The sequence below is a fragment of the Medicago truncatula genome, chromosome 3 (assembly GCF_003473485.1).
Source record: "Medicago truncatula cultivar Jemalong A17 chromosome 3, MtrunA17r5.0-ANR, whole genome shotgun sequence".
Classification (NCBI taxonomy): Eukaryota; Viridiplantae; Streptophyta; class Magnoliopsida; order Fabales; family Fabaceae; genus Medicago; species Medicago truncatula.
Window position 1 is genome coordinate 52,793,458 of NC_053044.1, and position 65,947 is coordinate 52,859,404.

The 65,947-nt window shown below is 33.1% G+C and overlaps 6 protein-coding genes and 1 non-coding gene across 10 annotated transcripts; 3 read left to right on the forward strand and 4 right to left on the reverse strand.

The window, feature by feature from the left end:
* The first annotated feature begins 1,567 nt into the window (after positions 1–1,567).
* Positions 1,568–9,182, forward strand: LOC11436050 (PX domain-containing protein EREL1-like). Its single transcript, XM_003603317.4, is given in 11 exon segments — positions 1,568–2,035; positions 3,047–3,157; positions 4,063–4,161; positions 5,225–5,311; positions 6,170–6,278; positions 6,398–7,206; positions 7,393–7,557; positions 7,687–7,929; positions 8,393–8,611; positions 8,760–8,924; positions 8,927–9,182. Coding segments are annotated over 11 exon segments (2,163 nt in total). The 5' UTR covers positions 1,568–1,945; the 3' UTR covers positions 8,993–9,182.
* Positions 9,183–10,640: 1,458 nt separating this feature from the next.
* Positions 10,641–14,612, reverse strand: LOC11436051 (adenine phosphoribosyltransferase 5). Of its 2 annotated transcripts, XM_003603318.4 has the most exons (7): positions 14,345–14,594; positions 13,987–14,097; positions 13,757–13,849; positions 12,220–12,369; positions 12,036–12,094; positions 11,251–11,323; positions 10,641–10,894 (listed from the first exon to the last, which is right to left on the reverse strand). In XM_003603318.4, exons 1-6 carry the CDS (start codon positions 14,433–14,435, stop codon positions 11,252–11,254), a joined length of 576 nt encoding a protein of 191 aa, XP_003603366.2. In that variant the 5' UTR covers positions 14,436–14,594; the 3' UTR covers positions 10,641–10,894; position 11,251. The 2 variants fall into 2 exon arrangements, with proteins under 2 accessions (XP_003603366.2, XP_003603367.2); XM_003603319.4 differs by lacking the exons at positions 10,641–10,894; positions 11,251–11,323; positions 12,036–12,094; positions 12,220–12,369 and adding an exon at positions 12,377–13,335 and having other exon boundaries at positions 14,345–14,612.
* A 15,193-nt stretch (positions 14,613–29,805) lies between these two features.
* On the reverse strand, positions 29,806–30,732 carry LOC11432459 (ATP synthase subunit b', chloroplastic). Its single transcript, XM_003603322.4, has one exon. It carries the CDS (start codon positions 30,568–30,570, stop codon positions 29,941–29,943), a length of 630 nt encoding a protein of 209 aa, XP_003603370.1. The 5' UTR covers positions 30,571–30,732; the 3' UTR covers positions 29,806–29,940.
* Positions 30,733–31,619: 887 nt separating this feature from the next.
* LOC11428818 (uncharacterized) lies at positions 31,620–34,133 on the reverse strand. Of its 2 annotated transcripts, none has more exons than XM_024778574.2 (5): positions 33,790–34,133; positions 33,603–33,690; positions 33,177–33,276; positions 32,567–32,652; positions 31,620–32,110 (listed from the first exon to the last, which is right to left on the reverse strand). In XM_024778574.2, exons 1-5 carry the CDS (start codon positions 33,944–33,946, stop codon positions 31,795–31,797), a joined length of 747 nt encoding a protein of 248 aa, XP_024634342.1. In that variant the 5' UTR covers positions 33,947–34,133; the 3' UTR covers positions 31,620–31,794. The 2 variants fall into 2 exon arrangements, with proteins under 2 accessions (XP_024634342.1, XP_039687764.1); XM_039831830.1 differs by having other exon boundaries at positions 31,620–32,116.
* Positions 34,134–41,127: 6,994 nt separating this feature from the next.
* LOC11435437 (auxin-responsive protein IAA29) lies at positions 41,128–42,612 on the forward strand. Its single transcript, XM_003603325.4, has 4 exons — positions 41,128–41,555; positions 41,790–42,028; positions 42,122–42,212; positions 42,389–42,612. The coding sequence occupies exons 1-4, from the start codon at positions 41,308–41,310 to the stop codon at positions 42,450–42,452; spliced, it is 642 nt and encodes a 213-aa protein (XP_003603373.1). The 5' UTR covers positions 41,128–41,307; the 3' UTR covers positions 42,453–42,612.
* Positions 42,613–53,841: 11,229 nt separating this feature from the next.
* Positions 53,842–53,914, reverse strand: TRNAR-CCG (transfer RNA arginine (anticodon CCG)). The gene has a single exon. It is a non-coding gene; the product is annotated as a tRNA-Arg (tRNA).
* Positions 53,915–61,322: 7,408 nt separating this feature from the next.
* LOC11428819 (putative clathrin assembly protein At2g25430) lies at positions 61,323–64,084 on the forward strand. 2 transcript variants are annotated; one of them, XM_024780131.2, is made up of 2 exons: positions 61,323–61,633; positions 61,788–64,084. In XM_024780131.2, the coding sequence occupies exon 2, from the start codon at positions 61,805–61,807 to the stop codon at positions 63,728–63,730; it is 1,926 nt and encodes a 641-aa protein (XP_024635899.2). In that variant the 5' UTR covers positions 61,323–61,633; positions 61,788–61,804; the 3' UTR covers positions 63,731–64,084. The 2 variants fall into 2 exon arrangements, with proteins under 2 accessions (XP_024635899.2, XP_024635900.2); XM_024780132.2 differs by having other exon boundaries at positions 61,791–64,084.
* The last annotated feature ends 1,863 nt before the right edge of the window (positions 64,085–65,947 follow it).

Sequence of the window (65,947 nt, forward strand, 5' to 3'; positions counted from 1 at the left end):
CTGCCATGTGGAAAAATTAAATCCAAGGGCTGTAATTAAAAAAAATTAATATAAGTATTCTTTGATACATCAACACACTTCCATCTTCTTTCATCATCACCTTCACTGCCGCCTCTGCCTCTTTCCTCTCGTCTCCTCTGCCACCGCTACCTTTCCTCGTTCGTACAAGTGGTGGTGCTCTTCACTCCTTTCAAAATAACTACGAAGAAATCGTTCAATACCATATAATCAAAAAGGAAGAAAAATAATTGAACAAAAACATGTTTAGAAGCAAACTAAGGATTGAATTTAACCCCCCAAATCAATGAAATTAAGCAATTTTTAAATAAAACCTCTTTAGGCTAGAGTTTCGAGTCTCCCTCAATTAGAAACCACCGAAAAATCTATAACTTTAGATAAAGTTTCTCCCAGTTAAACTTATGTAGGATAAAGTTATGAGTTTCCTAAGCACGACTGCCTTTGCTGGATCCACCTTCGATGTTGGTGGTGTTGTTGTTTCCGCACTGGAGGTAAGACGACAATGTCGGATTCCGATGGTGGCAACAACGGAGCAACTAGTCTTCTCCTGTTTGGAAGGATGTTGAAGTTGATGATTGAGACCGAGGTGCACCTTTGAACTTTTAATTACATACGTTGGATATATTTTTTTTTTCGCATGACAATCATCTATGTAATGAACAAGAGAAAACAAAGTTAAGCTAAATGAAGCAAAGATGGACTTATCACTTACGAGTTAAGATCTTCTTCATTTGCTTAAAATAAATGGACAATGTCATTTGGGAAGAGATATATACAAAAAAGTATATAGTGGGTTCGAGTTAAAATCATCTCCATTTAAGTCTTTTTCCATTTGCTGCATTTGAAGAGATAAAAACACATAAAAAGTAAAATAATAATTAATAATGGTGGGATCCACTAAAAAATATGATCCACAACCTTTTTATCTGTGTATTTCTTTTTAAATGACATTGTCCATTTTTTTATAAATGGAGAGGATCTTACCTCAGGATTCCACCACTATTAATTATTTTCCAACTTCTTTGTGTCTTTATCTCTCTAAATAAAAAAAATGGAGAGACTAACAATAAATAGAGAGAATCTTAATTCATCATTTATATACAACTCATTTAATGCACTTTGAAAACGTGTTGTTGCAATAATCACACATTTAGCATTTATATTTCCCTCCATAAAATAAAATAAAAAAGTATATTTTCGGCCCCGCCTTAAAAGAACACATTTATATTAACTTTAGATTCGATTTCTCTCTATTTTTTTTCATTAATGGAACTTTCAACAAGCTTCTAGAATGTGTTTCTATCATTCATTGAATCAAATCTCCAATCAATTTTTCAAAAGACTAATTCAAATTAAAATAGTTCCAAATTTGATTTCACACTTTGTGAATGTAGGAAAGTATTTTGACTTTTAAGGGGGTGCAGTTGTTAAAATGTGGGTGCGTATAATAATTCTAAATCAAGATATGGAAGTGTTCCTTATGATCCAACCCAGGCCCAATCCTTTCTTCACCTCGAAAAGAGTGTTGTAACTTTTGTTTTCTCTAATGCCTTGTGATTTTGCTGAAGAAGACAGTTAGGTGTTATTTCTGTTTTTGGTATCATTTGAGCTTTTACAAAAGCAAACGCACTTATAGTTTTAAGTGCTTAACACGAGAGAATTGTTTGGTTTACATTGAAGAAGCCACGTGTACAAACACACGAAACACGCACTACACTCACGGCTTTTCTTAGCCACGTTACCGCTTCAACTCTTAGCGTGCGCCATTCTTCCACTGTGCTTACGCCGGCAGAGATTCCTCCTTCATCGATCCGATCGGAGAAACCCTAGCCTTTTCCGGCGCCGTCAATTGAAAATTCCGATTATTGATAATCACGTTATGATCTTCCAATTGTAGAAGGATAGAGTGAATTGTAGCAATTCGAAGATGCAGAGACGAAGTCCTCCAAAGCATAGACACGATGGGACTTCGCCGCTGCCTCTTGGCATGGATTGGAGTCCTGCACCTCGAAAATGGGTTTGTTTCTTCATTTCCTTAATTAATCATAGCTTAATTCGCGCGATTGTGCAGCTTTTTAATGTAATTAATTGATTAATTATACTTTGCTTACTTCATTGATTGCGATCAAGAGTTAATTACAAATGCTATGATCATGATATAAATTTTGATTGATGCGGATGATCGTGATGAGCTGTGTTTTGTGAACATCGTTATTATGAATTTGAGTTAGTTTATAAGCTGTTAGTGTAATTGCGATGAGATTTAGATTATATTTGCTTTTAAACTTTTAAGCTGTGGATATCGATGTTTTTTGATGTTGAGGATTGGACTTGCATGATTTGTTTCCATTCCAGTTTTCTGAGTCTTGATTTGCTTTCTGGTAGATATATTCATCCTTTGCAGTGTTTCAATGTAATAATGATTGTTAGTCATTTAGTACTGGGTATGTTAGGACTCCCAGTCCAAATTCACAGATTTTTAAATTAGTGGAAAATGAAGTTTGAGGCATAGTTACTTAATTTGCTGACATGACCAGAGAACTGCGTACATGTACCACGTTCCAAAGCGAATTGCAATCCAAGTGGCCATGGTCGAGGTTGATATCTTTAAGAAAGTAATGGCATTTTGATAATGGTTTTACTAGTTTGCTAGCACCCAGTGAAAGCAGTGAAAGTTACGAAGTACTTCCAAAGATGAAAAACTTTGACATTATTCTGTGTGCGCATCAGTTAGAGGTGCACAGAGAAATCTAAGTGTAGAATAATAAGGCTTCACACAGGCATTTGCTTTAAAGGGCTTGTTGCCCCCTTCTTAGTTAGCTCTTAGTTCTTTATCTCAAGAACAAAACATTAGCAGTTGTTTTGAAGATATAAAAGTCATATAGTACGATATGCGAATATCCTTTTTTCTCCTTTGATTTTGTATATATTTATCTTCAATCTTCATTGCCTATAAACACATCATTTGAAGAAATGTTGTATTTTCTTGTATCCTAAGCTTATTTACCCTCCCTTTCCAATTACACAGAATGGGCGGGATACCGAATGGCCACACAATCATCGTACCGGTTGGAGTTATTGCGTCATAATACCTTCTTGGGTCTTCGTGCCAAAATCAAAGAATTCAGATCCTATAGTGGTAAATTTGATCAATATCCAATTTTCTATTCATAACTACTTTAAGTGTAATTTTCATCACTTTTCAGGTTTGGGTTTGTTAGGACTAGAAGTATACAAACACATTTGCTACAAGTTGAAATGATCACATGCTCAGTTTTAAAGTTGTCTAATATTCCTCCTAAAAATAACAGTAGTATCTATATGCTGCTGAAGTTGAAAGACACTGCTGTAGAGTTGTTTTTGCTCTCTTTCTAATTGTTGTGCATAGCGTAACTACTTTAACTATACAGAGGTATATGGCAATATTCTTATCAACGACGAGACTTTCCAACATAAAGGCACTGCAAGCATATTTTTCATTGTCACCAATGTTATGTTCACAGTGTTACAGTCATTTTAATTCTGCATCATTTGTTGTTATGGTTGTGTTATAAATCCCTAGTTGGCTTTATTCTTTATTCAGTTTAGTTACACACATTTACTTGTAAATGTAAAAGAGGACACTTTTACCAAATGGCCCATCCTGCTGGTTTCACTTTTGTAGCACCGTCTTGTGGTGCACTTGTCACCACATTATACCCTATTCCAGTCAATCTGCTTCCAGTAGTTGTTTCTTTCTGTTATTGGTGTGTAGTGAAGTATTTAGTTTATATGTCAATTAACGAGACCAAATGCTATACATAATGTTTGATAGTTACAGGAATAACTGACGTAATGTTTAAATTCTATATACGTGATTGTAAAGTCAAGTGTCAAACAAGGAGACATGTCTGTGAAAAAACAAATTCTGTTCTAAATAAAAGATAAACTTAGGTGGCTTAGGCATTAATGATTTACAGGTTTTCCACAGTCCATTTATTTATAGTATGTTGTTGAATAGAAGCTTCTTTGTTAGTTTTCATTTTTAACATCATTAAAGGACAGTTCTACAGGCTTCAAGTTGGTATACAATCACCAGAAGGGATTACAAATATCCATGGAGTACTACGAAGGTTCAATGATTTTTTAAACTTGTATGTTGATGTAAGTTTATCATTTTCAACTGCGTTTTGATTTTCTGTTACGTTTTTTCTTGTATTTCTACTCTGGCCGTGATTCTGACTACTGAATTTCACTTTAGCATTAGCTCCTCACATGTGCGCACACAGACGCGTATTGGTTGAAAACCATTTAAATGTTTTTAACCATTAGTTCATTTTCAACCACAAAGCCGTTTATTTTTATTGTTAATTTGACTGTAATAAAAAAAAAAAAAAATATATTCAATGAACATATACTAGTCATTCGATACTCTCAGGATGTGAAGACAAATGGGAAAATGTGTCAATCATGGTGGAGTCAATTGGTTATATTATGTCCATTTCTACTGCCTTTAAAATTAATGTAGGATGAATCACCTTTATCCTTATACCATTTTGGTAAATATGAAGCACTTATACTTTGTCTATTAAAGGATTAAACCTACTTTAGCTAATCTGCATGTAGCTAACTTTCTTATTTACTTCTTAAGAATTGTCAATGAGAATTCAAAGAATAATGAGTATGGTTGTTCATGAGTAGTATGTTCTGTCCAAAAACAGTATCAATGTAGTTTAGAAGTTTCAAAACAGGAAATCTTTAGAAAATTGATGTCGAAGTTTTGGATTTAGAAGTTGGACCTAAACCAGATCTGTAAGAAACCCATATTAATTTTGAGGCAGAAAATAGACAAGGAAGTGAAGCTTTGGAAGTATGCCTAGTGATTAATGAATAGAATGGCCTCATAGCACATGTGCACAACAACTCGAGGGAAGCTGACATTTTTTGAAGCAATGCTAGATATGGGTGAGAGAGTCTTCTGCTGTGAGAAAATATAATTTCTTTAAAGTATTTATTAGTTCCAAGGAGAAAACAATATTAGTCATTAGATGAGAATAGAGTTAAAAATCAATGATTTATTTAATTATTTTTAAATGGTTTAACAAGCACATCGTCTGACCTATGTGCGCATGTACCCTGTATGATAGAGATAGATAAATATTATGCATATGTCTGTGCTTGTTTAGGTAACACTGATTAGTTGACTATTTTGCCACATGCTATGTAGCTTAAAAAGGAATTTCCTGGGAGAAATATCCCTCCAGCGCCACCCAAGGGACTCATGCGACTGAAAAGCCGAGCTTTGTTGGAAGAGGTTGGGAATTTCTTAAACTTGTTACAATACCAGTTGTTGCATGTTTGGGATTATGAATTTGCATATGTCCTCTTGCTTGAATTTAATTACTTCATACAAACATACTTGGTCTAAATACATCACAACTGAAAATTACTAGCATGTTGAAATTTAGGTAAGTTATTTTACAACCTCATATCTCTGTTTTAGATTTTTGTTAGAAAACATGCTTACTATCCAAATATTATTTAACATCTGCCACTGTCCAGTCAAGATGGAATCGGTTACTGTATTTATCACTTAAGCCTTTCAGTAACTTGTAGTTTTCATGATAAATTATCCTAGAACTTGTAATTGTTTTCATTGAAGCCTTTCAGTAACTTTCTCTGGCTTTCTAGATCTCCTTTTTAACCTAACCACAAGATCCACCAAGTTTTTGGATGACTGTGATTACGTTAACTTTTCAGCGTAATTTTTAATTTAAATAAATAATAAGAAACTTAATATTCAAACTGGATAACATAATACTTGTAGAGTTTTGGGGACGTTGAAAATGTAGTTGGAAAACTACCTCCATGTTCTCCTTATTATGTATAAGTAAAGATTATTCTAAATTATTTCGTAGGAATTTCTCCATATTTTTTGTAATGAGGTTCTTAATATTCTTAGGTCAGGTTGTCTAACTAAATCTTTAACTTTGTTGTCTGTATGTTTTAAGATATGTGCAAACTATACTATTTTGTACAATGTGACAAGTGGCTCCATTTAATGTAGATGGCCCCTCGTATAAGTCAGTCAGATTGTACCACCTGTACACTAATATCAATACATGAGTTGAATTGGTTGTTATAGATTTTAACACATTTACTTTTGCTACAGAGAAGGCGCTCTTTGGAGGAGTGGATCACCAAACTATTGTCTGACATTGATATATCAAGATGTGCACCGGTGGCCTCATTTTTTGAGCTAGAAACTGCTGCTAGATCTTGTATGTGATTTTTTTTTTTTTTTGGCATCTCAAACATGTCAGTTGATCTGTTTTTGTTAATTGATTGTCAGCTTTATTGAGCTTTTTTATAATGTTTACCTCATGTAATCACATGTCAGCATTTCAAGATGCAAGCCAGCAGAATTCAGTTAAAGATCCCGATTCCAATAACAGAGATTATTCGGTGCAATCATCTCTCCATTCGGGCTTATCATTAACTGCTGGAAGTTCATCTGTTGCATCAGATTATGGTAGTGATACACCATATGATGCATCGGAAGTAGGAACTCCAAGAATTGGACAGGATGATAATTCTGAAGTTGGGACAGATGATCTGACACTAGATGAAGATACAACGAATCCAATTGAGAAGCTTGTAAAATATGGCATATCAAATATTGATGAGGGTTTGTTTATGGGTCAGACTATTCTAGAGCAATTAGAAGGACTTCCTAGGCATAAAGTAAATGCCAGACATGGGAACAATGTTACAGGGAAAGACAGAAGTAATGGTAATTCATATGATTCTTCACTTCTAGGTAATAATACCATGGAGCTTTTCTCTCAGCCTGGGCATGCTAAAGTTTTGGGTCACATTCGTAAGCTTTCAAACGAAAGTGTTGGAAGTGATGGAAGCTCAATACGAGGTAGTGACATTTCAAATTTTGGGATTCCAAATTCATCTGGTGATGGCTCTGTCGACCTTCCTGGATCTGCTTCGGTTTCGAGAGAAACAGATATTGTGGGCCACACAAAATTGAAAAGTTCTGGTGATGCTCAATTAGTCCTTCCGCTAGATCAACGCAATAAACTGAACAGAATTCTTTCGACCATGCAGAGAAGGCTAGTCACTGCAAAAACTGATATGGAGGACCTTATAGTTAGATTAAATCAAGAAATAGCTGCAAAGGATTTTCTTACGACAAAGGTATACCATATGCGACTTGGCATGCATTTCGTTGTAAATTAATATATTTTTAGTTTTCTTGCACCTGAAATTGGCCAGAGGCTACTGAATAAATAAATATATCTTTAATCTGTGGACACCAGATTCTTTATGTTCCACAACTTGCATACAAGCTTTGATTTTTATAGAAGTGACTGGACTGTTCAGGTCAAGGATTTGGAAGTTGAACTTGAAACTTCTAAGCAAAAAAATAAGGAGAACTTGCAGCAGGCTATTCTGATTGAGAGGGAAAGATTTACTCAAATGCAATGGGATATGGAGGAACTTAGACGGAAGTCACTGGAAATGGAGATGAAACTTAAGTCTGAATCGGTAATGACATTCTTATATATATATATATTTTACAAGAGATTGTATTTGCTTGATAGATATTAAACTTTTCTCTTTTGGGGACTTACCATTGATTTAAAAAATGGCTCATACTGCTATACATGATACCAGGGTGGAAATGTTGGCCAGGATTTGACAAAGGAATCAATTGTTCAGCAGAACGATGTGCTGTTGCAGGATTTAGATGCTGCTAGAGAGCAGCTGGAAATTTTGTCAAAACAGTATGGTGAGCTAGAAGCAAAATCCAAAGCAGATATTAAAGTTCTGGTTAAAGAGGTCAAATCTCTCCGTAGTTCCCAAACAGAATTGAAGAAGGAACTTAGTGAGTCCATAAAGGAGAAATATGAAGCTGAGGTAGGTTCTGCGCACATGTTTCAGTTTGATCGTTCTAATTTCTAAATAAACAGAAGTGTGACATATATATTGTGAAGCTGAGGTAGGTTCTGCGCACATGTTTCACACGTTGTTCTTCCTCTTGACAGATAATACAAAATGTGATCGTTCTAATTTCTAAATAAATAGAAGTGTGACATATATATTGTATTTTTTGGGTTCTGGCTTTCAGCTATTGCTCTTGGCATTCCTTTCTTATTTTGAATTTGTTGTGTTATGGGCTTTTTTTGTTCTCCCTTCCTTTCAAAGCTTTTCTGTACGTTGTCTTTCTCTCTTTGTAAAGTGTTATATGGAATGTAATTATGCTTAGATTTTCAAATGGCAATTACTTCCTCACTGCCTTATTTCTGGACTTCAATCAACTATTAACCCAGAATGCATGACTTATATGTTGATGCCATGCTCGTGTTTCTCGTGTATTCAGAAACTGCTACTTCACGAAAGAGAGAAGAGCGAACAGGCAGAAATTGCTTGGAGAAAACAGCTTGAGAAATGTGGGCTTCTTTTGAAGCAGCTTCAAGAGTGTAGTGTTGAGCTTCCTTACGAAGATGAGGACAGGACATTCTTGCAGTCATCATCTTCAACTGATGCTTTTAATAAATTAAAAACATCTGATGACCAAATTGACATCCTACTAGCAGAGGTACAAGTTATCATTTTCCTGTGGCTTTCTATATTCTTACCGGTTGCAGAGTCAAGCAGTAACTACTTGTTCAATACAACTCATTTTGACATTATCTTCTCTCTTGTAAACCCTTCTATATTTACAGAACTTGTTTAAATTTGTTCAGGTAGAAAACCTAGAGAAGGACGCCGGAAGTGCAGCTTCTAATGTAGATAAAACCAATGACATAAAAGATGGTGTAATCTGTGGTGATGAAATGAGAAAGATCATATCTGATTTGTTCTTGGATAATGTTAGATTGAGAAAACAGACAAACCGTGTTACAAGGCATATGCTCTCAAATTGGATATGACAGCAAGTGTTGATTCTCCTTCTATTGAAAATGTAACAAACATTTAGAAATATATGTGAAGTGTTATCATATAATGTTCTTCCACTTTTGACCTTGACTCCACTGTTTCTCATCCTGGCGGATGAGTGAATCCTATAGGTGAGTTAATTTTACACTGAACACAGTAGCTCCCCAGTGTATGTATACCTGTACGAATAATTATTTTGCACACATATACGAGCCTTTGCATTGAACCTTTTTTTTTTGTTAACTTGCATATAAAATAATAAAAAGTTGGAACTCATCGAAGATAAATTATGTTGGAGAAGTCTGTAACGGTGGATTCTAGGGTGAGGGATCAATTAAGTCCCTCACCGGTGAAGCATGTAAAATATATCATTAGATTAAATTAATGTTTGAGATTTGATGGAAAAAAATTGAGAACATCTATGTTTTGTCACATACAATATTATCCCTATCTCTTTCCCATACGTGTAACCGCTTCATCCTCCGAGCCCGAACCATCTTCTCCAACGATTCATAGTTCCACGCTTTTACTTTTACTTTTACTTTCTAATTACTGCTACTTTTTTTTCTTCTCGTTTTTTCAATTTTAATTAAGTAACAAGTTTGAAAAAGTCATGGTTTAGTTGAACTTTAAATTAAGATTTTGAAGTAACGAGAGAATTTAATTGTTTGTTCATCCTTTTTGTTTTGCCATGGCTACATTGAAACTAAAGGTTTGCCATTAAATTTGAATCAATTGAGCTGTAGTAAAAAATCTAAAACTTGCGAAATCCCACCATTGTAGTTGGAGAAGAAACGCATATGGAGAAGAGAGGGAGAATATTGTTTGTAAAAATGTGTATATGTTCCCCTTTTTATTTTCATTTAATCTGAAACATTGATTTAATCTAGCGGTGTATTTTATATGGTTCACCGGCGAGGGACTTAATTGAACCCTCACCCTAGAATCCACCGTTTGTAATATAAATTTTATGCCCCTTTCAAAATAACATAAATTTCATTCCTTAAAAAAAACATAAATTTCATGTTTGTAGTGATTTGTAAAATATGACTCTCAATGATATCTTAAGGTCTTCACAATGACGCTGTCATAAAAAAAACTCACATGTAACCTGAACTTTGTTAAAAAAACATAAACTAAAGTTGATGCCAGAATATTTAAAGGGGCCAAACTTTAAATGAAATTTTAGAGACTAAAATTAAATGTTACTCCGGCATATTTAAAAAGACCAAAAACATATTTAAGCATAGTAGTTATTTCTCATTTCCTTTAAAAAATGCGTTCAACTCTTTTGTTGATGTTCTCCAACCAAGGTCTACCCTGGCTTTAGCAAGTCTTCATTCCTCCATTTCACCTCAACCTTATTTATTTTTAAGGGAAATGCTAATTTGTGCTCTTGAGGCACATGTTAAAGATCTTAAAGTGGAAATTTTGTCTACGAAATTGTGTCAATTTATTCTTTTAGAAATTGAAAGTTAAAGTTTTGTAATAAATATTTACCATTTATGGAATCCTTAACATATACCCTAAGGGTACAAGTTAGCATGACTCTTTTTATAAAAGTAATTTTTCTTATGATTGTGTCCAAAAATAAATTTCCAATTCAAAAATTATTTCATTTTGGTAACATATAGTATAACTTTTAATAAAATCAAATCATTTATCATCTTTGAGTACTTGAAACGAGATTAGACAAATGAGACCTTAAAGTGACATTTTATTAAATAAATGCCAGAAAAATCAACCCCTCGATGTTTGTTCGAAATTGTTAACCATACATTAGATGATATCCTAACATATACAAGATCAAGATCAAGATACAAAGAGGACAATTTCCAGGATGATCTTTTGTCAGGAGACAACGCTCCACAGGTGAAAGTTTGCATCACATTATGGCCTGTGTTTTTGTAAGATGAGGCATACTTTCACATTTCAATCACATCTGCATGAATGAATGATATACATTTAGAAATGACATATTACTTTCAAAATGGTAAAACAACTGTGGAACAGGCAAGTTAGATATGTGATGTAGGTCTTTTCCATTGGTGAAAGGAACCATATTAGTCCTTCATATAGATCAAAAGACACAATCAACCTAGAAACGTGTCTTTATTTGTTTCTTTTGTTTTTGGACGCACTAGCTAATTGTTAGGCTAGTTACCACGTTAGAATAAAAGGCAATTGACATTATGAGATCATGCAGCAAAATGAATAGAGTCACACCACAAAATGATCATTTAAAGTAAGGAAAAAAAAGTACTATTAGAATTCCCATTTCAGGAAATAGTGGCGAACCTCAAAAGCATTCATCTACTTGACGTGGCTCCACAAGCACATAAAGTGGTTTTCCAAGAAGTTTACACCGTCCCTGAAAAAGAAGGCTTCATTACATTTCATTTCCATCATGATTTCAAATAAGATTAATAACAAGGACAAACAATATCATTCTAGAAGTTTTAAAGTATTTTGTATTTTTTATTAAAAATTAAGGTGAGTTGGATCTCCAGGCACACCAAGGCAGGGTCAGGAAAAGGCTCAAGGTTGTGCGGTACAAAGGTATTTACATATTACTCACCAACGTAGCCCTCATATCGACAACAGGAGAAGTTTAAAGTATTCTAATAACCCTAAGCAAATCTATAAGGATATTACTTGTTCACTTGTGCCCAGGCAAAGCTTTTGACTGTTACGTACAACAAATTTGAAGTGGAATAGGCTGTCAAGAATTCAATTCAATATGAGAAATAAAACATCAACTTCAACTATTTGTATTTATTCATTTTTTGGTTAAGACCTTTAAGCTTTTGGGAGTACCTATAACAAGATAGAAATTTCAGAGATTAACTAGAAAAGCGCATATATGATATAACTTACAAAAGCTAAAACAAATTTGAAGTCAATAGGCTATCAATAATTCAGTATGTGAAACAAAACAAGACATGAATATTTCAATTATTTGTATTTATTCATTTTTGGTTAAAACCTTTAAGCTTTTAGGAGTACCTATAACAAGATAGAAATTTCAGAGGTCAACTAGAAAAGCAAATATATGATATGACTTACAAAAGCTGAGTCATTACCTTAACCTCAGGCACACCAATCACACAAGCACATTCCACTACTTCAGCCTTAGCACGTTCTACATAATTAGTGTAAAGAAAGCATAAAGCATATTGGGGACCAGAACCAGATTCAATGAACAATTATAAGTCAAAAAATGACGCAGGGGAAAAAGAATATAGACGAAAACGCTAAATTCCACACCTAAAAGTTTTATTCCTGCCGACAAAGTTCCACCTGTTGCAACCAAGTCATCGATAACTATAGCCCGTTCACCAGGCTGGACAGCGCCGACATGCATTTCTAAACAATCAGTTCCGTATTCTAGAGAATATTTTTCGAAAAATACTTCACCTGAAGATAAAGCATATCAAAGTTTAGGCATAACTCAAAATAGTTACAGTCTTTGTTTGCATTCAAGGTGGAATGCCGCATCACAGTGGAATAACTCAAAATAGATACGTTCTACAATTCAGGGCGTTGTAAAAAATCATTGTCAATAATCATTGTGGCGCGAGAAAAGCCATCTCGCTGCCAAACCAAACATATGATATTTAACTCAAAAGGTTGAACAAAGTTCCAGAACTAATTGTATTTCGAAATTTCAAGTTTGATTGAACTTAAGCACAATGGAAATAGCCACTGAGCCAAAATCCCTATCATATAACATACAACTTCTCCAAATTAAGCCCCAATTAGTTGGGTTAAACAGAAAGAGTGATGTCCAATTAGATAAGTTTACCTCCACCTGGTTTACTTGTGACTCATACAATATCAATCAGGAGGAGGAGTGATCAAGTTACTCCAGGAGTAACTTTAAGCTGAGTTACTCTACTTGATAACTCATTATAAACATTGAATTTCACCAATCTGATAATCAATTTGATGCAGCCATGATCAATTTGAAAATATTGCCGTACCAAATAGCATATATATATATATTGGCAAGTTAACCCAATGCAGATCAAGAGGAAAAATAAATAGACCAAACTAAGCAACAGTACCACCACATACATTTGTTTCACTTAAAATATTGATTCAACAGTTATAGAGAACTTGTTTATCATCCCACATTGAATATTCATACATCACTTTGAAACTTATTTTAGTCAATCAATTAAGCTATATCTCAAACTTTAAGAGCATTTCACACTTTCCTCTTAGATATTGTGGGTTAGTTAACTAGGAAATATGAAAGCTTGAGCCAATTGACTTTATGTGATGGAACAACCAAAGTAGGACAAGGCCTTTCCACACACAGTCCCAGTGAGAGACCGTGACACCCTTTATCCCGAAAGTGTTTATTAAATAAATAAATGGCTGCACAAAAAAGATAGTTTTCAATAGATGTTTTTTCAACACAAGTCAACCTAACATTCTTTAAATCAACTTTTTCAAATAAAAAAAACATTCTTTAAATAAACTCAAATAAAATTTTGGCTCAAACAAAACTATGGCCAAAGATTATACATCCCGTCCTAAAGTTGGATCAATAGAAAAGTTGATGTATTTGGTCTAAAGATCAAATACATGAAATCAATTTTATTGTTGACCCAACTTTTTCTTATATTTATATTTAGTACGGGAGAAGGGAGTAAACCAAACACCAACCCCGTTGTCACATGGGCCATCCCATTCAACATAAAAGTTAGGTACTTTGAAGTTTCAGCTTAAAGTGGTTAAAGTTTAGAAGCAAGTTATATAACTAAATGAACACTCAACATGAACAGAAATGTTGTACCTGGTAGCTTGCGAGGTTTGCGTAAAGGAACAAACTTTGCACCAATGCCCAACGCAACTGCAGAACCAAACACAAACCCTCGTGCTTCAATTCCTGCATACCAACCAAACCCAATTACATTAAATCACAAAAATGAAATAAAATAAATAAATAAATCACTTTTTCTTTTTGCAATTTTTTTTTTTTTTAAATGAGTATTGCATGAGGGTAAGAGTGATGTAGTACCATACCAGCAACAACTGAAATGTGCATGTCTCTGTAACGATCGACAAAGATATCGACAGTATCTTTAAACGCCTTGTGATCTAACAACAATGTCGTTATGTCTTGAAACATTATTCCTGCAAATTACACATTTTTGTGTTAATTAATTAAAATTAAAATTAAAATTAAAATCCAACACAGACAAAAACCCTCGACCCATTTTTTTATTCAGTTTTGTATAAATAAAAAATTAAAGAGTTGCAGATCTGTTGGATAAAAATCCATTCAGATAGAAACTGCATGAAGAAAACATGGCTTATTATATTATTATATAAAATTAAATAAAATAAAAAAAAAGGAAGGAAAGAAGGAAGAAAAGAAAACCATTTTTAGGGAAGTGAGGGATGACTCTGATGGATTGGGAGATATGTTGCAATCTAGGGTCACCCTTAAGACCATTTTCTTCAGCAAACATTCTGTGTGGCTATGTGTGTTACCTCCCTCCCAAAACTGAATTTATTTATTCTACGGGTGAAGTGAAGTGTGAGGAGGAGTAGAGTGAAAGTATGAAAGTACTTATTAATGCTGCAACTGCAATACTACAATGCAATGGGTACTTTCCTTTCCTTTGAGCAAATATTTATTACTATTGTCCATCAGCAAGCAAGCGTCACTCCACCCCACCACGCTACATTCTCCACGCGATTTTCCTTTGTTTTCATCACACGCCCCACTTTCTCTTTTTTAACTTTAAATCTATTTTTGCATTTTTTTTGTGTGTGTCAAACACTAGACGGCTAGAATTCACCTATTTAATATTGAATAAATGGGGCAGGGGTGTTGGGGTTCGAACTCCGACCGTTACATATAACAATTTATTGTTCATTTTAACTGAGTTATGTTTATGGAAACATTTGACCTATTATTTTATTCGTTAAAATTTTTATTTTCAACATTCACTCTTTTATTAAATGAAATTTATATATATATACACACACTATCATTTAATGTGAGATTTATTTTTAAGGGTAAAGTGTATGAGTTACACTCGTTGATTTCATCTAATAAGAAACATTTCTACAGCCACCTGCGGTTCCTTGGGTGAAGGTGAACATTGATGGGTCGGTGTTGGAACAACATGCGACTTCTGGTGGTATTTTCATCATTGTTGGGTTGTTTTGCAGGTAATCTCGGAGACCTCTATGTGTTTGAGGTCGAAATTTCTTGCTTCATTATGGCTATGGAGCATGCTTTGCAGCAGGGTTGGGAAAACATTTGGTTAGAGAGTGATTCAACTTGTGTGTTGTTGGCCTTTAAGAACGCATCTTTGGTGCCAATCCATTTGAGAAACATGGGCATAATTATTTTCGGCCAGAATTTCAGGTGATTTCTTCGAATATATTTCAGGAAGGGAATGGTTGTGCAGACTTGTTAGCTAATCATGGTCATTGTATTCAGAAAATTTGATGGTCCACCGCTCTTCCAAATTTTATTCAGGCTTCGTTCTTTTCTAACCGTTTTGGTTAGCCTAAGTATTGTTTTCCCTAGTTTTGCTTTTGTTTTTGTTTTTGTTTTGAAGGCTAGGTCTAGCCCCACCCCCCTCTTTTGTACATATTTTTCTCTTTTTGTAATAATATTATTTTATGGGTTTAGCAACATAGGATGGGACTCGTGTGGGGTGCCAATCTAGTTGGAATGTCTACGCGTTTTCTTGATGTCTGCCTCCCTTGATTCAGCCAAAAAAAAAAAGTGTTAAAAATATATTGTCCTTGGAATTGATTTTTACTCCATGATCTCAATACTTTTGATGAAGAAAAGTCTAGATGAATTGGATTTTCTTAACTTGTTGGAGCTAGAAAGGTCCTCAAGATTCAAAGAGTGATAACCTACCAATAATACATTGAGTGTGTGTTTTGTTATATTGCGACAAAAATTGATTTTTAGTGAATTGATTTTGTAAAAACAATTTCGACTAAAAGCAAGTTGAAGATAAAATAATTTATGTTTAAATATATTTATGTAAGAGTAGGTTAAACCATAAATTTATTTGTAAAAATCAATTATAGAATCTAAAGTTACAAATACTACCTTCAGTAAAATCAATTTTACTTTTCTTAAAAAAAATCAATTTTATTCACAAACAATGAAACATGTTAAAATCAATTATACACGTCTAAAATTATTCTATTCCTTTAGACCAAGTCCAATGGTTGTGTTGAAAGTGAGTTTCAACATGTGATGAAGCTCCAATGGAGAGTTGAATGGTGTTGAGTGATGACATGGAGGAGAGAAGTGTTGAACACATTCAACATTGTTGTACCGGCTGGCACAGGGACACGCGGAAGCTTGCTGTTTGCCAAGCATGGCGCGTGCGCAACAAGCGCCGACAGGCGCGAGTGGGGTCAGGAGAACGAAGAGAGAAGAATCTTTGTGGATAATGGGTTGATACGTGGCTGATTCTGATTGGCTGTCTGGATTTTTATCATCTTAATAATTTCAACTCAATTATTTCACTCGAAATTAATTATTATTATTTTTTTTACCAAAATTCATGATTTTTTTTTCTCTTTAAATAGAGACTTGGTTCATTTGATTTGGACACAGAAAAAAAAAAAAAACCAATTTTTCACTATCCTCATCTTATTATTATCTTTCTATTCGCAAACTAAGTGAAGTTTTAATCTTATTTTTAGTGAAATGGATCCCAATAATAACCAGCTTTTGCAAATCATGTGCGTGCTAGATCCGAGTTGCGTGATCCATATGTTCATCACGAATTGCAAGCAGATCTAGTGAAACACATATGGACAAAGTTTGGAATGTATCGTGATTGAAGATGATTTGTATTGTACTAAATAAATTACTTGTGTGTTGTATTGCATTTTAAGTTATTTGTGTGTCGCGTGCTTAGTTTGTTGTACTTGCATTTTAAATTAAGAAAATAAAAATAAATTATTTTACAAATTTTTTTTTTCCAAAAATACTAAAAAATAAATAGTTAATTCTATTATTTTAATTTAATTATAATCGATAATTTTATGTAATTATAAAAACAAAAATTAAATAAGAATAAGAAATAAAAAGTGGTGGGGTAGAGTATTGAATGAAAAACCATTGGAGAGGGTAAAAGTTGAATGAGTGTTGAATAAGAGAGAGAAAATGATATGAAATGTTAGGAATTAAAAAAGTGGTGTTGAAAAAAAAAAAAACCATTGGGGACGGTCTTAGAAACAGAACCAACCATGCACCGAGATTCTCACACACCACGCTTCTTGGCACCTTAGTCGACAAGAGCAACCTTCATTAGCCGAAATCTGAGATTTTAATCATACCATATTATAGTCTCATGATATTTTCACACAGTTCAATAAAGACTTACTATAACTCAATTATAAAAAAAATATTGAATTACTTGGACTCAATATAAACAAATGCCAACTAATTTATCCACATTTAATGTTATTATTTTAAAATACATTTAAATTGGTTTTATATAATTGTTAAGAGAAACCATTGTAAATAAGGTTATTAGCAAATGTATTTAACTTTTACATGAAATAAATAAAATGTGATTTACTATCATATTTTGTCAATTAGTCTATTGACTATAAATTTACCTTTTTAAAATGAATAAATAATGCGTTTGAGGTTTGAACAATGACCTTACATATATATATATATATATATATATATATATATATATATATATATATATATATATATATATATATATATATATATTTGTTTTTGAAAAAGCCAAAATAAAATTTATTAAAATCACAATGAATCCAAACCAGTACAAGGAATGCTAGATTGGGAGCAACATACATAAAAAAGTTGTACCAAAACTCTCACCCAACATACATAAAAAAACATTCAACCAACATCACTAGCCGCCACAAAAGCAACTCCCACCGCCTAAATTCCACTGCTCGCCCACAACCCCCAAACAGCAACGTCAAGAACCAACACAACAACCAAACAACCTTTGAAAAACAACCGATAACTATAAGGATTGGAACAACAACAACCACCTTCGCCACAACAACAATTGATGTCACGTTAACAAAACCATTTTTGCAACAACAACAACAACAACAACCAACGCAACAACAAAATCCACCTTCGCATCAGCAACACCATCAATCCATATCGACAATCCACCAGATAACAGAGTAGTCGAATCAGACGAGAAGGTTCTGATCGAACCCAACTATTGAAGACCCACCGACACCTTCTAACACCACAAAAAACGTGGCCTACATCACCACCTCACACCACCATAACCTCCTCCACATAGTCGAAAGGAAACAACCACCACACAAAAACACTAGACAACTTGTGCTTTTTCTAACACCCGCAAGGAAGAAAATCACAAAACCCCAAACACAACACAACCCACAAGCTCCTCATCATCATCATCGCCACACCCCTGAACTCACCGCCACACAAGAAAGAGACAGTGAACATTTCGCCTTCCACCTCAACACCAAAAACCACCACTTGTGATACCCATCACCAACAACCACCAAAATCACCATGAACTTAATAAACCATAACCTTAGATCTGATATCACCACACGCAAACTGCATCACCACTTGGACATCACCCAAGACAGGAAGACCATTCCCTACATCACCTTCATTCGAAACTTCACCAAAAACAACATCACACTAACAACACCAACACTCCAACATCACCAACAGAAACATCTCCCTTGGTCGCCAAATCAAAAAACAATGTAGATCCAGATCCGAATATGGTTCAGATCTGTATTCACATCCACCACCACTAACACCTCCACGAAAACCACCACCACCATTTGGATCTACATCGTGATAAATAGTGGTTGGATTTGAGGGAAAGGGGAAATGGCGGTGTCTTTCCATGACCTTGCATATATTATATATGGGGGCTTCTACGGTGCAGTTAGAAAATTGACTTTTTTGAAAAAAGTTATTTTGTTTAGCCATTAGTATAACAACCGATGTCATGTCAGCTAGTGTCCTAGTGGTAGACCAATCTAAACTAAACTTTACCTTATTATAAATCAGTCCTCATACAAAATATTAAAGGGAATTTCAATCTTAGTGCACAAATAGAAATCTATGTTTAATTTTGATTTAATCAGGGACACAATTGCATTAAGTAAAGATATAATGACACACCTTATGAGCAAATGTGCAATACATCATATAATATGACGTGTCATGGATTAAATACACAAATGTTCAATGATTGGCCATTTAACTTCACAAAAAAAGTCATTTTCATGACTTCACCATAGAATTTTCCATTATATAATCCCCTTATCAACTGAGTTAAGATCGTGTGGACGATTTATTATCATTCTTAACGAGTGTAAAAGTATATATTTTTACTTATATATGAGTTCGGATGGAGTATTTTTTAGGGCATGTCATATTTAACAATAATGTACAATGTTGTAGAATTATGTTTGATAATTTTAGGGATGGCAATGGGTACCCAATGGGTAGGGTACTACACTGCCTGTCCCCATACCCGCATTTATAAAAAATACCCGTATCCGTGTCCGTACCCTCGTGGGCAACAACTTTAGTCCCCTTCCCCATACCCTATGGGTACCTCAGTACCCATACCCGCACCCATTACCCGCACTTTAACTATGAAAAAAAATATCATAAATGAAATAAAACTACGATCCCAATTTTTTAAAATTAACTCATAAAATAACATGAATCGTGGTATTTAGTCAAATAGAAAACATTCAAAATATCTCTAAAAAATTATACACCGGCATGATGGAGTTGTTATTGTATTAAGCAGTTGTTTGGTTTAAGTTTAGGTTTAGGCTGAAATAGCTAAATAAATTAATTAATTATACATAAAAAATAAATAAATAATTTATGATATTATAAATATGTATATGCGGGTTGCGGGTCTGGGTAGTATAGTACCCTTACCCGTGCCCGTACCCATTTAATTTTGTGGGTATTACCCGTACCCGTGCCCAGATCCATAAAAGCGGGGTTTTACCCTACCCATTGTGGATATTTTTTGCGGGTACCCATTGGATCTGGGTCCAATTGCCATCCCTAGATAATTTGCAATGGTGATTTAAAGTAAACACAATGGATTTTAGAAAACTAGAATTTTTTTTTTTTTACAAGAGAGGGCAAAGCCACATCATTATCATTAATTAATAAAAAAAATGAAATGCGATAAAAAAAAAAAGCTCAGAACTAGATTGAAAAAGAAAAAGAAAATCTGAAAATTGTGAAACTATAATATGACTAGAGTCTCGAATTTAGAAATAAAAGACCAGAATTTTGTTTCAATTAAGTAGAGGTTACTTTAGGATGCGTCTCTTCCCAATTTGATTTTTAGATCTCAACATATTTTTAAGGTTGCCATTTTTACTCATTGTGGATTGAATGATTGCAAACCACATATTTATTTTGTAAATTTGCTTGACTGTGCCACCAAACCTCGTTGATGTTATTTTGTATTTTTAGGATGTTGTCAGCAATTCAATCAAATATATGTATGTTTGTTTCTTCTAGCATAAATATGTAAAAAGCAAGATAGTGAGTTTAATAATGAACATAAAAACATATGCAAAATAGCATTACATTTGATGTATATTAGTTAAACTCTTAAAAGAAATGAATGGTGTAAGAGGAGAGTTGAAGAACACGCAGAAAGAATGGGTAGAAGAAATAAGGAGGAGGCCCCTGTCCGTGAACATGAGATGAGACGAAAGCTTAGATAAGAATGTTGTAAACTGTTCACCCGCACGCGGGGTTTTTATTTGTACTATAAATAAAAACATGATAACATCATCATTAATAACTTTACACCATCAATCACACGACACACGTTACATTTCCATTTTCCTTTTCTATGTAAACTCCAATCTTTATTCATTCATTCATATTATTCTCTTGCTCCCCCCTTCTCTCACACGTTCACGTGTTTTCCTGCCACAGACAATTCAAATACGGAGGAATAGTGATTATTAAGAGAAACCAAAATACAAGAGAAAAAATTATGGTCTATTCATTGTCTTCATTTCTGCTCTATGAAATTAGGCAAATGCTCCTCAACATACTTTTATAAAATAGGGACAAATGAAGTATATAATTTTACTTAGTTACGATCATCTTTATTAAAAAAAAAAAAATCTCGTTACAATCATCGTATCGAGATGAACTTCGAGAGGCTTTCAAAAATGATGTTATTCTTTTGAAGTGACCATTTTTAATTTGTTATGCATATGCATATAATATCAACCGTTAATTTGTTATCAACGTTTGATATTATTTAATTTACTTTGTAAAGTGAATCATTCATTTTAAAAGGAGTAGTGTTATTTGAACAACTCTTTTAGTACAACTTTTGTGACAACTTTGTTATTCTTTCTTCTCATTGGTCAATAACAATGGAGAGAGAAAAAGGAAGAGAGAATAAGAAGATAATGTGAGTATGAGAGAAAAAGTTGTACAAAAATGATTGTACAAATATCATTTCTCTTTTAAAAGATGGTTGTCCCTAAATAGATTGTTCGCAAATAAAAAAGAGTGGATTTGAAAAAAAAATGATGAAAACCGTTGCTACAAAACAAAAGACAAGACTTATAGATGTTTACCGAAAAAAAAAAAGAACTTGCCAGTTAAATAGAAGAGACTAACCTCACACAACATATTAAGTCTAAATCATGTATAAAATATATTTATATTGAGTTGTGTTATTTGAATAACAATTTTTATGACAACAAAAAATTTATAAAGAAAAAAAATATCGATACAAAGATCAAAATAATATAAAGAGAAATTAAATCCATAATATGATTATCATAGAGAAAATTATGACAAAAGTTGTAAAAATATCATTTCTCATCTATATTTAATGTCTAACTCATTCATAAATAGTATTTCCAATGGAATCCATGGAAACAACCTCAACTTTTTTAAGGGAAATGTTAACGAATGCATTGAAAATTGATAAGTTTTTAATAAAAAATTGTATATTAAATACATTGGAAATTGTAATAGTTAACTTTTTAAAAGAATAATTATTAAATTTGGGATGTTTAAAAAGTGCACCGAAACATTCATTAACAAGACCGTTTTTCTAAATATATGTGACAATCTTAATACTACTGTTTATATAATTAAGGAATCGTTATTGTTGTGATGGATTGAGATCTTCTGAGGATCAGGGGACCCCACGTTTGTGTTAGTTGCATGATTTTGCTTGTCAACTGCTGCTGCTGCTTGTGGTCCTCGTACTATGGACTATCACGAGAGGCAAAATCCTATTACACCTAACCCAAACCAATTATCTTTTAATTTTACACTTTATAGCTAATCATAGCTTGACAGATACTCATACGATGCTTACGTTTGTTTAGTGCCACTAACTAACAATTATCCATCAATAACTTAACAGATGCTGTCTTATTTAAACTTCATTTGTTTACTTTTTATTTATATAGTTCTTAGTTTGAACTTTAGTATTGATCGATGTGGATTTAAAAATAAATTATGTGTAGATAACGATCCGAAATCTTGTACTTTTGCATGCTTGCATATTCTATAGGGGTATTTTTTGTTTGATTTGATGGTGCTGCTAGCTAATAATCAAGCTTTGCAGAATGTAGGGCCGAATTCAATACATTTGATTTCATATATCTCTCAAAATGTGCAAATGAATTTTCTTCATTAGAATTCTCTCGATTGTTATATTTTAAGTTTTTAACCATAAATCTTGAAGAGAAGTGTTATTTGAACAATCAATTTGGGGATAATTTATTTGACAACTATATTTTATAAAGAAAAAAGTGGTATTGGCACGGAAACCATATCAATAGAGAGATAAAGTAAAAAGTAATGTGAGTATGAGAGAGAAAGTTGTTGCAAAAGTTGTCACTAAATGGATGTTCAAATATCATTTCTCAATCTTGAAATAGAAAAGAAGATATAATATTATTAAAAAAATGGTTAAATATGTTTTTATTTCTTGTAAATATATCAATTTTTCGTTTTAATTCCTCTATTTTTTTTCCTACCTTTAGTCCCTCAAAAAAGTTTTTCATCTTCACTTTTGACCTCATTTTAAATAAACTCATATATAAAATTCATATTTTTGAATATAATTTGAAGAAAATTTTATAATATATAGGAATCTCTCCAAAAAAATATCAATTTTTTTAACAAAAACATGAATTTTTATATTTTTTTGAGGTTAAAATTTCATATTTAATTCATATTTTGCTAAAAAGTTATATTTTTTTAGGAGAGATTTTTACAATATTCTCCATATTTATGCAAAATTTCATTAAAAAATACAAAAACTACACATGATTTATCTTTAAAATATGGATAAAAAGTGATGATTGAAAATTTTACAGGGATTAAAAGTCAAATTTTTTGTAGAAGTACTAAAACGAAAAATTGATATATTTATAGAGATAAAAACTTATTTAACCCTAAAAATAAAAAATTTATGATTGAGATGTTGCAATTGCTTTAAATGAAAAAATTCAATTGAGATAATCCATTTTTGAAATAGTGTTCAAAATATGTGTTAAAAGAATGTACAGGCATGATTCAATTTCTACCTAATAGCCCTTGAATTATTTCCATTTTCCGGCGATAGATTTTGTGGTATAGAATTTTTAGGGGCTTGTGTTGTGGTGTGTATTCGAATATAGTATAATCAGTTGGTCATTGAAGATGTTCATTGGGGAACAGCCCACGAGATAGTGGTTAATTTTTATTCATATAATTTATTCATCCTAATCATTTGTTTTCCATATCTTCCAAAGTGATGGAATTTCAAGATATTGTAAAGTTAGAAACGGGTCATTAAAGACGTAGGTGTGTTGTATGGATATTAATTCTTTTATATATAAAAAAAACTAAATTATATCAATGGTCTTTTAAATTGGAGGTTTATAATAAATTGATCATTTAAGTTATTTTGTTTACATATAAGTCATTTAAGTTTTATAAAAACAATAATATGATATAAGAACTAAATTGAAAACGTTTACAAACTTAAATGACATATGTGTGACCAAACTGAAATGATCAATCTATTACAAAACTCAAACTCAAAGGATTTAAGTGTGATCAAAATAATTTAAAAAATCAATCTATTATAAACTTCAAATTTAAAAGACCTCTAGTATAGTTTAACCTAAAAAAAACTAAAAGTAATATATTTTTAGACAGCTACCGGATAATCCAACTCCAAATAATTGAGATTCATTTAAAAGAATAACATGATATTATTTTTTTCATACACACCACACCAACTACCAAATAGTTTAAAAACTCAAATATTTGTAATTTATGTCACAGTAGTATATTCTAACAAAGATTTGATAACTTTGAAATACGAACGGCATCAAATCTTGGAGGGGACAAGGTGCACCAATTGCCCTGTCTCATTCTTGATTTGTTTAATATTATTATGTGTCCCTCGTTCCTAGCTCAACGATCAATATCAAGATCGGATTTTCTATTTCTTCAATCATCCCATTTCTTCTTTATTTATTGAAAAAAAACGTTTTGTGGGTGGACAAAAGAAGCTAGACAAACCACCGGTCAATAAAAACCAACTCATTTCAACACAAGTTGAAGCCAGTACGATGGGAGGAATCAAACATAGTTATCTATAACAAAAGTGCATGTGTTAATTGGGTTCACCAGAAAAAAAAAATATATGTTTAACATGATTCAAAGCAACTTGCTATTGATATGATGAAAGATACATCATATTAGTTCAGTTACGGATCTAAATACACATATTGTCGATTGATTCAACGTTAACTTATCAACCATTTGAGTTTAACTATTTCATTTAAAAAACTTAAATATTTGAAAGTATGTTGTAATAAAAGTTAATGTGAAATAATTAAATGTCAGAGGACAAACTATAACAATTAAAATTCATCTAAAATGCATGGATGATAGAAGGCTTACATTTCACGCAATCCATAAAATTTTGAAAAATTGAAAATTTTAGCTAATTCATTCGATTCAATTTAAACAACAAGATAAGATATCATTTAATGTAAGTGTAAAATAACTTTACACTAACAATCCATACAAATTAAATAACTAATTCTTATGTTTTTATTGAATTTTGTTGAAATTGAAAGTGATTTTCCAGGAGTTTTGCAATTAGGAATTAGTGTAATCTCACATGATTTTGAAATTAATTGATTTTTTTTTCAAATTTAATTGAAATTGAAGTGATGGAACAATTGTGATTGGTTCGTGAAGCTTTGTTTGTAATTGCTTACGAGATTAAGCTGAAATTCTTAGTGTCTCTTTGATTGAGATTTTTTTTTTTTTGAATTCTTGATTTTGATTTTTTCCCTTCACAGAATTTTAATTAATTTTATTTTGAAAAATGTTAGAATAATTTTCTTTTTACCATTTTCTCTAACATTCATTCTTTTATTAAATGAAATCCATACAGATCTCATCACTTTATGTGATAAAGAGTGTTAAAAAGACATTGTTTATAACATTCCTATTTTATTTTTTGGTTTTGATCAAAGAGAGTGTCCGTGACAATTATTGAGTTCTTGTAAAAAAGTTTAAAACATTTCAAACCGGTTATTACATTTAAGTTTGATAAATTGGCTCAGATTAATAACCCGCAAAGAATACCCTTACATTATGGATGGTCGGAGAGAGTCTTAACTAAGATCAAGACGTCTCGTTAGACACTCCCGTGATCTTAGTTAAGCAAATTTAACTAAGATTAATCTCCAAAAATCAATAGCAAATCCAATTTGCACATCTTAGTTAAGTAAATTTAACTAAGATTTTGACGTAAAAAATAAAAGAGAAATGTTAGCCGGTGCCCCAGGGCAATGATTAAGGTAGCAAATATAGTAATCCCGCATTGAAATTTGTGCATTCAACTCTTTAAAAATCTAAAAAATGGTATTTTCAATTTAAAACTTTCTTTTTTTGCTTTCTTTAACCATTACCTTAAGGCTCTGTTTGGATTGATGGAAGAGAGTGGAATGGAACGGTATTTAAATGAGCGAATGGAATGGAACGGAACGGAATATGGATTCCATTCCATTGTTTGGATATTTTACAATTTAATAGAACAAGGTTCCCACTCCATTGTTTAGATAATGGATGGAATAAAATAAGTTACAATATTTTTTTTGCATTTTTACCCTTATAAAATAAGTTCCATATTATGATTATTTATTCATATATGTATCAAACAATGGCTAATATATCACTGACTGAATGTAACGAGAAAAATCATAGACTAAGAAACATCATAGACTAATAAAGAAAACATCATAGACAAGAAACATTATCCTGTCAAAATGCTTTTGTAAATAATGAGTCTATTAGTTTGGATAAGCTACATACTTATAAAAAGCTTTTGTATTTTTTCGTTACCTTGCGGGACTTTAAGAGGATACCGACGTGTCAAAGCACTCTTTACTATTCTTGAGTCTGATGCTGTTCCTTCCCATCCAACCAAGACATATGTAAATTTCAAGTCAAATGTGCACGCAGCGAGTACATTTTGTGTAGGGTAATCTTTTCTACCACGGTATCTAGGTGCAAGTTCTGTTGGAACTTTGACACGTATATGTGTACGGTCAATTGCTCCGATACAATCCTGGCATTCAATTATCCCATTAAAAGTGTATAACATAACTTATCGAAGTGTAAGACAAACTTATTCTTACCTTGAAATATGGGTAGAACCTTATTGTTGTTACGTATCTCTGGAGGCACTTGTGTTCCATCAGGTTGTTTCAAAAATTTGTCTTCCAATTCTATCAAAGTATCTAATACTCTATGAAAATGACGACTAATTGTTTCACCTGAGCGTCTAAAGAAGAAGGACAACACACGATTTCTGACGTTATGTCCGACTGTGTGAAGAAATTTGGCTACTTGTTCCTCGATAGATGCTCTTCGTGTATGTGTAAGCCCACCGTGATCTCGTAATAAGGTGCACAAGTTTACGAAAGCTTTGGGACTCATACAAATTATATCATAACATCGGTCACTACCTATTATATGTTTCATTAGTTCGTTCCTAACTTTCTCTCTATGCTCTATGATTCTAGAGGGTATTTGAGATCTAGACTTGTTTTTTAGGCGAAATATTAGAACTATAATGATGGATACTTGAACAATCATCATTTGAAGCAATTTCAAATGTTTTGTTCTCATGTCTTCATTAGTCATCTATAACAAAGCAAAAAAAAAAAGAAAAGAAAATCACATATAGACAAAAACTCAGTACCACAAATAACAAAGCAAAGAATCATATATAGACAAAAACCCAGTACCACAAATAACTAAGCAAAAAAAATCATATATAGACAAAATCTCACAAGTCTCCACTGTTCTAATGATGGTTACTTTATACAACTAGCATATAGACATAATCTCAGTTCCAGGGAAAAAAATCAAATGACATGCATATGCCATATATAAGAAACTAGAATAAACAAATAAAAAGAACACACCCTCTATTTTACATTCATCAACTATCTACATAGAGATACTCCACACTACCAAAAATGACAAAATCATAGGATACCCAAACAGAGCAAGTGTATAAATTTATCACGATCACCTAAAATAAATGAAAATTTTGATGCTAGTTCACAAAATAAATGGCTCACAAAGGATTGATGTTATGATACACATAATAAAAATGAAAAGATCACGTGACAAATAAAATTTGATACACATAACTAAACATGCATAGAAGCATACAATGAAAAAATAAATGGGGTAGAAATGAGGTACCTTGTGAAGCAAAATCGTAGAAATGAGAAGACAGGAGAAGAAGAAGAGCAGTCAGCAGTACAAAGAAGATGAAAGTGAAATGCAGTCAGTAGAAATAGAGAAAAGAACGTGTTGAAAATTGTGATTGAGTAGAGGAAGAGGCAAATAAAAGGAGGGTAGAATAGTAAAATTTCAAGACACAAATTTCATTCCATTGGATACCTCCCAAATTGGGGAGAATGAGAAATTGAAGGATTGAGTGGTATAGAATGGAATTGGTTCCATTGCATTCCATTCCATTCCATGTACATCCATTCCATCAATCCAAACAATGGAATTTTATTATATACCATCTCATTCCATTCCATTCCACTACAACCCATCAATCCAAACATAGCCTAAGGAAACCAATTATCATGACCCAAAATAAAAACATGTTTTCCTGACATTCCTTATTTGCTTTCACCATCAAACATACTCCTTCATTATATTTCAATATATAATATGAACATTCTACAATCACATCCAACCTTACATTTTACAAAACGAGTTTACAAAATGATCCTAACCATCTTAATTTACAAAATGATCCTAACCATCTTAAAAAGAAAATTTGTTATGCAGGTGTTGGGATTCGAACCCCAACTATACTTATTCATCTTAAAAAAATAAATTTTTATCCACTAGTCCACTTGATATATATATTTTTATTTGTGAAAAGATGAAATTCAGGATTTAGGGTTAGTTTTGAGTAGAATTTGAGATGAAAATCGTCTTTGGTGCATTACTTCATCTAGGCCATGATAGAAGACATGGATACACATAGCCCCAAACTTTAAATATTGTCCATAAACATCAACAAAATTATGTATAATATTGACGACAAGGGAATCAAACACTTGGATTTCAAGTTACTTAGTACCACGCCTGAACTGTAAAACAAGGGGAAAAACAGAGAATCAATTGCAATTGTGGCAACGGTAGTCAAATCATCGTTGATACTGGTGGTTATGTCGGTCAGAATTATCTTCGTCTATGAGAGAATAGAGATAGTACAAAAAACATGGAAAAAGAGAAAAAAAGTAAACACGATAAGGAGGAAACATTGGCACAATGTGATTATATATCTTAATTCTTAAACCAGTCAATTTGATTTGATGGATGAAAATTGCTCCTCTCACTTTCGATATAAAATATGTTTTCTCATTTAATATGCCCCCTATATCAAATTAGGGATTATGCAGAGCAAGGTGACTCAACAAATTATTACATCAGACTATTTAACAATCAATCCAACGAAGATAGAATGCAAAATTTACCTACATGCGTTAAAGTTACAACACTGATAACATGAGACAATAACACAATTGAAAGAGGTCGAAGAAGCAGACCAACATTTGTTCAGGCCCTACAAAAAAGACAATTCGTCAATCTGTCCTCTAAAACTGCGAGGGGTTTGGCGCGGAAGTGTGCTTCCGATAGTGTATTTTGACCGACTTAAGCAAGCATATAGTTGGGAATTGAGAAACAGTCTGAAAAAATAGTGCTAGGGAACTGAAAGGGCTGATCAAAAGGGTTCTAACTTGTCCGCTTCTATCCATTACGAAGTCCATGCAAGATCAGGTAATATACTGATAAATGTCTGCCATTTTGTACACCCCTCAATTCCAGAAAACTCCAAAGGGATTTTTCTTCGAAATTTATTCATGTCTGGAATGTTTAATGTTTAATTTTGTTTAACTGTTTTTTCTTCCAAAATTGCCAAGGGCTTTTTCTTTGAAATTCATTTTGTTTACTTGTTCTTCAAATCTAAGCAGTCCATTCCACTTGACCCTACATCACTAAGTTAAAATCTAACCCCATGCCTTGATTAGATAGTATTTCATTTCATTTCGTAAATGTCTAGCGCAAGTGATTGGTATGTATGATGAGTACTAACTAACTAGCTCGAACCGGCACCCGAATCCATTTTTGGGTTTGATAATAACATAACTATTGTTTTTTCATCTGTTACAAAAATCCTGATCATAGGCAGCTATATTACCATTCTTTTAATAAAAAGGTTAAGCAAAATTACACTTGCATTGAAATAAATATACCACTTTAGTTAAGATTACACATAGATGAATTTGAGATTACACATAAAACATAAAATTGTATTTGTTTACAACATTTGAAATATCATCAAATTTGAAATATCAACGAGAAACAGGAAGAACCTTATTAACAATATCCTGGCTAAGAGCAGCAATCTGAGAATCAAGAGCTTTAACAGTTTCTTCCTTTTGCTTTTCCAAATTCGCAAGCGCTTCTTGCAGTTCAGCATCAACCTTCTTCCTCCCTTCCGCAATCTTCTCTTCCACTTCAGCTTGAGTCTCTTTCTTCATCTGATTCAGCGCCACCGCAATTTCAGCACGCGCAGCTCTCAAAACTGCATTGGCTTGTTCTTCCAACTCCTTCACTTCTTCGGATGTGTTGGTGACGCTGTTGAGTTTGCCTCTGATCTCGGCGTCACGGTTGTCCATGAAGGTTCCGAGAGGGGTGAAGTAGAGTTTATCGAGAGCGAACATGAGGAAGAGAAATTCAACGACTATGATTGGGAGAGTGAGGTTGAAATCGAAGAGTGCGGCTTTTTCGAAAGCGAGGGAAGGTGGTGCGAAGACGAAAGAGAGGGAAGTTGCTGCTAGGGTCATGGATTTGAGTTTTGAGAGTTGGAGTTTGAGGTTTGGGGTGATGGTTTGGAGGGAGGGGAGTTTGGGGGTGGAGGGAAGGGAATTGGTTGGAACTCGGATTATGGGTTTTGAAGAAGCCATGATCATTGAGGCCATTGCAATGGTGATTTTTGGAGGATCTCTCCCTCTATCTCTGTGTGTGTTTGTGTTTGTGTTGTTGTTTTGGCTTAATGGTGAGTTGAGTGAGTTGAGTGATTTGAGTAGAGAGAGAGAAGGAGGATTTGGGAATGGAGGAGGTCTATCTGAATTCTTTGCCACACAATTTCAGAGGCTGGAGTGATAAACTGATAATGGTTGGAGTTGGACGTTGACAAACAATAAACCTCATTGGGCTCGGCCTTTGTCTATCAGATGTAGGAAACTGTTCTAAGGCCCAAATATTTAAACTTAGACGTTTGCTCAATAGGCACCTCGAATTGTTCGCATTGCTGAAATTGCGGTGGCGCTGAATTAAGACCCCGATTGGATTTTACACACAATAATTGTCGACTAAGAGTAACAATTCGATCGGCTGCAAAATTGATGTGTCTATTAAGCAACCATCTTAATCTTCAACGACTTTCATTTGGTTCAATTCCAAAGCCTAGTTGAAACTTGAGTCTACTTTTGATATTTTTAGTCTAGCGAATAACTCATGTTTTAAAATGAGTGTCATTCAAATGTTTTTACACACATAGTAGTCAATAAAAATGCCAAAAGTCATCAATTTGACTAACATTTTTATTGATGTGCACCATAAAAAATGCAAGGCGGGGTATAATGTTAATGTTCTGGAAGTAGTGTTTACACTATTCATTTGAAGGTAATATGGAAGAAAAAAAATTAAGTTTATAAGTAAAAATGACATAATTTTGAAATAAATTTACTTTTCCCAAAATAACATTCTTTCTTAAACAAAGGGGGTAGTTTTCATAGGTGCTTACATCAAGTAATATACTTTCTACTCGTTTTTCTCTCTCTCTAAATAATCGCCGATTTTATCAATTCTCATTGGACGTCAATGTAAAACCAATTTACACCGACAATGCATGACATCTTTTCTCTTCTTTTCAACCGATGATGCATACAAGTTAAACTTATTTATATTTTTATTTAAAATTTAATTTTTACACTCAAAATAAGTTTGATGTAAAACTTAACATACATTTTTATCTTTTTCTAGCAAACCAACCAATTTCCAGAAGACAAAACCAATTCTTATCTGTACATGAAAAAGAATAATCTGTACAGTAATACTAACATGACAATGACAATGAGCCACAGTATTTGTGGCAGAATAAAATCCCTTAACAGTGCTGCATTTACAAGAGAATAAAATCATCAACCTGGAGACTCTGTCCATGCGTGTCTTCGATGCGGCTTTCTGCAATGGCCTACAATCCCTTTAACCTTCTTAAAACTGCTGGCTATACCCTTGGAAATCCCACCTTCCAATCTAGCTTTTCTCACAACTGCCATCCGGGCCTCTGAGAACATCCCTCCCAAATATCCAGTTAACCTGCTGCTTACTCCAAGGCGATTTTCTTCTGCATTGCAATCCTGGATATTCCCACTTTCTATGACTATACTATCTAAACCAATGTTGTCTTCATCACCATTTTCTGTCAGTAGACATCTATTCACTTGTGACAATGACCTGCACCTTCCAACTAGCTAGCATAAGCACTCAATCGATACAATATAGCAACGTCCATAGACACTTTTCATCAAAGACATATCCAGCGAGGAACATGAATTACACTTAATTAATTCATTTACCTAAATCATTAATAGTCCCGACGTGTCAATGTGTCCGTGTCCTTGTCGGTGATTCATACGATTGCAACATACACAAAGTCCAACTTAAGTACATTCACATATTATCCATCAATATTTCTACAAGCTGGTCACTTATTTGAATATTTCTACAGCTACGGTATCTTATCATATTTTCAGTGATTTCAAGACGTTACGATATTGAAGCGATTCAGTATAATTAAATCAAGATGAAAAATCACAAGGTATTATAACTAGACTATAGCTGATTTTCAATGTGGTAAGCAGAGTACTGCTAAACCTGAATATTATGCATAGTTAGATTGAAAATTCGTACCTCCCATGTTGTTTCAAATTGACAGTTCGTTTCTTCGGTTTTCTTTGAAAATTACAGACATTGGATACATGGCGAATGAATCGAAGCTGCACCACAGCAGGCACAGATCAAAACACATCATAATGATTGATGAGAATCAAAACTATGTCAACCCTGCTTAAGCACTGTTTTCAACAGGGATCTGATTTGTGAATGACTAATTGCTTTAATGACCTCTCAATGTAAAATTCCAATGACATGAGGAAGCCTCCAGTTAAAAAATTAACCACAAAAATACATAGCAATTATCAATTGCTCTACGACCAGTGGACTGACTTAAAACCACAAAACACTATAAGAATTAAACTATAACATTAATCAAAGTAAATAATTGGTGCAGATTTAATTTTCCTTTGTTATATTAGTACTATAGCCACATCAAAATCATACGATTCATGTTATATTAGTGCTATAGCCACATCAAAATCATATGATTCAACTTTCCATTCTATGATCCCTAACTATAGATTATAAATTAACCATTTATTTGGAGACTTAGAGAAATAAGGATTACAGAAATGCCAGGAGCAGAGAAATTTAAGCATGATGAATTGACACTATAATCACGAACCTGATCACCATCCTTGATACCATAATCTCTAAGATAATCCGTTTCTGTAACTAACTTCTGTCCTTCATAGCATAAACAAAACTGCCCCCAAACAAGTGGCCTACACAATCAAACCAAGGAAAAAATAAAATTTAGGCAATTAATCAACAGATTATGCTAATTTTATAATTAGAACCTTAATAATAACAACAATCTTACTAAAAATATAATTATAATTATATTAAAATAAATAATTAAGAAACATTATTATATACATTGTTCCATGAGATTAAACAAAATCATAATGTAAACACGAATTGAATAAGAACTTGAAGCATAATAAGATACTCTAATTAATATTCTCCATCATGTAGATCTACACAAGATTATCAACATTAACAACGAAAAAACTTTCTATAATGAAAATTGGTGAAATTAACAACGCACCAGGATATTTTCTCCGGTTTGTGTCTAAAAGCAGCCTCCACTGCCTGCTTCAGGACTGCAACAGTTGCGGTTTTCGCAACTTCAACCTCTGAAACAATTAAAATCTTGCATATGAATTCAAGATCAAAGAAATGCAACAGTACACTGTAGGAATTTGAAGAAAAATCGGCGAGTAGAGGCAAATTACGGAAGGAAGAAGAATCCAATTTGAGGACAGTGAGAGTGAGATTTTGGGAAGGAAGTTTGTCGTAGGGTAAAGTGCAATCGACGATAATCATGGAAGAAAGTTGAATGCTCAGAGATCGCCGAGGACTCTCGTTTGATACTGAAGTCAATTCACTCATGATTTCACTCGTAGCGTCCTCGATTGCGCGAAGAAGAAGAAGAAGAAGAGACTCGTTCTAGAAATGGAACTTGGATCTGAATTCTGATTTCTGAAAGACGTTAATATTGTTTGTTTCGTAGACGTTGATGACGGTTACGCGAACGTCTCTAATCTTTATAACGGTTTTCTTTTCACCCGCCTTTCACTTTCCCTTCCCTCCGTTTTTCCTATTTGGATTGGATATAATTATATTTTCGATTGCAAAATTAGTTTATATTTAAAAAATAAATAAATAGCACATCAAATTAAGTTTCCACAAGTATGTTACATTTAGGGATGGCAATGGGTACCCAATGGGTAGGATACTATAGTATCCATCCCCATACCCGTGTTTGTAAAAAATACCCGTATCCGTGCCCGTATCCTCGTGGACAACAATTTTAGTGTCCTTTCCCATACCCTATGGGCACTTAAGTGCTCATACCCGCACCCATTACCCGCACTTTAGCCATGAAAAGATAATGAAAATCACCACGCTTGAAATAAAACTATGATCCAAATTTTTTTAAATCAACTTACGAAATAATATGAATCGTAATATTTAGCCAAATAAGAAAACATCCAAAATATTCCTAGAAAGAAAAAAAAAAAAGATACCTTACATCAATTATACGTTAAAAAGTTATAGCTGCATGTTAAAATCATAATAAATTGTTACTAAAGTTTTTATTAAGCTGTTTTAGGTTTAAGGTTAGGCTTAAATAGTTAAATTTATTAATTAATAGTACACCAAAAATAAAAAAATTATTTATAATATTATATAAATACATATATGCGGGTTGCAGTGCCCATACCCGTGCTCATACTCATACAAATTTGCGGATAATTATCCATATCCAAGCCCGGACCCATGAAAGCAGGGTTAAAACCCTACCCATAGCAGATATTTTTTGCGGATGTCCATAGGGTCTGGGTCCAATTGCCATCCTTTACATTTAGTCAATTAAAGTTCAAATCTCCCTTGTGAGAGAAACTTATATTAACGTTTAATAATTTCTTGAATAATATTGTATCCAATGAAGAGAATTTGTGAAAAATTAAATGTTCGGTTAAAAAATGACAAATGGAATTTTACCGAAACTAAATTTGAAAACCATAATTTATGTTGACATTTTTTTCTTCTAGTTGAGTGTGTTTAACGATTGAACAGTTGGTCAAAGAGTGCAAAGATGGGTTTTGTTTTAAATGTTTTGGGTTGAAATCTTTTTTTTTTTTTTTTGTTTAGTAGGCTAATGGCTAGAACTCACATAATTAAATGTGGTGAAGTGGAGTGTCCGGGGTTCGAACGCCAGCCCCTGCATAAATTATGTAATGTCCCTACCAACTGAGTTAAGCTCACGGAGACAATGTTGGATTCGAATCTTATCAGTCTTTTTAAACTGAGGTAAATGTAATTTTCTTTTTAAGTCTCAATAAATTTAAAGGTATTTTCCAACTTATAGAGAAATATCATCCCTTCATCCTAAATTTTATACTAATAAAAATAAAAGTCTTACTAACAAGTGCTCTTAGAACACTTGTTAAAGAAACAAAAAATTGTAGTTTTACATTTAATAATTTTTTTAACTTTCAAAAAATTGAATTTATCATTTTTCATCATTTCTTTAACCAATACCCTAAGGAACCTCTTTAACATTTCCCATAAAAAAATGTGTTTAAAGACAACTTTTGAAAATGTTTTTTTTACATAAAAAAAGGTTGAAAAGATGCAATCAAATGCAACTTACTCGTAACTTGGTTATTTTTTTTAGATGATATCTTGTATGATGAAGAATATATATGTTCCTTTTAAGATGATTAGTTAGATTAGTGAAGCAACACATCTATACAAATTTCAAATGTTTGGTTGTTTTGAGTATTATAATCGCATATACTTGTGCCCCATTTGTGTTGCACTCTGTTTTAGTTTTATTTGGATATGGATCATGGATGACTATTTTTCTACAAATTAAAATTTAGATTGAAGAATATATTTTAAAAAATAAACAAATAGTACTTCAAATTAAGCTTCCTCGAAGAAAAAGGTTTAGATGGAACATAAGTAGAGATGTAAATGAATATTCATAGATGCAAATTTTATGATATACATGTTTGCTTCATTGGATAAAATTGACATTTGTGCCCTCTCCTTATCTACATGGATATGCGGGTTATCCACGGATTTTGAAATATCCACGAGTATATACAAATATCCATGAATATAATTTTTTTTTTAAAATGATTTTTGTAATAGTTTTTTTTTATAATTACCTAAAATTTAACAACAAATATTCATCACATTCATTTGCTTCTTTTTACCAAAATATAATAATATTCATACATTCCGTTTCATTTCTAAAACAAAGTTCTTTAATTAAAAAAGACATAACTAAAGGGTAATACTATTGATTTGTTTTAGAGGAGAATTGAAGCGACATATAATATTATTTTAAGTATTGTTTTTTTATTGAACTTGAAAGGGTAGTAAGTTTATTAATGTAATTTACTTAATTTACTAACGAATACCATTAAATATGTATTTGTATCCATTAAATAATGGATGGTTGAAATACCTGTTTATTTTATTATGTGACAGATTTTATTCACGGATATCCGCATGTGAGATTATTATGTCATCCCTACAAAAGGTCTAGACTCCCACAAATACGTAGCCAACTAAAGTTCAAATCTAACAATGAAATATACTCACATTTAGTGTTGGATAATGTCAAGATTTCTTCCGATGAAGGAAATCCATGAAAAATTAAAAGTTCGATTAAAAATCTTAAAAGCATATATGATAAAACACAAATAAATTAAAAAATGACAAATGCATTTTCACCAAGGATGAATTTGGTAAAACATAATTTATGTTTGAAATTTTTTTCTTCTAGTAAAAAGTGTGCTTAACACTCGAGCGTTGAGTTACGAGTAAAGAATAAAAAGTTGAGTCTTATATTCGAGGGTTTTGGGTTCAAGTTATGCCGTCTCTTTAAAGGAATTTAGATGCAGTTCTTTTTGTAAGCACTATTTGAGTTTTAAGATCTTTCTGCCTTGTACAACAACACAATCCCTTCACACTAAGTTATATTGGAGCAGGAAAGGTTTGTTGCCAAAGGTTAGACATCAACATTACTAGAAATAAGATTTTTGGCAAGACTTTTTCTCGGCGACAATAAACTTGTTGGCAAAAACATTCATATAGCAACAACTAATTAAAATTGTTGTATTAAGTTTTTTTTAACAATATTGTTATCGTTGGGAAAAATGGTTTGTCCCAACAATAACTATTGTTGTTGAAAATAATACAACTTTTTATATGCATATAACATCGACTAATCAAAGTTGTTGTAATAGGTTATTGTTATTTATAAACAATATCACTATCGTTGGAGAAAGTGACTTGTTCCAACAACAATTTTTGTCGCTGAAATGGTGATTGGTGCATATCCGGAGATTGTGAAGTGGTAGCTGAGCTTGGATCCACCGTGCTTAGCGAAGATTTTCAGGTCAAGTTATTCAGTTTGGGACTACATAGCTAGCTTGAGCTCGATTTAAGGATCCCTGATGCAGGAGAACAACAATGATCAGTACGTGTCATCAAAGCAAAGCAAAGCTTTCCCAAGGAACACAAACCATAATTAATGCTCTGTATGATGCATATTGCTTCTTTTGAAGTGGTTCAATTCATCCATCAAACTCAGGAACAAAACCTTGCCATGCTTTGCTTTGATTTCTCTAATTAGTAATTGAGATTCGAAAGTGACATCTTATCTATATGGGGTTTCATCTTGCCTGGCCAAACTTAGACACTTAACCAATTTAGTTGTAGGGGTGTGTGTGGGTGAAGTAATGGATGATAGGTAAATGGCCAACAATGAATTAGACCCATAATACTTTAGGGGTCCTACTAGTTGAGTTTGTACCCTTCACCGCATGGGAACTATATAGAACAACTGGATTCCAACTTTCAATCCTTTGTTCGTGCGGAGTTTAGTGAATAGCATAATTTGCCATGCACCATCACGTGGGTTTCACAAGTTTACGTACACTTTGTCAAGCACTATATTGTGCTCTATTGGTAACCCTACACTTGTATTTTGGACCACATACATACCTAATATAGTAATATACGATATATTGCAAAGTTGATGCTTTGTGTAGCGCATTTCACCTTTTCGGTTTTGCTTAACTCGAGTAAATAAGAATTCTCCTTAAATTATGATTGTCATTGCAGACAAATGATCATTAATGATCTTGAAGCAAATGTTTTATGTGCATAGTGCATAAGTAGATTAAACACGCAATTAGTTTGCGTGAGTTCTTTTTTTTTTTTTTGAAGGAATAATTTGCTTGAGTTCTAAAATCATGATATGTTTGACGGGCATTATAGTCGACATATTGGACATATTAACAAACAAGTATCAATATGTTCATGAGCTACTGATTCCTTTCATTTTTTTTTATATATCAAATATAAAAAAAAAAAAAATTGGAAGTTAGGTCTTTTTTTTTTTTTATTTCATTTTTTTTTATTATAGGTCTTTCATATTGGAAGTTAGGTCTTTCATAATAATAAAGAACAGAATGTTAGTGCTCCCGCAACACTCATGAATACTCGTACAATCGTAATGTCCATAGTAACTTCCTTGTTTTGAGAAGTTTTTTCCCCAAAAAATAAATTGAAACGAAATATTAAGGACTTCTTTGGCTTAAGAAAATTATTTATGTTCTTATTTTCTATTCTTTTGGTTGTAAAAATGTCTCTAATTTTTTTTTAATATTTTTTTTTGTTTTAAAATATCTGTATATAATGAAGTAAAAACAATTTCTTTTACTAATTCTTATACATTTCTTTAATTTGAAATAGAAACAAAGTGTAAATTTTACAATTTGAAGTAAAAATAGCACATGAAACTAAAACGTTTTTCTCAAACTAAACAGACTCTTGTCAATTTGTGTGGATTTTTTTTTTTTTTTTTTTTTGCATAGCTAAATAGGAGTTTGTTTTAATTTCTACAGGTTTATGGTCACCACAAGCAGAGTATTTATGATTTGCTGCTAAGAGTTTCTTATTATTTCTTCAGGATTGATCAGAATCACAAGTAACTGAGGGCAATAAACAATTTTGTCACTAATGTTTTGGTTGGAAAGGGGTAACATTATATTAAGAAAACATAATGTTCAATCATGTCCAGCACAAAATACACAAGCTGTTCATTTTATAATCAATACCATTAATATCTCTGCATCTGCTTATCTGTCTGTGTCTTGTTTTATCTTTTCATAAAAAAACATACTGTTTTAAGGCTTAATTGGACATTTGGTCCTCTAAATAATTATGCGTTTATATTTTGGTCCCATAAATTGTAAAACTCACATTTTAGTTCTCTTGGTTTTGCTCCGTCGAATCAAAAAGGTCCTAACTGTTAACTTTAACCCCCAAATGTCTATGGTGGACCGACTTTAAAAATGGTCCACCATAGATCCTATTAATTATTCTAATTTAAACTGTTTGATATTTTTTTAAAAGGAGGGTCATTGGATTACGCAGATGTATTTTATCTTACGGTGAGTCAACAACACTTAATTATTTCTCCCTTTCTTCATCTTCTTCCTCACTTTTCTTCATCATATTCATATCATTTTCACCAACATTCATGAACAAAAATCCAAAAGAAAAAAAAAACCATAATTTTTTCCTCTCTTTACAAAATCTACTCCACTCTTCTTTCATTTCCTTTTCTTTCTTCCTCTCTCTACAAAACAAAGCCATACTCTCCCTCTCCTCCTTTCCAACCGAATTTTCCGGCCACCCACCGTGGTGTTTCCGGCCATCTTTTGTCAAACAAAATACATAATCTACATACTCTCTTCTTTCTCTATCTCATTCTGAAATTTAATTTTGGATCGGAGACATATTTTAGTCTCCAAACCGTCACTTTCATTATTAGATCTAGACCACCACAAATTGTTTCATGACAAACCACTACCATAAACATACTCTCCTTCATATTCTCTACAAAACCCACAAAGAAAAACCACGAACCGGTGAATTTTCTCGGCGACCACCGCACCGGAAAACGACCCCACCACCGCGCCGGACAATGAACAATAACATATTTGGATTGGTTTTGTTTACCGCGCCGGACAACGACCCCACCACCGCGCTGCACCGGAATTTTCTTTATTGTGTTGTGTTTTGTTTTGCTGGATTGGTTTTGTGAAATAGATTTGGATTTGATTTGAAGAAAGCTCAGATTGATGGAGAAATGAGAACTGATTGTTGTTGTGGTTTATTTTCAGAATCTGAAAAAAAAAAAAAAGATTTGTGTGTTTCCAAATTTTTTATTAATTTTTTGGGTTTAAATTCTTCTTTTTTATGGGTTGTTGTGAATTGTGATGAATGTATGAATATTTGATGATGAACAAGAGTGAGGGAGAAGAAGAGAGAAGATGATAGTGCTGGAAAAATTAGGTGCCGATAGCTCACTATAGGTATAATGGACATGCAATCAAACGGCTAATATCATATCAAAAATTTTAAACATTAAAAAACTAACGGAGGGGATCAATTTGACTGACGGAGCAAAACCAAGGGTACCAAAATATGAGTTTTACAATTTATAGGACCAAAATGTAAACTCATAATTATTTAGGGGACCAAATATCCAATTAAGCCTTGTTTTAAATATTAGATTTTCCTTACAATTAATGAACCAAATCCCAAAAGTCTTTTCAGAGTAATGATCTTCACCAAATTTTGGTGAATATGAATATGACACTTCCTTATAGCATGAGACTACTACTAAATATGAATTTGGATTTGCAATTCGTGCAATCACATCGTCATAGACGTTGGTGATCATTGGATCAAAATCGAACGGTCGAGGTTTTAATGCATATTTAAATGTACTTTTTAAAACTGAAATTCCACTCTTGCAATCCAAACCGTCCGAATTGGATCAAGTGACCACCAACGTCCTGATTGTGTGAATGCGCGAATTGCTGACTATAGAAAATTGAAATTCGAATATGTATATGAGGGGACACATTGAGTGGACAATTGAGACCAACAAAAGAGAGTAAAGTGGTCATAGCACATTGGTGCTCTCATTTCTCAACATGCTTATAATGCTGCTACTCTTTTTGCCGACCCAACTTCCTTGTTGTCTGTAACAATCCTTGTTCCACAAGACAATAGTCCTTTTCATTCCCCTCCTTCACTCACACACAAACACACATATATACTCACAACCCCATAAGTCAAGTAATCTCAATTACTCTTAGAAAGCTAGCAAGTACCTATCTCTAACCTATTAGCCTAGCTTCTTATGCTTCATGGAACTTCAGTCAGGTCTGGCTCTACCCATTCATAGTTCCATTGAAGGATTCGATCCCTACAACTCTGATTTAAATAATCACATTCGCGGTTCAGAAAATATAAAGTATGTCAAAAACAAACGTAGCTTTGATGAGTCTTTTGGAGATTTTTCGAAACCTTTGCCTCTATTAGTATGGAGTGGACAACCAAATGAAGAAGATGGCCGCAGTGAAAAGAAGAACAGAAGCATTCACACATCAAACAAGTAAGTTCATGCATGGATCAACCATGAGTTTGACAAAGTTACAACGTGTCACCGTAATTTAGACAAAAGTTACACTTTCTAGCTTCAACAAAATCACAGTGCTACTTGACTTTGTAAAATTTATCGTGATTACAAATTAACATGCACTAAACTAGCTGCTAATATGATTAATTTTTTTTATTATAAATATCATGACACCTTTATTATAATTTTTTGATGTACATGTATAAATAGTGAAGGAGAAAACCATTTGGTTGGGTGGCCACCAATTAAATCATGGAGGAAGAAAGAATTTCATGATCAGCAGCTTCCTGAACATATAAGGAAAGCTAATGAAAATCAAAATAGAAGATCAAAACCTTTGTATGTTAAGGTTAACATGGAAGGGGTTGGCATGGGAAGACAAATCAATTTGAGGCTTTACAACTCTTATCAAACTCTCAAAGACTCGTTGATTAGCATGTTTGTTAAATGTTAGTGTCTAGCGATATATTCATACTTCATAGTGCCATTCCTTTTTAGCTTTTGGTATATTTAGTGGATTTGTTTTTTATTATTTTGAACAGGCCAAAATTTTGAGGAAACTGGAGCAAACTATACACTCACATTTCAGAATAAACAAGGGGAGTGGAAGCTTACAAGCCATATAACATGGCAGTATGTGTCTGTTTTATATAAATATTAATGTTACATACTTTCATGGACAAGTTTATATCACATGAACTCAACAGTTATTTGGATCAGGAGCGAGAATTTAGAAATTTGGAATACGAAATATCATCATTGTAGAAAGGTAAGGTGTCTAAAGATCAAATTTATAACTTTTTTTGCAGATCCTTTATTGGTACTGTGCGGCGTTTGGCTATATTGAGGAATGGAGAATGTGAAACTATCTGACGAAGACTATACTACATAGTTTGTACTTTAATGCTGTTGTACTTTGTTAGTAAAGAGTACTATCTCCTTCAATGTGTTACAGAGAGCATAAGCAAAATATGTGAAGTCAAATTAGTGAATTACAATTTACAAATAATTTGTAATAATTTTGATTTTTTTACTAATAATAATATTGTAATTGTTCAAGTGTGTGCAAATAATTTGTAACAATCTCATAAGTTGATAAAAATGTCAAAATTATTAGACCAGACGTCATGACCAGATTCAAACCCTGACACCTTCACTTATGTGTGTGTTTATGATGACTTTACCATTCCGTCTATCTAAAAAAAACTAAAATTTCAACATTTGCCAAATAGTCTTATCCTTTTATATAAAATGGCTTAATAACACAAAAGAATACTACATCCGTCCCTAATTATAGGGCCCTTTTGAAAAATAACGGGAATTAAGATAGTGAAGATTTGTACTACCTCCGTCCCTAATTATAAGACTCTTTTGAAAAAAAAATTGTCCCTTTTTATAAGACCCCTTTGTTATTTCCAACTACAATAATTATTTCTTTACATACATGCCCCTATTTATTATACATCTTTTTCTTCAATCAGCAATAAATAACATGTTGAAAACATAAATCAACTCTCTTTCTTAAAGGATAAAATTGTAAAAACAATAGTAATTACAAACATATTTAATACAAATATTCACTATCTTAATTCCCGTTATTTTTTTAAAAGGGTCCTATAATAAGGGACGGAGATAATATTAAATATGTTTGTAATTACTATTGTTTTTACAATTTTATCCTTTAATAGAGAGGGTTGGTTTATGTTTTTAACATGTTATTTATTGCTGATTGAAGAAAAAAATATATAATAAATAGAGACATGTATGTAAAGAAATAATTAATGCAGTTGGAAATAGCAAAAAGGTCTTATAAAAACGAACAAAAAAAATTCTCAAAAGAGTCTTATAATTAGAGACGGAGGTAGTATGTTTTTAAACCGAAATTTGCCTATAATCATGAAATTGAGAGATTAATTTAGCACGTGTTAACTAATCTGCATGATAACTTGAACCTATAATTTCCCTTCAAAAAAAAAACTTGAACCTATAATTAAGTAGTTGATAAGGCTTAGAAGTTAAGACGAGGTTGGGGTTCAACATGAATAAATTCGTTATGTCCAACCCCAACATTGTATTATTATTTTTCCTAAATAATACCCCCTCCGTTTGTTTTAGGAAAAAAAAAATTGTCCTAAATTATATGTCGCTTTACAATACCAATACAATATTAATGTTATTTTTCCTATTATAACTTTAACTTTTTATTACTTTATCTTCTTTCAATTCTTTCATTTATTTTTCTCATATTACTCCCTCCGTCCCAAATTGTATGACGTTTTAGCCATTTCACACATATTAACAAATGTAATTAATATTGTGTGGGAAAGAGATATTATGAGTTATTTTACAAAATTGTCCTTAATAAATGATATGAGAAAGATAAATGAAGGAATTGAAAGCAGAGAGAGTAATAAATAGTTAAGGATATAATAGGAAAAGTAACAATAATATTTCATTGGTATTGTAAACGACATACAATTTGGGACAAATATTTTTTCTAAAATGACATACAATTTGGGACGGAGTGAGTATTTATTAAGAACAATTTTATAAAACAACTCATAATATCTATTTTCAATACAATATTAATTGCATTTCTTAATATGTGTGAAATGCTCAAAACGTCATATAATCTGGGACGGAGGGAATATTTGAAGTATTCCGTGGCATAGCTACAAATATCGGTTAAGTTCCAAAGTTTCCAATCACAGCATTACATCATACCACCAATAAACATACTTATGACAAGAATTTGAGATTCTTTATATGGAATGAAATTTATGTAGCATATTACAAGAAGCTAGGATCACTTATGGAGTTGAAATAGGGTGGTGAAGTGTGATTTTTTTTTCTTCTTCCATATTTCAAACAAATGGACTAACGTTAGGTATTTGTTTAGCTTAATACTTTCATGAAACGTGCAAAGCCTGAATATGTTGAAAAAACCTTACAATACTTATGACAAGAACTTGTGTACGCAAAGAAAAGGTTCTTTCCACATGCTTTTGACAATAACAAATTTAACATGGTTTTCTCTAATGCATCACAATAATTAAAATAAACAATTTGGTCATTTACAAAAATTAAAAAGAGACAATTTGATTCTTACACTGATAAAACTCAAATGATTTCTTCTTCATTGAACTCACCTCTGACATTTCTTTAAAATAGTAGTACAAACTTATCAACAAATATTGTGTGTTTATGTGAATGTTTAATTAATTTTTAATCTTCTCCTTTTCTTCCGAGTTTATTTAACCGGACTCAAACTTTACTTTATGCGTGACTATATGCATCGTTCTTAACATTTAAGAACAGTTTAAGATGGTTTAGTGGACATTCACATATAAAGACAATTTCTACTTAGGACAGTTTTTAGGGTGGAACAATTCTTAATACAATTTTGAGAATCAAGTGACTTGTAGGGTGTGGGTGAAGTAATTGGTGCTACGTAAAGGACCAGCAATGAATTAATTAGACCCATCATACCTTAGGGGCCTACTAGTTGAGTTTGTACCCTTCACTGCACGGGAACTATATAGAACTGGATTGAGTTGTTTCATCCATTGCTCGTGCGGGGTTAAGTGAATAGCAATTTAGCATATTTGCCATTTACACAACACCATCACGTGGACTTCACAAGTCTATACTTTGCCAAGCACTACATTGTGCTGTATTGGTAACCCTACACTTGTATTTTTGGACCACATACACACCTAACTATACAATATACCCCTACATCGCAAGTTGATGCATGCTTTGTGGAGCACATTTCAGTTTCACCATTTCGGTTTCTCTGATTAACATTGTCATTATAAACAAATACTCATTAATTAAATATCTTGAAATGATCTTTACTAGATAACAAAGAGAAAAAGTGATTGTGATGAATATTGATAAGGAAATTATTGTACAAGAATATGCACTTCCCTCACTAACAAGTCTAGTTTCATTGTCAATAATTTCCTTAACAACATTCATCACAATCACTTCCTCTCTTGTTATCCAGTAAAGATCATTTCCTCCACTATAAGTGGTTTCTATAACAAACACCAATTAAGGGGAGCTTCTTTTCTACCTATCTCTTTCCATGAGTTATGTATTCCAATTCTTAGCACATAGAAAACATATCAGAAAGCACCTGAAACTAAACAGACGTCTACAAAAGCTTGAATTTCGCAGTGCGAAGAACACGTGTTATAGTGCATTGACAGCTAACTACTATACAATGCTAAGAAATGGGAAAAGGAGGAATTCTAAGCCAAGACTTCAAGATGGGGTTCACAACAATAATTTCTCTACAAATATTTGAAAGCATTAATATGTCATTGAAGTAGATAAAATAGTCACAAGGAAAGGGGGTTTGAATTGTGACCCTTTAAAAATTAAACCTGTCACTTAAAAGTTATTCTCAAGTTGATAACTTGGAATGGTTAAGTTAACAGACAGACTTCAGAACGTTCTGAAGTGTTAGTATAAAAACAATTTAAATAATTAAATGTGTTTGTGTGTGTTGTGTTTACTGTAGGTAAATAGTAAAGAGAAGAGAAGAAGAACACACAGAAATTTATAGTGGTTCACCCAATGTGGGTTAGTCCACTCCTCACAATCTTGTGAGATTTTCCACTATGATGTTTGAGATAACTTCTCAAATCATGCACCTTACAACCTTGTTCACCTGAACAATTACAACAACTGTATTCTCTTAGCCTCAGCAAGCTTACACCTTTCTTGCTAAGTTACCCACTTAGACTTTTACACCTTTATGCTCAAACTAACACTTTAGTACCCCTAAAGCTAGATGAGACTTTTCTTTACAATTTGTATGGAGGTTTGAATGATATAGATCAGACAAGAGAAGAATGGAGGTTGAGATTTATCTTTGAAAAGATAAGAGAGATATTGATTTACACTTTTGAAGACTTCTTGGAATCTTTGTGATGATCAATATTTTTGCTAAAGCTTCAAACACTCTTATGTTGTTTTCTTGTATGCTTTGCAAAGGTGTGTGTTATGTTGAGGTCTTGATCTCTATTTATAGAGTTCTTGAGCCTTTGTAGCCGTTGGAGAGTGACCACTGGTCTTATGCCACGTGTCCTGGGACCCACCAACTTTAACTTGAAATTCTGGGCAAACTGAAACACTTCAGAATGTTGTTGTGTTCTTCATGATCTTCATCTGGGTTCATGTTGATGAACGATCAGATATGCATCTGAGCTTTTGCAGATGAATGTCACATGAATTTCTGGGTTGTACTTGAAGATTGTTCTTGGACGTACTTCAGAATGTTCCTGGATCAGATCTTCTTTGAAATCTGTCTTGGAACTAGTGCAGAATCTCATAAAGTGGAGTTGTCACTTCACTACCATGCTTTAGGGGATTTGGTTTGCTTTGTACAGTACCAACTCCCTTATGTGTCGAGATCTTGTTGAATCAGATCTGATCTTGCTTTTGACTTTGCCTTTTGCTTTCCAACCACTGTACTGTTCACGTCAGAAAAAGCATGGAGCAGGATCAAACTTTCTGAACTCAGGGGACTTCAGAATGTTTCTTTTGTTTCACTTAGGATGATTTGTAAGACTTGTAATTAATGTAATCAAATCCTAATAGTGAAACATTTATGAAGTGCAGCATGGAAAACATCTAGGATGATATTCTTAATGGAATATTCCTAATGTTTTGTACTTCAATTGTTCATAGTCTTAAATGAACATTGAAGATGTCCTTTTTGACTTTAATCAAATAAATGCCTTTATTCCTTGATTGATCTTAGTCATGTACTTTTTTGGGCTTTCATTTAAGTCACGTGAACCTTGCATGTTCTTCATTTAGTTCATGAATTTCTGGGCTTGGTTCTTGATGTTCATCATGAACAACCTTCTGAACTCTTTTTAACTTTCTGAACTCTGACTGAGTTCTTAAGTTTTTATGTCCTTTGATTCTTTGTATCTTGGTATGAATTTACACTTGTTCCTGTCTTAGTTAACCACTCAAGAGCACAAGTTAAATACCAACAAATTAATCAAAGTCCATTAATTCCTTAATCATCAAGGTTTGTTATCTTTAAAATAAATTAGGGATTTTGCCTCAACAGTCATCACAAGTACCTATTAAATGCCCCATTTTTTGAGATGTTCCCAAATCAGTCTTTTCAAATTGGCCATTCAAATCATCTTTGAATTCCAAGAAATAAGAACTTCTTCATGATTTGCAGTTTTCAACGTAAAGATCGATTTTCTTCGTGAGTTCAGCAAAATAAGAGCTTCCAATAGTTGCAGCCCAAGCTTTGCATACAAGTCAGAGTTATACAGGAAATTAAGAGGAACCAAAATAAAGATACAAAGCAACAAGTCTTCAGGGAGAAGCAGCTTTGAAATCACTTTATAACTCTCAGTACTATTTGAGTTTTGGTTCATATTCTTCTTGGCATGATCATATTCTTTGATTAGGTCATGAGGACCCCGTCATTTCCAAGTTTCGTCTTTGGAGGTTTCTGTAACGCCCTCTTTAATTATTTAATTATTTTATTGAGCTTAGAGTCCACTTTGATGATTTATGTGATTTTATATGATTAGGTGATGTGTTGATATTTTATTGATAGGCTTATTTTAGTATTTATTAGAATAAGATTTGAAAATAAAATAAATATTGAGATGTGGGGCTGTTTTGGAAATTAGAAGAGTTTAGTGGAATAAGAGGAATAAGATATAGTAGATAGAGGAGATATAAATAGGAGAAGACCTAGTTTAGAAAAAAGTAGTACGTACGTCCAATTTTGGAAAAAAAGGGAGAAAAAGCCAAGAGAAGGGAGGAAGACCTAGAGAGCTGCGATTTCAATTTCTAAGGTAAGGGTGAGACTAACTTTGCAATTCTATTAAGTCTGTGATTCAATGGTTAGGTTTAACATGATGTAGGATGAGTTTTAGAGGTTTTGAAAACTAGGTCAAAATTGTAGAATTAATGATTAAACGGTGGAAACTTGTTAGATTGATGTTGAAACTGTTCCTAGACCTTAGATAACGTGTAGGATGAATTCTGGAATCAATGTTAGGCTTAAAACCATGAGAAAAGATGAATTTTCATGAAAATTGCACTTCTGCCCGAGCCAACATTCATCGCTCGCCCTCGCGAACGATGATCCTCGCCTCGAGAGCGATGAAGTTCATCGCTCGCCTCGCGAACCATTTTCCTTTGCCTCGCGAGTTGCACATCGCAGCTCGCCATAGCGAACAGTTGAACTCGCCATAGCGAGCATGACCAGAGAGCTATTCAGATTTCGTAATTTTGACTTTTGAGTTGATCCTTAGATGTTTTTGAGTGCCTGAACATGTCTAATAATGATTAGGAAAGATTGGAGAATGAGATTGAACCTGGAGAGACTTTAGAATGAATTTTGTGAACTGAACCTGAACTCGCCATGGCGAGCAGAGGTTCTCGCCTCGCAGACTACCTTGTTTAGGTTAAATGCGATCCTTGTCGCACGAGTTGATGTGTGTTGATCTTAGAGGTTAGAAACTAAGTTGTTTATCTTGTTGTTGTTGTTCCAGTAAGACTGATGCATATGAATTGATGTTGTTTATAATGTTATATAATTGTATATACATTAAATGAATTATGTTTGATAGTTGAGATGTTGTTGGTATGAAGTTGAAATTGTTATACATGAAGATCATTATTAATGGGTACTTATTGTATATGTTTAAATGATGTTGTCTTGCTGTCGTGATGAATATGATTGACTAAGATGAATTAATATTGTTGTTTAAAGTTGATGATTAAATGTGAAAATATTTAGATATATTGTGAAGTTGTTGATATGAAGTTGTAATTGTTATATTTGATGATTATTGTTGATGTTGACTTGCTGTAAATTATTTGATGGTGTTGCCTTGCTGATGTGATGTGTTAATATCATTAAGATGTTAATGTTGGTTTAAGTTGTTTAAGTTATAAGATGTTGGTCCAAATTATTGGAGTCATAAGAGATGTCTAAGTTGTTAAGTTGTTAAGATGTTGAGTTCATTGCATACTCATTTACGTTGGGTGACAGCTTGATGCTCTGTAATGTATATTTATACATAATATGTGAAGGTAGAGGGCTTGATGCTCTGAGAGCCTATTTACGCTCAATACGTTGGGGCTTGATGTCCGGCTGGTACCACATGCATGATTAAGAAGTTGAAGTTGTATATGTTGAGTTTAAGTTGTAGAAGTTGCATTGTCGTTGTCGTTGAGTTGTCATTTGTCAATGAGTTATTAATGAAGAACTAAGTGAAGTATTAATATTTATTAATCATTGTTGTTATATGTTGTTGCTCATATTATTATAAGATGATGAATATGTTGTTGTTATATTATTATAAGATGATGAATATGTTGTTGTCTATATGATTAGGAGATGCTGATTATGTTGTCTATGTTATTATGAGGTGATGATTATGCTGTGTGTTAAAGATGATATTTATGATGTGATGATCTATGTTGGTTATGATTTGGTTGTTATGTGTTATATGATAATGTTTATAATGTGATGAATATGAAGTTAATGATGATTAGAAGTTGGTTGAGTCATTAAGAATTATTACATGAAGAATTATTATTACTAATAGGTGAAGTTATTTATGTTGTTAAATATAATTAATGAATTATATGCTTGATATTATTGTTTTGTGAAATCTCACCCCTTCTGCTTGGAAATGTTGCTCTTCGTATGAGTAACTTGCAGGTGATCAAGTTTAAGTAGCTGGAGTTGCTGTCGTTAGTGGTTATCCCTCACTGTGTCCTTTTAGGTGCTCTGATACGTAACGGGATGAGATCTTTTGTGGCTATTTCTTATTCCTTTACGTATTGATTTATGATTAAGTTGTTTAACTGAATTTATAAGATATTTTGATGAGGCCTGCGTGCCAAGACTTTTTAGGTTGATGAATTTAATCCGTTGCAATGTTTTGAAGTTGAATTATGTTGAAGGATAATTAGTTAATTATCTCATTTGTGATTTTAGAAGTGTAGCATTCCGTTTATATGTTGATTACTCTGATAATATGTTTGAAATTTTTAAGTTGAGAAAACGGGGTGTTACAGTTCCAACCAAGGTAATCAGAACCGGACCGGACATTAAACCGACAAAGGCATGGGTTTGGGGTTTGAAGGTTCAACCGGGGTTGAACCGAGGTCAAACCGTTTTTAATAAAATATCTCATTTATATATAAAATAGGTACCATTTGACTAAATAAAATCATTTTTTTTTAATATATCAACCAAAATTAAATTAAATAAATAAAGTTTAGTTATTCCTATATGGATATGGCAGCCCAAGCCCACTGAAGGCGGCCCACTTCTATTGTATTGTACACTCTCTAACCCTAATATGGTTTCTATTGAAACATGAAAGCAAACACAGCCACCGCAGCCTGCAAGCTTCACCTATATTATTGTATCCTTCATGGTTGTTCTATTTTTAATTTAAAGTTCACTTCTCTCTTCTTCTTCTTGAAACAAATCAAACGATTCATTTCTTTCTTCATTTTCTTGTAGTTTTGCTTGAATATTGCTATTCTGTGAATGAGTGATTCTCCTGTGATGTCTGTGAAGTAACGCGAAATGAAAAGAACCAAAACGCGGTCCAAACCGTCAAACCTCTTAAACCGCCGGTTTTGTCCGGTTTCATCGGTTTTTCACCGGTTTTACGGTTCATTTCCTGGTTTTATGACAGAGCGGTTTTAAAGCCATTCCGGACCGGATATAGGCCCGGTTGGCGGTTGAACCGGCCGGTCCGGTCCGATTTTAATTACCTTGGTTCCAACTATGTTGAGTCGAGTGATATAATCTTGGGATGGATGGGGTTGTAGCCTGAGTTCTTTCAACGCATTCTTATTAGTGAACCATCCATGAGAAAGAGGGAGAGCATAATCCACATGTTCAAAGATGAAGGTCTTTAAAGCCACATCGATTGTGCAAGGGTGAAGTGTAACATTCTTGCATGTAAGATTAAGAGCCCTAGGAAAAGTATCCTTATGATAGCTTTGGGTTTGGGAAAAAAGAACTGAAATGATAAATAGACACAAATTTCATGACACAATACAGACACCAAGGGTAATTTGGATATTTCACCCTTAAAGCGGGGGTAGTTTTGTAAATGCACGACAATCCTCTTCTTCCTGTCTCTTCCTCCTTTCTTTACTGCGTGTGTTTTCTTTCCCCCACCGTCCTCGTTACAACCGCCATCGCAACAACGACCACCACCCTCTCAACGAACACTCGTTCTCTTCTACCCTTCCTCTTCGTCATCGTTACACTCTTCCCGTCACCACCATAAACTCTTGTGTCTGTTTCTCCCTCATCGTATCTCAGTCTCGTATGATGTCGTGGAACTGGTCCAGATCTGAACGGAAGTTGAAAGGCTGGTCACTATTGATGACGACGGTGGTTGTGAGTGAAAGTTCAGGCGGTGGTGGTTGTAGAGAGAGACGTCAATGACAGTGGTGGCGGTCAGTGAGAGATGGATCGAAGAAGAATGTTGGAGGATGGTGATGATGGTGGTGGTGGTGCCGGAGAGAGTAATCGGTGGTTGGTTGCTGCCTGCTGGGTGGGTGAGAGATGAGAGGGACAGGAAACAACATGGATGGGAGTAAGAGAAAAGAGAAAGAGAAAATAAAATAAAATAAAATTATACGTATTTTGTATTTTATACGATGGTGTCTTTTTTGTGTTTGAAATGTTGTGTTCAGTTATCATAACTGAAGAAAAAGCCCTCTTTAGAGAAAAGGGAGAAAAGTTTATATTGATAGTATTCAAAGAAAATCGGGGAAATATAAGCATGATAGAGGAAGACATCAACTGGGCGGTTCCATTGAGCGGTTTGCACACTCCAGAGTCCAGCCCCAGAAACATTGTTACAGTTGATGTCTTCCTCTATCATGCTTATTATGGGCCTAAAAAAAAATTATAGCCCAGTAGTACTACTAAGTACTGCCCCACTCCTCCCCAGGTTTCCACATTCCTTTTCCGTTGTCTTGTTTTAGGCCTATTAGAATTAGGTCCTCTTACTTTTGGTGTTAGGTGAGTATTTTTTTGGGATGGTGATTTGAGGTTCTCATGTATACGGTAGTAATTTTTACCTTTGGGTGTACACATATATACGACGCCTTGTATTTATCTTTTAAAAAATTTAAAGAGAACATTGTTCTTTAAAAAAAAATACATTTTTATTTTATTACGAGTCTTTTTTCACTTACAAGCCGAGCCTCCGGATTCGTAGGAACGGTCCTGAATGTTTCTATATTTTGGTAGTCTAAAAAAAATTAATATTATATCAAAATTGTATCTATATATTTTTTTTAAGCAAAAGAAGGGATGCAGAGGGGTCTCCTACTACAACACCCTAATCGTATTAAAAGCGAAGAGAAAGTACAAAAAAGAGGGGGGACGTGACCAAAACCCTCAAGAAAAAAAAAACAGAAAAGAGAAAAATCAAAGCTTAAATTGAACACTTTTGGGAGCACCTACCTACCCTCAGCCCGGTAGCGTAGCTTCCTTTGTATCTATATATGATGATATAAGCAATGAATTAACCTATTCTTTTTGTTTGTCTGTTGAAAAGTTTCTACCATACGGTGAATATAAAAACCAACTTCATTTGTTCGAAAATAAAGAAAAACAATTTCACTTTTGGGAGCACCTACCTACCCTCAGCCCGGTAGCGTAGCTTCCTTTGTATCTATATATGACGATATAAGCAATGAATTAACCTATTCTTTTTGTTTGTCTGTTGAAAAGTTTCTACCATACGGTGAATATAAAAACCAACTTCATTTGTTCGAAAATAAAGAAAAACAATTTCACTTTTGGGAGCACCTACCTACCCTCAGCCCGGTAGCGTAGCTTCCTTTGTATCTATATATGATGATATAAACAATGAATTAACCTATTCTTTTTGTTTATCTGTTGAAAAATTTCTACCATACGGTAAATATAAAAACCAACTTCATTTGTTCGAAAATAAAGAAAAATAATTTCACCTGATAAAGGATAGTCTACAACCATGAAAGGGATAGATCCCTTAACATTTGGAATTAATCCTTTTCGATTTATGTTGAAAATTGCTACAGTTGGAAAATTATTGATTGAATTCAATTCAATCGAATTCTTGGAAAGAATCTGTGTTCTTTCTTCTTGTTTAAAATTTAAAATGCAAGAGTGATAAAATCATAAAAATGAAAATAAGGTGCGCTTTAGAAAAAAATCACATTTTTTAAAAAACGATCACGGTGGGACTCGAACCCACAATCTCCCGCTCCGGAGGCGAGCGCCTTATCCATTAGGCCACGCGACCTTTTTTAATAGCATTTCGTTATATAAAATTTAAGTACCATATACTATCTTTAAGGAAACAATTATATATGAGAAATACTTGATTGGAACCCCAAATGAAACGTATTTGGACACATACAATAATGAAACTTAAAAGAAAAATAATTTAGTCACATCACTTAATATTATTTTTCTTTTAAACTTTACCATTCATGGGTGTTTGCCAAAATAAATTTCATTTGTGGTTGTGTCTATGCAAGAGTTGTTCATTATATACTTAATTCTCATAAGTATTCCTCCTCTTTACTCTATTTTTTTTAAGGGTTTTTTCCTCTATTTCTTTTAATTACACATTTCTATTTTTTTTAAGTAGTCTATTGGCTATAATTCACATTTAAGGTGGATCAATGTGAAGCAAGAATATAATCAAATGTTATAATTAATCGTAGGGTTAAAAAAAAAGTCAAGAACCAAAGTAAAATACTCTTCTTCGCAATATACATAGTATGAGAGATTAGTTTTACGGTACAAGGAATTCTCTAAACAGTGGAGAGAAAAACTTGAAAGAACAAAAGGTTTTCCATAATTTATGAACATTACCAGCATGCTAAATCAAACATACCTAAAAATTCATTTTGGACAATTAAACTTTCTCAAATTATTTCTTTTTAAGAACCAAAAAGTTTTGTGCTAAAATAATAGATGCCAAAAAGATCAACAAACCCTCTACACGTAACAAATTTATGAACAATGCTAAAAACATTTATATTAACATTTTTTTTTAAAACTCATTAATTTATGGGATGAAATACATATGATGTGACCCACTTGTATTTTATTCAATAAAAAATAAAATTTATTCGTAATTGACTCTGTGCTAAGTATACTCTTGCTCAATCTTATTATATTATATGTCTGGGTTAAAATATTTATCAATCTCAAATTATTTATCATTTTATGATATCAATATATATTTATTACTTTTATAATATCTTTTACTTGTTAAATGAAGTAAAAGATATTTTAGTTTTAATTGTATTAAAATTCAGTATAACTAATCATTTCAAAAATGCAAATGTCAACTGAGACATATAATTAAACAAATTATGTTTTAGCAGAAACTAAAATTGCATAATATTCTTTTGGACGAAATTTTTCAGAAGTTCCATTTTATAAGGACAGAATATATTTACTCTACAAAAAATAATTGGTACAATATTTACCCTGCAATTTACGAACATACTTCTTTTTTTTTTTTTACCATACTTCTATTTTGGTGTCAATGAAGATTTGTTTGACGCAGCTGAATTTTCTTTTTGACCGAGACGACGAAAGAAAACGGTTGGAAGCGAGAGCATGCGTTGGATCAATGATTCAACAGCTAGTTAACGATTCTGACTTCATAGTCAATTATTCTATATGCACCTCTTCTCTTCATAATGAGCTGTTTATGTTTATATAGGAAAAGAAAGCAAAAATAAAAATGTCCTCCCGTGTTTAGAGCTGGCACTCGCAAGTAGACAATGCTGGATCACAATGTATGCTAGGAAATACAGATAAAGTCATCGTACAAAAAATTAAATTAAAAACCAACTATTTTTTTAAGCAAAGAAAAATATAGTATTAAATAGAATGGAAGTAAAAAAAGCTACGGACATCAACCTGATCCAACAACCATATATTTAGCCTACAAAAATTGTCTAATAGAATTGAATATTCCTTCTTCCCTTCATAATAACTTAATCCTTTTTTCATTTCATTCATATTAAAAAGAATGAAAGAGAAAGAAAAATAGTTTTAAACGTCTTATCAAATATTGATGCATTCTCGATTATAATAAATACATAGTATTTGTAAAAAAAATAAAATGCATAGTAGAATATATTGAATTAGAGTGATAAAAATAATATTATTAAAATTATAATTGAAAAATATAATAAATATGAATTGAAAAGTAAAATGGGTCAATTTTTTTAGACATTTTTTTTTGCAAATGATTAAGTTATTTTGGAACGAAGGGAGTGTATATCCAATGTTTGTCTAACATACACAATATTGCATATGTTAAAGGAACTAAAAATAACAATTTTTGATTGAAAAACTACAATTATTTATTAAAAAGTTATATATTTAGCTTCTTCAAAGAAAAGGTTATATATTTAATATAAAATGCATAAATTTTAATTCAAATTTACTACTTTAAACTTCTTAATATGTACAAATTTGCACATGGTAGAAAAACCTAATTATTTAACTCAAAATAACAGCTTTAATAATTTTATTTGCCCAAAATAATAGTGCCAAAAAAATTTGTCCAATAAAATTACAATGTATTATGTATTATTTCACCCGAAATAGTAGTTTTATTTGCCTAGTTCTGTTAGTCCAAGTCCATTTATACCTTAAGAATTGTTAATCGGAATCAAATGAGCCACCAACTTTCTCTAACATTTCATTCTTATAAACATCTTTCATAAGTAAAAATAAAATAGATTTTTTTTTTGTGTGGCTATCGTCCATGATTACAACCAATAATAACAAAATGTACGGTAAAAACAACAAACTAGACCAAGATCCAGTATAGTGAAACCATATGTGTAAGGATAATACACATTGAAAGTACAAGTAAACAAACCTAACGTGGGGTTGAAACCGGATTGCAAAAGAAGAAGAAAAATGTGTATACTCCCCAGGCATGTAAACAAACCATGGCCAAATTCAAACTCATGTTTAAATTAGAGTTTGAAAATGTCAAGTTTGTCCAAATTGATATGCTAATTGGAGGCTGCCTTATTTGCCTTGCAAAATATGAAGCTATCATGAGCATCCCTTGCAATTTGAATATCATGAAGAAAATTTTCCTCTTGTGCCTTGATCAAGAGACCTGAGAACATCTCTGAATAAAATAATAAACAAGTTAGGTAATAAAAGGTCAGCTTGACAAAGGCAACATTAAGTTGAAAAATTCCTGATACGTGCTTCTATTAAGAGCAACTGTAACATTGTAGATGCTCTAAGAAAAAAGACGCGAAAGGATATGCGTATAACACGAAAAAAATGCCATTTTTGGCTATCTAATTTCATAAACTCAATCACATTTCTTCACAAATAAATAAATAATGAAAAGATCAAGTTTAGCTCTGTTTTCTTCAAATTTTACCTTTAATTTATAAGTTTTTTTTTTTGAAGAAGCTAAATTAGTCCACCTAAATTGACATCTAAGATAATCGAACATGAGACCTCGAGGAGAAGCACACTCCCAAGCCATAAACCAATATCACCAAACCAACCCAAGTGGGTTTTTATTCACAATTTTACCCATTTTATCAAACAATTGAAATTAATCTTAATTTCATACTTATCGAATCTAATTTAATTCTATCTAAAATTTAAGGCAAATCCGATGTATTCCTTAAATGAATCTTAACAAATTAAATCAATCCCAAATCAAATTTAAATAGTAAAAAATAAAAATAACAACAAAACCAGCTGACAAAATATTGTTTATATTCTCTAAAAAAAAAAATTGTTTATATTACAAGCTTAATTGTTTGTCTGGTAATAGAGATAAATTATGATCCGTTCCTTTATCGGTAGCAAATTATGTTACTCATCAAAAAAGACGGCAAGCCTTCACCAAAAAAATAAAAATAAAGACGGCAAGCTATTATCTCAAAAATAATATATTACGTACTTAATTAAATTGAGATATGTGATGCATTAAGTCCAATAATGAGTATAAAAAAGTCGAATAGAAAAGTCCAACAAGGAAGGAAAATGCAACGAAAAAAGCCAACCATATTAAACAAGGTTAAAGTGCACTTTTCCCCCTTAAGTTTTAAAAAATTATTATTTTGGTGTTCTATGAACAAAAATTACAATTTTGGCCTCTTAAGATTTAGCTCATTTGCAACTTTGATCCTTTTTACCAATGTTGACCGGTCAATGCCTACGTGGCACGCCATGTGTGTAATTACTGAACTAAAAAACCAAATAATTATTTTTTAAATTAAATAAATGAAAAATGAAATTAAAAAAAATAAGGAAAAAATTAAAAATAAAATTATTTTGTAACATTTTTTTTTGATGGAATTGGTTTTAAGCTTCTTCAAATTAAGAGCTTGAACTTGTTTATTTTTCTGCATTTCTTCAAACAGCTTATCTTCAACTGAAGTATCATACACTTTCCCTTCTCCAAACCCCTTCGGCTTCTTCTCCAACCATTCTTTCATTTCATCAAACCCAACTATCTCTTCTTCCTTTGTCAACCTCATCTTTTTCACCTTCTTCCTCTTCATATTCAACTTCTTCATCGAACTCTTCCTCAATTTCATCAACTATGCTTGCGCTTCCGCGTACTTCTTTCTTTGTGGCTGCCGGAATGAACATGTCGCCGTGTACGGTGCGCATACTCTTAACGCTGGTTCGTCGGAATTGTAACCGTGAAATGAAAGAAGAGCGAGGGAAAATGATGTAACACCCCGTTACCCAAAAGTAATTAAATAATTAAACATACATCAGAGTAAATCCCAAACGGGCATGTCACACTACATTTTCAAATTTTTCTTAAATAGAAATATAAAACTATTTAATTAAACCTCAATAATCTGCAGCGGAATATTTGCATTAAGAGCAACAACATTAACTGTTTAATTCTCCATGATAATCCTTGGCATAAAAGCCTCAACAACATAAATTCAACCACTAAAAAGGGCTACAACAACAAGTTTCAAAATATGATACATAAGGAATGAAACAATAAATAAGGTAAACCCATCCCAAATGTATCAGAGCCCTAGACACTTGAGCCACCACCAACTACTCAGGATCACCTGCAAGTTACCCATAGGAAGGGCAACATTTTCAAGCAGAAGGGGTGAGATTCACAACAATAAGATATAGATATTAAAATTCGTCAATTGAATCTAACACCCTAAATATAATCAGTTCATCATCTTATATGCATATGTATATATACTTCATAAAACAACATCATCATCATCAAATCAATCATCATCATATAGGTATAAATATATACTTCATCAAACAACATCATCATCGTCAATATGGCAACTACAACCAACAACACCGACTCATGCAAATGACATGACAACACCGCTAAGACAACACCCTAGACTCCTCAATAAATGCAAATATGCATGTGGTACCATAATCAGGGCCGTGACCCACACCGCTGTCGAATGGTTAAAGCATTCTCACCAGGACCTAAGTCCTCACCGCTCAACACCGCTTTTGAACAACTAGTGTTCCACCACTTTGAACGACAAGGCGTTCCAGAGCCGAAGCTCTCCCACTTTGATGTTATGCAACTACCCAACCTGTGTATATCTACATACAACTCAACAAATGCATATATATATGTATATGACTCAATTCTCCATAACTCCACACTTGTATGATTTAATGAATGTAAACATACCACACAGTCATCAATAGTTCATCATTAATCAATCCAACAATCTAGAAAAATGCACAATTTATCTTAATCATGCTCATACATCAAGCTCCATTCAAAACGTTCAAACAGGATTCAACAACTCAAGGATATTAGTAATCAACAACATCAATTATATTAGCTTAGATACATTGAGAGACTATACCCTTATAGACAACTTCCATCCCTACCCCAAGGACCACTCATGAACTCATTAGACCCTTATACAACGTTATATCTTTCCTAAAAACATCTCTATACGTTTAGGATAAAGTCCCTACACTTAGGAAGAAGTTTGGAAGCATTTGGAGTGAAGAAAATTGCATTTTAGGGTTTATGGTAAGACAACATCAGTCATACTAAAATTACACATTTTCTGTCAAAATCGCCTCATGATCACCAGAATCGCCTCATGATTTCGACAGTATCAGACATACTAAAATTATAGATTTTTCTGTCAAAATCGCCTCATGATTTCTAGAATCGCCTCATGATTTCGACAGTATCAGACATACTAAAATTACAGATTTTTCTGTCAAAATCGCCTCATGATTTCGACAGTATCAGACATCCTAAAATTACACATTTTCTGCGATTTTCTACCATGGGAACCTCCTTGGCTCCATCTCTTAACCCTAAACTCTCCAAAATCATCCATAAACATCACCATATGATTACCCTATCATTAAAACGTTAACCCATCACTAACCTACCTGATTAACAACTCTTTTCACCATTCAATTCTATGGTTTCTACACTTTTTCATTCAAAAACCAATAATCAAAACCTAATCCCAAATTTCTCAATTTCTACCAGAAACATGTTAAATCAAAATCAGAATTACAATCTATACTATTGAAAGTAAATCTCACCCTTACCTTAGTTCAGAAAATCGCACGACACACGGTTGATCTTGGTTCTACTTGTTCTTCTCTCCCCTTGTTCTTGGTTTTCTCTCCCAAAACTTGTTTCACGTAAAACTGCTTCTGACCTTTTCTTTTCCTAACTCCCAAACTATAACTCCCCTTTTATTTCATTAAACTCCCCTTAATTCTATTAAATCCTAATTAACTCCCTAATTTCTAAAATAATAATAATTCCCACTAATTTTAATTATTATTTTATTAAACCATATATTAAAATGCACACACCACATAAATCACCAAAAATCATATAAAATCATATATGAGACTCCAAATAATTCAAAATAAAATAAATAACAACTAGGGCGTTACAAATGACACCTGTATGCCATCGAATAAACGCACGTACAACCAAACCAACTATAATGTATCATATGTAACACAAGTTTGATTTCACACTTGTTCTTCCTTTCACTTCAAAAATCAATCTAATTTCAACTATTAGGGTTTCTTTTTGAAATGTGGAGGGATTCCATCGCCAACGGAACCGTCTCAACAATCTGAATCACGTTTGGCTTCTTCTCATGTTGTTGAACATATAAATTGTTAATTTTTTTTCTTTGTTAGATTGGGATTGAGAGGAAGAGATGAAGAAGAAGAAGAAATAAAAGATTGAGATTTGATTTTTTTTTTTTAATTTTAATTTTTTTCCTGTTTTTTTTTAAATTTAATTTTTCATTTATTTAATTTTAAAAATGATTAAATGGCTTTTTTTTTTTAATTCAATAATTACATATATGATGTGCCACGTAGGCATTGATCAGTCAAAATTGACAAAAAGGATAAAAAATGCAAATGGGCTGAATCTTAAAAAATCAAAATTATAATTTTTATTTATAGGGGACGAAAATCAGAACTTTTTAAAATATAGGGTGGAAAAGTGCATTTAGCTTCAAACAAAATCCTTACATTGATTTTTTACCGTAAAATACCGAACATTTCATATTTATCCTCCCACCGACGCCCCCACAGGCGGGACCTACCTAACAACCGGAACATCCGGTTCCCGTGTCCGCATCAAAACAGGAAGAATGAAAATGAGCATCATATATCAGAAACCGAGTCCACATCACCGTGAACCGTACGCGTCGTATACAAACCCACCCTCCTTATTCTTTTCTTCAGACACCTATCTCTCCGGTAACTAGCTGCTACAACAACAACAGTATCTTTATTTGTTTCAGCTTTTTCATTTTCTTTCTCTCTCCCAATTCCCATAGATCTGAAACACTGTTCGCACCCCCACCTTTGACCTTTCAACTCTTTTCTTCATTGGTCTTTCTTCCCTTAAATCTAGATCCGGATCAATCTTACCGGAGCTAGCTAGCTCCATACCCGTGCGTGGATCTAGGAAGTAAGAAAGGTAAGCTTTAAGGATCTATTAATATTTGAATTGAAACGGTTATTAGGGTTTTGAAATTTCTACTTTTAGAAATATCACTTCACTTCATTCAATTCTGTTATAACCGTTTCAATCATAATCATAATCATAATCATAATCATAATCATAATCGTAGCAGTTCAGTCTTAAAAGATGACTTCGAGCACAATCCGAAAAGCTATTGGAGCGGTGAAGGATCAGACGAGTATTGGAATAGCGAAAGTCGCGAGCAACATGGCGCCGGAATTGGAGGTGGCGATTGTGAAAGCGACGAGTCACGACGAAGATCCAGCGAGTGAGAAGTATATAAGAGAGATCTTGAACTTGATGTCTTACTCGCGTGGTTATGTTAACGCCTGTGTTTCAGCTGTGTCCAAGCGATTGGGGAAGACGCGTGATTGGATTGTTGCGTTGAAAGCTCTTATACTTGTTCATCGACTGATGAATGATGGAACACCGATTTTCCAGGAAGAGATTATGTATGCTACAAGGAGAGGGACTAGGTTGTTGAATATGTCTGATTTTAGAGATGAGGCTCATTCAAGCTCCTGGGATCATTCTGCTTTTGTTAGGACTTATGCTTTGTATCTTGATCAGAGGCTTGAGTTGATGTTGTTTGATAGAAAAGCTGGTAGTGTTGGTGTTGGTGGTGGAGGTGGGGATGAGAGGTTTGGTGGGAGGGAAAATAATTTCAGGTCGCCGCCGAATGAGTATGAGTATGGAGGTGGACAATTTAGAGGGGAAGGTGGGATGAGGAAGACGAGGTCGTATGGTGATGTGAATGAAGCGTCTGGGAATGATGATAGAAGGATTGTTACTGTGACCCCTTTGAGAGATATGAAGCCGGAGAGGATTTTCGGGAAGATGAGTCATTTGCAGAGGCTTTTGGATCGTTTCTTGGCTTGTAGGCCAACTGGGTTGGCTAAGAACAATAGGATGATTTTGATTGCGTTGTATCCGTTGGTTAAGGAAAGTTTTCAGTTGTATGCTGATATATGTGAGGTTTTGGCAGTGTTGCTTGACAAATTCTTTGATATGGAGTATCCTGATTGTGTCAAGGCCTTTGATGCTTATGCAAGTGCTGCTAAACAGATTGATGAACTTGTGGCATTTTACAATTGGTGTAAAGAGAGTGGTTTGGCGAGATCCTCCGAGTATCCAGAAGTTCAGAGAATTACTAGTAAGTTGTTGGAGACACTGGAGGAGTTTGTGAGGGATAGGGCTAAGAGGCCAAAGAGTCCAGAGAGGAAAGAGGAAGCTCCTAAGCTGGAAGTACAAGAGGAGGAGCCGGTCCCGGATATGAACGAGATCAAGGCACTGCCTGCACCTGAGAATTATACCCCGCCTCCTCCACCAGAGCCTGAGCCTGAGCCAAAGCCGCAGTTTACGGAGGACTTGGTGAATCTGAGAGAGGATGCAGTCACTGCAGACGATCAGGGTAATAGATTTGCTTTGGCACTCTTTGCTGGTGCACCAGCTAATAATAATGCAAATGGATCGTGGGAAGCCTTTCCATCAAATGGACAGCCGGAAGTAACTTCAGCTTGGCAAACCCCTGCCGCTGAACCTGGGAAAGCTGATTGGGAATTGGCATTGGTTGAGACAGCCAGCAATTTATCTAGGCAGAAGAATGCTTTAGGTGGTGGGCTTGATCCCTTATTGTTGAATGGCATGTATGATCAAGGAATGGTGAGGCAGCATGTGAGCACTTCTCAACTTAGTGGAGGGAGTGCTAGCAGTGTGGCGTTGCCGGCACCGGGAAAGACCACAACACCTGTTTTAGCTCTCCCAGCCCCAGATGGATCTGTGCAGCCAGTTAATCAGGATCCGTTCGCTGCATCCTTGAACATTCCACCTCCCTCCTATGTGCAAATGGCCGAAATGGAGAAGAAGCAACAATTACTTGTGCATGAGCAGCAGCTGTGGCATCAGTATGCAAGAGATGGGATGCAAGGCCAGTCTAGCTTGAACAAAATGAACAATGGTACTGGATACTATGCTGGAGGTCCTATGCCTTACGGAATGCCCCCAGTTCACGGAATGGGACCTCCAAACGGGTATTACCATACTCCTATATGATCCCCTCACGCTTTCTTTTTGCCACATATCTATAGTTTGTTTCGTTTATTTTTTTACTATGACATAGTGGTTTCCTTTGTTTTAAATGGTGTCATCTTATTATTGAGATCTGCATTTAGTACGATGGGATGCAAAGGAGACGGTTCGAGGAGACAATTTCTTGTTTGGTTTTTGATGGTGGGAGATGTGTAACTCAATTGTGATGTCTCTGTGTCTTTGTTGTAATAGTAACATTTTCTTCTTGATTTTGTACTTCAAATGATTCTTGCTCAAAAAAACAATCGTTTAACTACTGTAAATTTTATAAAATGCTTGTGCTGACGTTATTGATTGCTTATGCATATTTTCATCTTATGGTAACTGTAATTAGCTGCTTATTCGTAAAATTTTACTCACTAGAGTAGTACAATAATAGTGAAGTGGTTCCGTAGCTAGTTCTTGCATGAGACTATTGGTATAATTAATCTAAAGTTTAATCTAATTTTTTTGCTCTTATTATTGTTGTTCACAATTGTAAGTTATTGTGTAAGAAAATCTTGTAGTTCGTTTTGGTTGGGGTATTGTTGGGGGATGAGAGTAGTAACAGGGGACCGTGATATTCATAAATACATGTCTTAATTTTATAATGTGCATTATTCACATAGTTTATTTTAAACATATTTTTTAACTAATATATAAATATAAATGATAGAGTAAGTCTATTTGTCTCAATAAATATTTTTAGAATATCAAATTTTTATGATTTTATATTATATAGTTAAAAATATTAATGATCGAGTTATGTATTGATTTGTGCATAGTTGTTGATTGCGACATGGATTTAAAAATGGCTGTAGTAGGTTATTAGGGTACAAAGTGATTTGATTGAAATTAAGTTCAATTAAAGCAGGTTTCTAAAGTGTGCCTATTTTGAACCTCAATTTTATTTGAATTATGATTCATTAGGATGAATCTCGATTACTAAAATAGTAATATCAATTCATTCTAATAATGTAAATCACTGTCTAAAATCCAGTGTTTATAGTTTGTAACTACGCGAAGACAATCACTTTTCTTTTTCATTTGATTTATGACATGAATTTTGAATTATTTATCAATTTTATTTAAATACATTTAACTTATTTTTACTTTAAAATGTCATAATTTCACTGTTAATATACATTTCTTAGGAATTATTATAAGATTTCATTAACAATTTAAAAAGCAGTTCATCCATTTCTTGATTGAACAAATCATTAATTTAGTTTCTAAATTATTTCTATCTCTTTAATTTAATCTTCAAACTATAGGAGTAAAATAAGTATTATACAAAGAATATAAAATCTGTCAATTTAGTCAATCCTGTTAAAATGTTAAAAAACCCATAAAAAAAATTAAAATGTTAAAAAGTAAATTTGAACTGCTATTCCTGTCCCTCTTATTAGCAAGTCATGGGCTATGACTTTGACTTGAAGGAGAACGTTTTCAATTGTCATTTTCCAGTTACTTCTTACCTTTGGTCACCAAATTCTCAACTACATTATCATCAATCTTTCCTTGGATCCTAATTAGATGGCAAATAACATCACTCGTGGCATTAATCTTTTCAGCGCCCATCATACGCACCTAATCTGGATTGAATATTGAAACTATTGTTTTTCGATATGTTTGGTGAAAACTGTCAAATGGGTGATCTGTCAACATATGAAGTAGTTATTATATGTAGCTGTGTATGACATTGGGATTAATCTTGATTATTGTAATATCATCTGAGAAGAATTCACAGTTGGGGATTGAGTATAAGGCATATATAATTTGATTAAAAATAGTTGTTTAAATATAAAAGGGAAAATTGTATTAACCTCCCTTAAGGTTTGTTGAAATATAACACACACCGCCTCTATTTGTTAAAAAGACACTAACCAACCTCCCTCAACACCAATTCTGTTGTGATACCGTTAACATGCAATTAAACAACTAAAAATACAAAACTTAAATCAAGAGGAAAACCACAGAAGCCATTGGAACCCATAATCCGTCAAGAACATTATGCAAAAACACCCCGTGGCCACGGTATGAGAATGCTTGTATATGAGAGCCGCTGCATTGCAAATCACATAACGCCTTTGTGAGCGCTGAGCAGGAACTTAAACCTCTTTAACCATTTCCCCCAAATGTGCAAAGATGTGTGATATATCTCAAAAGTATCTTACTCTGTTTGATATTCAATTGCATAGA

Coding starts and splice junctions, on each gene's coding strand:
- LOC11436051 (XM_003603318.4), bottom strand. CDS start 14,435: ATGTTTGCTGAAGAAAATGGTCTTAAGGGTGACCCTAGATTGCAACAT. Junction 13,850..13,986: donor GCACATTTCAGTTGTTGCTG/GTATGGTACTAC, acceptor GTTGGTATGCAG/GAATTGAAGCACGAGGGTTT. Junction 11,324..12,035: donor TTGGTGTGCCTGAGGTTAAG/GTAATGACTCAG, acceptor CTTCTTTTTCAG/GGACGGTGTAAACTTCTTGG.
- LOC11432459 (XM_003603322.4), bottom strand. CDS start 30,570: ATGGCCTCAATGATCATGGCTTCTTCAAAACCCATAATCCGAGTTCCA.
- LOC11428818 (XM_039831830.1), bottom strand. CDS start 33,946: ATGAGTGAATTGACTTCAGTATCAAACGAGAGTCCTCGGCGATCTCTG. Junction 33,691..33,789: donor ATTGGATTCTTCTTCCTTCC/GTAATTTGCCTC, acceptor TAATTGTTTCAG/AGGTTGAAGTTGCGAAAACC. Junction 33,277..33,602: donor AAACCGGAGAAAATATCCTG/GTGCGTTGTTAA, acceptor TTGATTGTGTAG/GCCACTTGTTTGGGGGCAGT.
- LOC11435437 (XM_003603325.4), top strand. CDS start 41,308: ATGGAACTTCAGTCAGGTCTGGCTCTACCCATTCATAGTTCCATTGAA. Junction 41,556..41,789: donor AGCATTCACACATCAAACAA/GTAAGTTCATGC, acceptor ATGTATAAATAG/TGAAGGAGAAAACCATTTGG. Junction 42,213..42,388: donor ACAAGCCATATAACATGGCA/GTATGTGTCTGT, acceptor CTTTTTTTGCAG/ATCCTTTATTGGTACTGTGC.
- LOC11428819 (XM_024780131.2), top strand. CDS start 61,805: ATGACTTCGAGCACAATCCGAAAAGCTATTGGAGCGGTGAAGGATCAG.